This window comes from Stegodyphus dumicola, chromosome 10 (genome assembly GCF_044657685.1).
Source record: "Stegodyphus dumicola isolate Sdum_Otavi_A_Nest chromosome 10, ASM4465768v1".
NCBI classification, from domain to species: Eukaryota; Metazoa; Arthropoda; class Arachnida; order Araneae; family Eresidae; genus Stegodyphus; species Stegodyphus dumicola.
Window position 1 is genome coordinate 71,897,875 of NC_140777.1, and position 72,089 is coordinate 71,969,963.

At 31.2% G+C, this 72,089-nt stretch overlaps 1 protein-coding gene across 6 annotated transcripts; it reads right to left on the bottom strand.

Moving 5' to 3' along the window:
- Positions 1-424: 424 nt before the first annotated feature.
- LOC118189058 (uncharacterized) lies at positions 425-42,311 on the bottom strand. 6 transcript variants are annotated; one of them, XM_085825070.1, is made up of 8 exons: positions 42,205-42,311; positions 41,704-41,752; positions 14,746-14,915; positions 14,470-14,661; positions 13,717-13,860; positions 11,536-11,676; positions 9,563-9,712; positions 425-1,550 (listed from the first exon to the last, which is right to left on the bottom strand). In XM_085825070.1, exons 2-8 carry the CDS (start codon positions 41,717-41,719, stop codon positions 1,461-1,463), a joined length of 903 nt encoding a protein of 300 aa, XP_085681196.1. In that variant the 5' UTR covers positions 41,720-41,752; positions 42,205-42,311; the 3' UTR covers positions 425-1,460. The 6 variants fall into 6 exon arrangements, with proteins under 6 accessions (XP_085681196.1, XP_085681195.1, XP_085681194.1 ...); XM_085825069.1 differs by having other exon boundaries at positions 42,162-42,270; XM_085825068.1 differs by lacking the exon at positions 42,205-42,311 and adding an exon at positions 41,898-42,008.
- Positions 42,312-72,089: the final 29,778 nt, after the last annotated feature.

Genomic DNA, 72,089 nt, shown 5'->3' on the forward strand with positions numbered 1-72,089 from the left:
AGGGAGTAACTGAAAATTAGATTCTTATATTTATAATTCACATGTTGGACTTTTATCATATGGTTACAAAATTAACATAAGATACCACAACTTTGTCTATATTATTTCTTAAGTAGGTACAGAATAAACACTTAAAAAGTAAGCCATCTTTAAAAAATGATTAAAATTTCAAAAAAAAAAATGTTTTGTGCATTCCCCCCCCCCATGGGAAGAAAGAGATAAACTTTTTTCTAAATTTAGTGCCAAATAAAAATAAGTTTCTTATAGTTTTATATACGAGTGTGAAATAACTTACATAGAACTGAAATGCAAAAACTTCAATAAAACTAAATATAGTAAAACGAACTTTAACGCTTTTCCGACTTTAAAAAAAACTGAAAATACTAGCTAAGAAAGACAACTAAATGGACAATAAAACCAGCCAGACATTTATCAGACATATTTAATGAGCATTTATGTTACTACATAGGTAATATTAAGCACAGGCAAGCACTAAATTGAATAATCCTGCTCTGAAATAGAAGTTATCTTGCTTTGATAGAAATTTAAACAAAACAGCCAGTAATAATATCAATATTATACAAGAAATTATTTTTGAAAGCCACAAACTGGTAAAAATTGATTATAAAAACAGCATTTTTAAAATAAAGTCTTATAAAAGTTAAACTATTTCGAACTTAAATGTAGTAACATGTTAGACAGCACCAGTCTAAAATTTTAAATCACAGTATGAAAAACCACACAGTAAGGCAAAGCATTTTTAAATTACACTTACAAAATCATTTAAATTGGTCCATTAATTATTGAACTTGACATTAAGAAGCACATCTTACACACTAGTTAAAAAGTATAGAAATTACAAACAGACCAAAATATGGCACCTGGCCTTTGTAAAAATAAGTGTTTTTCAACAGGGCAAGCAACACTGCTCCAATAGACAATTTTTTTTTTTTCTTTTCTTCCCAAATTACCTTAAGAATGAATGCTATTTAGCAATACAAATCTTCAGTAATTTATCATAATAAAGAGCATAATTTAAGTTTTCGCATAATTAAGTAGCATATTTTAATCAGTGATAATAATTCTATTAGTTATAGAACAGACTGATTAAAATGTATTAGAACATATAAAAAGAAGACCTAAAATCTTATTACTACATAAGCACTTGTTGCCATATTGGTTCTTTACTTTTTATAGATACTTGATGCATATTTTTGGTTACACTAACATATGCCTCTCAGAAGACCAGAGGTCATTTACTGCATTGCAATGCAGACATTTATTACATAAATCAGAAAGTGTAAATCTTTAAAAAATTAGAACGATCTTTCCAAGTATCAAAAATAACATACTAACAAGAAAGTACAAGACATATTATGTAAGTTCCAAACACAAAAATAAATCAAAATTGAAATAAGAGTTCAAACTGCAATTATGAAGTTGGAGCACAACAGAATTGTTTATCCAGAAAAAGCTTCGATATTTTCTTTGCAATTTTCATCATTGCTCACTGATAATGCTTTCTGACGCACTTGTACCACATGTCGTTCCTATAATCAAAATTAATCAGGTAACAGGATTTTAGATATTTCATTCATCAAGCTATCAACTACAGAATACATAAGTAAGAATGCACATTTCATAAGAAAAGATATTTTCATTGGTTAAGCATAATGGGTTTACTGAAAAAAAAAAAAAAAAAAAAAAGATTAAAATTAAATTATTTATTTAATTAGGGGGGTGTGAATGTTTTAATTTCTGTTTAGGAATATCAAAGGACAACACACAAACAAATTTCATCCCTCCTCCCTATCTTTTTTGGGGGGGTGGGAGGTATTCAGAAAATAAAAAGAAAAAAAATGCAACTATTTCTAGATTCATATGTAAAAAAATAATCAAAACAAATAGCTCTGAACTTTTCCTTCAAAACATACAAGCTGAGTTTTAACAGGAAGGTTATTTAATAGATTGTTGCATTGACTACATGAAACATCAAGATAACATCAAGATTAACCCTTCTTTACTTGCATGGATGACAGCTATCCTTCCAAATTTTCTTTTAATTAGTTAACATCTTGATGAAGACACTTTCATTACCTTCTCACATGTCTATATGCACACATTACTGTCAGATCATATGCTTCTTGCAGTTTTTCTCATTTTTATATTGTTGCATACATAATTTATATATTGTTGTGTACATAATTACGGATTAGTATAGCTAGTCAATGACTTTTTTTTCATTCCATCCGACATATATTTATTTTAGATTTACTAAATAATGACCTTGTGTTCCACAAAACTGGAAATATCACATTTGGTTACATTGGTTTAAAGTGGTTCAAAGAATATAATTAAAAGTACATCCAACTAACTGGTCAGATTAAAATGTTTTCTTCCTGAAGAATAGGCCAGTTACATAGTTATATGTAACTCATCACAGAGACTAATAGTGTCTATCCAATGTTATGAAATATAGATTTCTTGATAAATTAGCATCATGTGCACTGAAAAAATAAAACGATAAATCCAATGATGTGATTTTTAAACTTTTTCTTTCCGATCTAGAGACATTAATAGCGTCTGTACAATGTCATGCCATACAGGTTTTATTGATAAAAAGAAAAACTGGATAAATAAATGTAATGGTCAGATTTTTTATTTTAATTTTTAATTTTTGGCCTGCACTAAAGTATTTTCTTAAATAAAAATATGTTGATCTGTTATGCAGTGAATAAATAATTTATGAAAAAGTACTAAACTACTTTGTACCATGATATAGTGAAAATTTCCAGAACATTCATCTGGTATCCAAATAAATTAAACTATACATAATATCACAGCATTGCATAAATTACAGTGAATTTTTTTTTTTTTTTCTTTTAACAAAAAGGATGATCAAGTCTAAGCTGTGGCAAATGAAAGCAAAGCAACAGAAAGAGACCAGCAGCTATGCAAATTAAATAGTGAGAAAAAGTGGTAGTTATGTTTTGTTGCAAGAAATTTTTAATTATATAAAAAAATAATATTTGGGTTGATACAATGTTAAACTATAGCGCAAATTTACATTTTTCAAAAAGAATTCAGATATAAGACACTTAAATTTGACTACTATACCATATTTATATGCACTGTCACCTTTTTTACAGCCTGAGATCTTAAAATGAACAGAATTTCTGATTTAGGTAAGTAGTGCAATTATAATTAATTACCGTGTGTTAAAAAATAAATAAATGAATTTCTTAAATACTCATTTCCAGCGGCTCACATGTTTTTGGATACTTGTAGTTTTTAAATTTATTTTCATAGATCTTGTACTAAATACTAAAACAAGGGCTGCAATTTTTTCCTCATATATATTTTGTCTTTAAGACTTGTTTGTTACAAAATAAATACCATCCAAAAATTCTTCACAATAAAATAATGTATTTAAAAAGCATTAATAAATTGCATAATAATTTGGTCACTCGAAAATTTTTCCCGAGATGTTTCTGAAGATAATGTTTCTTGTCATGTTTTTTGTTTTAAACAAAAACACATTGTATGAATTATCATCTCTATTTGAAAATTATTACTTCCTTACATCCTTTTAAGGACTCTTAAGGACCGTACAAACCCTGTTCTCGAATGTTTCAAAGATTTTCTGTAGATGATAATTTTGTCATATTTAATGTTCACAGGGTTCGTACACATTTCTGCATATGGAAAGCAAGTACTTTTAAGGAACATTAATGAAAAAAAATTAAGGGCTTATGAGCAAATGGGAACTGAAGAAATTCGATTAAAAATATTATCTATGCCTGAACTTCATTTTTGTAACACTATCCTAAAAATAAAATAGATCCGTAAGTAGGATGAATTACTTTTAAATATGAATTAATTAACAAAATTATTAGTAAGTCTGAGAATAAAATCAAACTTTATAAAATGTAGCAAGTAGCATTAAATATTTTACGCTTATAATATTTGGACATATTTGAAAGAAAATAAGCGTATGTTTTACCAATAGTTAGCTTTATCTCACCCCCCCCAGTTTTGTTTCACACTTGCTGAATCTAGAGGTTAAGTAAATAGCAGGTAGATCTTATGTCTGGCATAGAATATAATGAGTAGTATATTTAAATAGCATGTTTCATAACAAAAGACTGAATGCTGTCACCGCTGCTGCTTACCTAGAAAGAGACCTGCCGATTCGAACAAACCTGAAAGGCCTGATGTAGGCATGGTTGGCAAGTTCTGAAAGTTAGGTGGGCTCTATTTGACACAGTTAGTGCCAAAAATTTGTGTAGATTCCCAGGTATTGTAACCCAGTTAATATACTTTAAGGTTCCAATAATAATTTTTAAGGGTAATCAGTTATAAATAATTTAGGCAGTTAGATACCTTAGTCATTATGGATTTACATTGCCACTATTAAATTTCATTTATTTTTAACAATGTGTTATACAAAAAGCCTTATTAAAATCACAATCTAATAAAATTTCACAGTTTAAAATACCAGTAATTTATGTTATTGATCCTTAAAAGATATTAGGATAATTACACATTAAAAGCTACAAAACATTAATGTTTTGTAACAACACTCAACAAAATATTTATGCATCCTTTTAATTTGAAGCCTTCCCAGAGATTTCGGCTAATTTATATTGATTTCCTTTTCTTTAAGGATCTTTTCTAACAATTAGAAATTTCTCTCAATATGCAAACCAATGTTCTCACTATTTTCTGTGTGCTCTATCTCTTAACTTGTCAACCTCTTCACTATGTAGCTATGAGGGTTTACTTGATCTGGTAAAAGTTAAATAGGCCAAAACCTCCCAACAGACGTGAAGCAAATTGTAGCTATGTTTAAAAGTAACTATTATGTCAGACAGAGGTTTAAATAAGCCTCTTATTTAAAACAAACATAAAAGCATGTTCTGATGCTAGCAAAATCAATTGCAGCTCCTGGTGATGTAATTAAACAAGAAAAGTCAAATTCAAACTAAAAATGTAGACTAGTGGTCAAAGATTACACAATTTAATTTTAATTTAAGCTGGTTCAGTAGCTCTATCATATGAGGAAATAGATATGGGAAATTATAGTAAAGGCTGAAATCATAAACAACTGGGTAATTTACATAATAACTAAAAATATCTCTGAAGAATAATTTTCTTTATGTATTCAGTTTCTTTCTTCAACACATTTCCTTTTCATTTTAGAATTCTTGGATTTAATTAGGGATTTCTGATATTCTATTAAAACTAAATGCATTTAGAATGTGCAGAAAAAGCTAATTTTATTTCTTTAGTTATATGAGCATTCAGAAGAAGTATAAAATATATGTGGTAAGGGCTGATTATAGAGTTAGTGCAGCAGAATTTTTTAGAATTTAGAGCAGGCACTGGAAGCAGAATTTAGAAAGGCACTAGGCAGCAGAATTTAGGATTCACAGAGATTACATCAGGTGGGAAAATGCCTAGCACCAGCACTATGCATGATGCATTAAGGCATATTAGATTAATCTTTTAAATTGTCAGTTTTCAATTTCTTTCTAATAAAAAATTCCTTTGTATAATGCCTGTCCATGTGATAAGTAAGATTAGGAGCATTTTTGATATTTTCCATGCTTGTGTATAGTGAAAAGGAGAGAAAATAAAGGGAATATAAACATATAAAGAAAAAAATTCTAGTATCCATAATAAAGCATTCAAATAATATGTTTTCATTGTTCTTCCAGAAGTTCTCCAAAAAGTAAGAAATTCATTGCAAACTTTCTGTAAAATACATCTAAGGACTCCTAAGAACTGTACGAAGCCTGTGTTCAAAATTAACTTTTGTCTGACTCTCTGATTCTAACATTCGGAAAAAAAAGTAAGACAGACAGGTCATCATCAACTTCTTTGGTCATATCAATTTCAATTGGATAATTATTGATTTCTGCTTAATAATGACATATCACTTATAAAAGCAGAAGATACATTCTCCAATCCAATACATTTATGGCAGAGCATGAGGCATATATACTATAGTCATTTGTATTTATAATACTGTTATTGTTTCTCCAATACATTGAAATGTTTCAGGATATAACACCAAAAGTTATGTGTTAATATGATGGAGACATTTTTCACTTTGTCACATATTTCTGGAATCTTTTAGAATCGTCGGTGTAATGTAGTCTTCAAACCCTTCTAAAACTTTCTAATCTGCAGTGTCTAAAATCCTAAAGAAAAATTATCCCTACCAATTCTATAATAGAAAAATGCCTGAAATATTTTGAAAAAAGGGGGGGGGAAGGAAAGTGTAAAATTAATTTTGTAGAGAAAACTGATACATATTCTGAGAATTCTGAATATTCCGAGACAATTACATGGGAAAAACTCTTACTATGAAAAATTAAAAAGAAGACTTTAATTAATTACATAGCTAATTTTTCTTTTGGTTGATTGGTTTTTTAAATGGCACAAAACCTCGAGGGTTATTATGTGCCAGGCAAATGGTGAGTAAAATTCAAGATGCATAAACAAGTATCAAGTGAATTGATGAAATGAACGTGAAATGCTGATGAAGGCATGGAGAAATGACCTTAAAATGTCCAGGCAGAAATGACTGAAAAATGCTCTAGCAACAGGTAGAGCAGGATAAAATGTAGTTCAAATCATATGGTAAAAGGAGATGTCTTTTAAAAAACTTATGAGGTTGATGTGAGGGTTTCTTCTAATGAGATCTGTTAAGTTAACATTCGTAGAGTTAAAATAAAATTCACGTTTCTGACTAAAAGCAGGACAGCAGGTTAAAATATGATTGACTGAAACGGGAACGTTGCAAGTGCCACAAATAGGCTCATTATCTCCTTTCAAGAGGTACTGATGTGTCAGTCTGCAATGACCAATTCGTAAGCGAGTCAGTAGGACATCCTCCTTCCGATTCCCTCTCGACTCCCAGTACTCCAAATTGGGTTTTACCTGCCTTAATTTGTTCAGAGTTTGGTATTCCCAGAATTCTTGCCACCTGAACAAGACCTTTGTTCTAATGTAATTCCATATGTCTATAAAAGGGACATCGTTTTCTGAGGTAATATCAGCAGATTTTGCTGCAACATCGGCAAGTTCATTGCCTTTGATGCCAGCGTTTCCAGGCACCCAGCAGTACGTGATATAATAACCTGCGTTTATCAAACAGAGGTGTGCCTTTAAAATTTGTAAGACTAAAGGGTGGCTGGTAATTGTATTTATTGATTCAAGAGCACTCAGAGAGTCAGAGTAGATGATAAATTTTCTGCTATTCTGCCTAGAAATAAATATTAAGGCATTCAAAATGGCAAAAGTTTCCACAGTAAAGACAGATGCAGCCTTATGAAGTTTACTATTTATTTCTTTATCACAAACAAAAGCTGCCCCGATGTGGTCATGATTCTTTGAGCCATCAGTAAAAATTGCTTTGTAGTTAGAATAACTGCTTTTATGCTCTAGGAAAATTTGTTGGTAATGGATATCATTGGTACTGTTCTTTAGTTCTCCAAAAATGTTAAGTAGGTGAATGTTCACTTCTTGCCGGGGAGCAATACCAAAAAGGTCAAAGCTTTTGGTATGCAGATCATTTAGGTTGAATTTTTCAATCAGTGAGTGAATGCGAAAATCAAAAGGTGGGATACATGAAGGACAGGCATGGTAAAAACGCCAGTACTGATCAGAATTTTGCTTTGGATAAGAACTGTTTCGTAAATTGTGTTTTATAGCATTATACCTTGTTTATTTTTCAAATTCAAAATATTGTATAAGTAGTTGCCAAAATCAAATTTTATAATATGACAGAAAAAAATAAAAATGTTTTATTTTAATGTTATTTTTTAAATATAATTTCAATATATTACCATGATTTTAATGAAATGTTACAATGTTTTTAAAAAAAAAATCGTCGAAAAATTCCCAGATCTCGGAATTAAAAATGTTCTATAAAAACTTATCTTAAAATCGCCAAATTTAGAGTCATTAGATAAAAGAATTCACATCACCAAAGGCGAAAAGTTGTTTAAGAGCTCTTCATTTGGGAAAAAATGAAATAATTTCAAAAGGCTTATGTTTCACTTCTTGCTTAGAAACTCGAGTATCCCACCATTTGTATTAGAAATAAGAACAAATTATAACCCATTCACTCATTCAAAAGATAACCATATACATTAGCGAATCAACAAAAAGATTCCTCCAAAATGCTAATTCACGCTCAAAATGGCAGTCATAAAAACAGACAAATTTCAGATGTTAAAATTAAGGACCTTTTGAAGATTTTGGCCAAAATTAAGGACTTTTAAGACCAAAAATCGATTTTAAAAAATCTAAGGACTCCTAAGAACTGTACGAAGCCTGTGTTCAAAATTAACTTTTGTCTGACTCTCTGATTCTAACATTCGGAAAAAAAAGTAAGACAGACAGGTCATCATCAACTTCTTTGGTCATATCAATTTCAATTGGATAATTATTGATTTCTGCTTAATAATGACATATCACTTATAAAAGCAGAAGATACATTCTCCAATCCAATACATTTATGGCAGAGCATGAGGCATATATACTATAGTCATTTGTATTTATAATACTGTTATTGTTTCTCCAATACATTGAAATGTTTCAGGATATAACACCAAAAGTTATGTGTTTATGTTACATGGGAGAACATCCCTGCTTGTGTTCATTTCCTATGCTCCCATCATACACAAAGTTCGGCAGAATGCTGGATATCATTATTTTTCACTGAATGAAGCTTACTTTTTAAAAATGACACTTCACTGAAATGTTCACACAGATTGATTTACATTAACAGATAATCAGCAAACAAATTATATTTTACCTGCATGAAACATTTCTTCAGATGTTTTACGAATTTGCTCAATTTTTAGACACCAGAATAGCCTTTTATTGTAGATTTTACAAGCATTATATTATTACTGCTTCTACTTAAACTTAGTCTTATTTGTAATCTTCTCAGCTGAACTGAATATTAAAGCATTATCCATAAACAAAATGCATACATAAATGCATCGTTCATCAGTTTATAATGCCTACAAAAGTAAACATCAATTCTGAATTCCTTTATAAAAGTAGAAAAAGTGAAATATCATAATTATGACATAAAACAAACATTATCAGTATTTAAATTGAAAATCGTAAGGATTTAATATAAAAACGGTTCTTCCACTTTAATCACAAACCAAGTACAGCAGAAAGCAAATTTTAATCTGTATTATATAAATAAAGCATTATTTATAAAAGCCAGCTGAAGAATTTTGAAAGCAAGTATTTCAAGCGTGAAACTTTGAGGTGTTAGAGATGATGCCAGAAAAGGGCTCTAGTATTGTTTACTACCTGCATTGTAGTATTTATGTTAGTAAAGCAGACAGACAAAATACAAAAGAATTAATCTAATCTAAATCCTAAAAACTGATAAAGCAGCTAATTGGTTCCCAGCCCAATGGTTAAGCAATTAACCAATTTCCAGAAAACTGGTAAAGCAGGCTAGTCTACTCCCGGCAAACTGATAAAACAGCTTAAATTTCAAGGGTTGTCCTTCATAAATTCTTACATGCTCTTGAAGTTTTTCCAACATTGCTTGAATTTGCTCAGATCGTTTTAGTTCGGCAGTGCACAACTTTTTATGGATCTGCTGCAATTTGTCTCCACCTTCTTGCTGATTAAGCTCATTCATTTGTCGAACTCTTAGAATATGTGCTTTCTACAGAAAATGCAACAAAGAACATAGAAGGGTAAAACTTATGTAACAAAAACAAATTAAAAGAATGTGGTAAATGCAGTTTTAAAGCTTAAAGAAACCATTTTCAAGCTATTTAGGAAACTTGACAAATTAGTTCATCAACAATCTAGAATTCCTTAAGTAACATATTATTAATTTAGTATATTGTAAAATTATAATCTAAACATATACTGAAAAATCTCACTTGAATAGATTAGTTATTAAAGTAAGCAAAACAAATGGCATAATTATGAGCTTTATAAAAGTTGCATAATGTTATAAAAATAAGCATTACAAAAATGTATAGGCTTGATTTACTGCAAGATTATCTATTTTTATAAATTTTCAAAATTTAGAATTTTTTTAATAAGAACAGATTTTAATACATAAGTTGCTCAAAAATATTCAAAATGCCCTATATACTAGATAAGAAAATTCTAGACATTTATTGGGAAAGCTTCAACCGGTTTTACGTGAATTAACTTGCTTCATGCTGCTGTTGAAATACATCAACTACTCTATATATCAGTCTTTAACATATTATCTAATTTCATGTTCAGAAACGATGAGGGAAACTAAAAACAATCTAAAATTAAACACACAGTCCACATTTTTTTATTTTAAATAAATGTGCTCTTTTTTCAATTGTTGCAATCTGTCAATCTAAATCCTTAGACCAATACAGAAAATAAATTGACACAGAAATTCAACACTTCAGCATAAAGTGTGAAATTTTGAAAAATTCCCTATGCGTAGTTGCCAACTTTGAAACATGAGAAAACAGTTAAGTTCTTGCAAGAAAAACTGGGGTTTAGCAGGAGGTTTTGTGCTGAAGGACAGAACCATTTTCAAATAACCCCAAACTGACTAAAATTAGCTTTATAATTCATGATTCAGGTTATTCAACTATTTATAATACGACTCTCATGTAAAATATATATTAATATTTACATTTTATGTTCTTTGGTTTATTTCATTTTTTATTGTCAGACTTAATCTGAGGAAATGCTGAGTAGGCACAGACAGCTTTAATTTTTCAAAGTGCTTTAAACATGAAAATAAAATTAATAATTAATTTACATAATATTGAGTGGATAAACAGGAATGGTAGAATGAAATTTGTGCAATTTAAGTTTAGTCTAATTTAAGTTTTGTCTATTGCCGAGGTAAAAAATCTCTTAAGTAAAGGTTAAAGATTAAAAACGGGGAATTTTATGATCTACTGGGAGATGTGATGAAAAACTAGAAGAGTTGGCAGCTATATTCAGGTTTTTACAGATTTTACAAAAGCCCACACTCACAACATGAAGAAATTTACTCCAAAGATAAATGGTACAAATCAGTCACTATAGTTTACTTTGGGTAAGCAACAACAATATTACTGAAGCAGGCAAATTTACCAACACAAAGTATCAATTGTAGCATCAACAACCAAAAACTATTTCAAAGTATAATACAGTTTTTACATTTAAAAAAATGGTTTAAAAATTTTTTATTCTGTTGTACCAAAATAGGAAAAAATTTTAATAGAACACAACTTTATTCAATGCTTTATTTTTTATGGATTTTCTAACACTTCACTTTTGAAGTCCTATTTTTAAAAGGTTCGAATTTTAAGTAGCTTTGTCAAATCTTTTCTTAAGATTTCACAATTAATATAAAATTAAATTAAATTTGGAACAAATAAAAAAATTCAAAAACAAACATATGAGCAGGAAAGTGTTGTAAAAATTAGAAGAAACACATTTATTAATAAACAGTAACCACAAATTAATTATTAAAACTAAATTTTAAAAAATTCTTACATGTTCCTTGATTTTCTCTTGGATTTCCTTCATAAGAGCTTCACGCTTTGCCTGAGCAATTTCTAACTTCTTAATGCTTTTTTCTCTAAGGTTTTCTGTTTGTTCTTCCATTTGTTTCTTTACTTCCAGAATATGTTTATCCTGAAATGTTTGCATTCTGATTTAATCAATATACCCTAAGCATCAATCATACCTAAAATATAACATACTACTGCGAAACAAACTATAAATGAGGTATATGTATGTATGTGCAGATTAAAGCAAAAATTAATAGATATATTTTAATGAAATTTACACTGATGCATTCTTTTAAACTTCAAGATCCTAAAGAGTACATTGCTGAAGGTGCACATGCATATGAAATTGGATACAATCTACATACCATAGCCTTAGATCCTTGACAGAAGAGTTATATAGTACAGTACGGTACAATAAAAAAAACTGACAGAGTAAAATTTTAGAAAACTTAATGAAATTATGAAAGATGTGGTGCTTTCAAGCATACGACATAGATAACGTTCATTATTTCCTACTAAAAAAATCAGTTTTCTCTTTATGTAAATATATATAACTTAAAGAATAAGCAAATTCACTTAAAACATATTTAAACAAATAGAATTATTTAGAAGTGTCTAAATTAAATGAAGTCATTAAAATTTGTTATCAGCATATTGCTGGTAAATTCAATGAAAAGATTTAAATTTTGTACTAAACAAATATTCTGCAAAGAAAGTATCATTAAAAATGTCTTTTTTAATCATATCCGATTTATACTGATTAATATCATTGTTAGAAAGTATATATATATCCAGAAATTTGATATGATTACACTATTTCCATAATCATATGAAAATATGGTATATAGGTTGAAAATGCATGAAAAAAAAAAACAATTTTATTTTTGAAACAATGCTCCAACTTGAACCAAAAATTGTGCTACGATACAATTTTTAACAATCGGAAGAAAAAAAAAAAAAAGCAATTTCTTTTGTAAATATTGGATAAAACATTTTCTTAGAATCTGATGAGTTGATTTGAGCACTTTTGCCAACAGTTTTCTTATTTCTATTAATTTCCTATAATAGAGGGAAAATGCAATAATCAGACGTCTTGCTCAAACTATTCAAACCAAACTTTTATCTCCTCATGCATGATTAAAAAATAAAGATCGCAATGCATTTCTATTCATATGTTGTTAAATGGTGTTTATATAGGACTACGTTTCCTGTATTCAACAAGTTGCTTTGGCAACAAGCTGGTGAACATTATTTTCATTGGCATTTTTTAAGCTGTAATCCTTGTTCATTGTTGGCAGATATATTTAGAACATTAAACACATTTTTTGAATATTTCTGTGAATCTTCTTTTGATGCCTGCATGACTATTTTTTAATTATTTTCCATGAATAATTCCCTCTTGCAAATATACACACTTAGAAATTTTGATACTCTGATTTCACACTGCTTTTCAATTGCCGAATTAGAACATTTCTTTTCAGAAAGAGCAAAAACATATCCTTGAATTCACATGTTGCTTACATTAGAAGTTTGAAAAGAATACATTTCAGAGTCGCAGACAATATTTCTCATTTCATATTATAAGTTATTGCCAGAAAATTTTATCCTGTCACATTTCTACATTTTTTCTCTAAAAAAAGTGTTAATACCCTCCGCAGAAATTCTAAATTGCCTTGAAAATTTAATAATTTTAAGATTTTTATACTTTAATCATAAAAAGTAATTTTGAATGTATTAAAACAGCATAAAAATTTAATTATCAGAATGCAAAACAAATTTCAAGATAAAATTTATAGTGACTTTAAAAATTTATAAATACTAAAATAAAGCCAATAAGTATAAGTAAAATAAAACAAGCATCTAAATGTATTCAAATTAACATCTACTGATTTCTACGTACTGAAATTTTAAAACAAATTTATCTTCATATCATATAAATAATTTCATATAAATTAGTTTGGTGTAATAATTCATATTTAACTGCACTCCGCACAAATTAGTCATTATAGATAAGTTTGTTACTAACACCTAATATTAAAAAATCTCATTCATTAAAATAAGAACTATTTTTTACTGGAAAGTTCAACAGATCATTCTGGAAAACCTATAATATTGTGTCTTCTGACAGTGTAAAGAAGAAATTAAATAATTTTAAAATACTCACATGCTCTTTCAGTCGCTCCTGAAGGGAAGCAAGCAAAGCTTCACGTTGCTCTTGGGCAACAACTAACTTTTTATTGATAGCCTCAAGTTTTTCTTCTCTGTCTGGCGAATCACCAGCTTTACGTTTTTCATCAACTTTTTGAACCTGTCATTTAAAAATTAATTAATAAAATAACAAAATAAAGGCAAGGTATTTAATTTATGTAACACCATAAGTACTTTAAAAAAGAATGTATTGAACATATTCGGTCACATTTGAGATATAAACTGACTTGGAACTAGACTAAATGGAAACAATGCAGGACTACTTTTAATTGTTTCCTTTTAAGAAGGAATTTTTAATTGTTATTTACTTAGGGGGGAAAATAAGACATAAAAAGGATGTCAAATAGCATATCACTGATAAGTTATTTGACCTTTTATGTCACTAATAAGTCTTTCTCATCTTGCCAAATGCAAAATATTCTTTAAAGATCTGTAATAGTTTTCAAAATAAAGAATTTTCCAACAAGTCAAATTTAATTTCACTTTGCTTGCTTTGCATTTTGTTTTGGGGTTTGATATAAATGTGTTAAATCTAGACTTTTAAAAGAAAATTCATTAAAACAACTATATAATATTTGATATGAAACAAACTAAAATTTTAGGACAACATTTCTAGAATATTAACTTAAATTTAAAACAATATAAATTCATAATACAGACTATGACAATAATGAAAACTATTGTCATAACACTTCACTTTAACACTTACTATTTCCCTGGCTTTTTCTTGGATATTTTTTATGTGTGTTTCCCTATTTTCTTTCATACATTCTAACTTCTGTTCTAGATTCTCTTTGGCTGATTGCATGAAATTATGATTTACTTCTTCCTTCTTTACCTTAACAGTTTCTAAATGATTTAACTTCTCAGTGACCAGATTGATTTTTTGCAGCTCGATGGACTGAAAACAGAAGTAAAAGCATTTTTAAATGCATGCTGATGGAACAATATTTTGTGTTCTTCAAAAAATTATTTAATTTTTTACCTGTCTCCTTTCTTCAGCAGCTCTGAGTTTCTTTTCAATATCTTCAATGGAAATATTTGATTTTGGAGGAGTTTGAGAAACTGCTTTGGGAGAATCCAAGGTTGGTTCTGCTAGCACAAGCTCATACTTAAGGCCACCTTTTGACTGTTCAGAACACCTAACTTCAGTGGCTGAAATAACAAGCAGAATTAGAACATTACAAAAATAGGTCTAGATTGAAAAAACTAACTGTCTCTAATTAAAACAGTAATCTGCAGTAAAATCTCTCTAAAATGACCATTTACAGTTCCAGGTGATTTTGGTCAGTGGTCTTTGAAGACATGACTGCCAATGATGTTCAAAGCCAATTTTAATTAGGTATGCCCAGCAATGCTGATTAATAACATTAAAAAGGAACTTAAATTTCAATTAAACTCACAAACAAGTGTAAGAAAAACTGATCTGGGCACCATATGATTTCTTGTACGGTCTTTTAAATTATAAACGTTTTTAGCTGTACTTCATTTAAACTTATTTCCTCAAATTATTCTAAATTAACAGATCCCTCGAGACAAGTTGAAAATGACATCAAAAGCTGCAAATTTTGAAATTAAATATTCCTGTCAAGTTTTGTTGCATGGAAGTCAAACTTTTCTAATTTAATTTTTTAGAACAAGCATAAAACTTTTTCATATGTAAATATAGGAACCAGGAAACTGCACTAAAAGTAAGATTTCACTGTTTGTCCAAAATTATTATTCCTTTCCTAAATTTGACTTTGCCCAAAGCATCAATATTTTTGTCATTTAAACCACTTCGATAATTTAGAAGTATATGATTATGATCAGCAACTGCAAAAATAAAGGCCAGGTAAGGATTTGGGTACGTATGTATTAATATTTTGTTCTGCCGATCGCAATAAAAAGGGGAGGTGCACAACTAGATTGATTATATCAGTCCAATATATAATATTTCAATGTTCTACAGATAATAATTTTTGAGGTATATGAGGTACATACATATGTATGTATAGACGTCGTGAAAAAACACCTGTGGAAAAAGCAGTTCTTCATTCTGTTTGAATGTACAAATGTTATGCAAAAAAATCATCCAAATAGATTTGGGAACAGTCAAAATGAATATTTCTGTTAAATTACGATAGCAAAAAATTTTAGTTTGCTTTTAGTTCCTTTGTACAAGGAAGTATAAACTTAGCTACGAGTCACAAAAATGACAGCAATCTATAAAAGCTAACAGTACTAATTCAAGATACTACAATGTTCCTTTTATAGCATTCAATAAATAAATTTAAGTGATACAAAAGATTCATTAGATATGAAAGCTTATGTAATACTTGTAAATTTTGATTTCTATAATAGTTGTATATATACAGTATTCAAAAAAAAATATTAATTTGGATCCAACTAAATATAATTCATTTAGTCTCCTTTAAAATAAATATTAAATTAAAATAAAAAGAAAAGCAACTCTATAATAGGCATCTATTTGCCAGACCTTAATGCATACACAAAGATGTAACATATTGCGAATATGATTTACAGTAGAACCTTAAATACAATAAAAATTCCGAAAGCCGGACATCCAATATCCAGAATGATTTAATATCCAGTTCGTTGGAAATGTTGGCATTTAAACCTGCCAATCCAGTGAATATTTAAATATATAAATAAAATTTAAATAACAAAACAAAAAACAAAAAAAATTCCCGTCACCGCTTACGGTGTCTAGGAATAAAAAATAAAAACGGACCCAACAAAAGAAAACAGATGTGCCATAAACGCGATTTCCTCCCCCCCCCAATGAGATTCTCAGCACGTCACTTTCACTTGCAGCCGCCCAGCGGGTAAATAGTTAATGACTTCGACTGCCGAACCGAAGAGCCCCGGTTCGAATCCCTGAGAAGGCATGGGTGCCAATTATTGTCTGTCCCTTCATAGGAGGTAACGGTGGCCACCAATGAGGTGCCCCCATAATAAAACGACTAGTGCACACCATAACAATAATAAACTTTCACTTGCTGACTTGGTGAGTCGCGCCGTGGCCAATGACGATGAATTGATTAAATATTGATGTTAGCCAGGTTAGCGTTATTCTATCTGACCTAAATAATAAGTAAAGCTCCAATATTGCCATTTCTTCATCTCATTTTACAAGATTTAAACTGATGATCTAAAAATCCGAAAATTTTCGGAATCGAAGTACCAACGATTCCGGATCTCGGACTGTAAAAATTTATAAATGCTATATTATAAGAAAATTAAATTCATTAACATACAACCCGACGATTCCGGATCTCGGGCTGTAAAAATTTATAAATACTATATTACAAGAAAATTACATTCGTTAATATGCAAATGACCTCATAGAGTGTGAAAATTTTTAATTCACGTTCACAAATATAAATTCAATAAACTATGTTTTCCCTCGCAAAATTTGTCCAAACGAAAAGCTTTTACAAATTTATAAACCCTATCTGTAGAAGTTAAAGGTTTGTCTGTAGACGTTTCTTCTTGTAAACCAGCGGTCTCAAATTGGCGTGCCACATGCAGCCCCAGCCCCCCCCCAAAGCAATTTTATGCGGTCTGCGAATACATCTCTCGTAAGTCAATTAGCATTATAATGATATTAATTCTTATGGCAAGAATCTGAAGAAAAGTTTAAGATTTTAATTGATATGTCATATTTTATTGCCATTTAAAAACGAACGTGAGTAACGTCCAAGAAAACCTACAAATGGGGCGGCTAGTTATTAACACTGTGATATAAATCTTATTCAAATATTTAAAGATAGAGATTTGATTAACTTTTATTCCTAAGGACCTGTAAAAGTTCGTTAAATTCCATAAAATGGAAAAATCCTGTGCACTTATAATAAAAGTGCAAAGTCCTCAGTAAACCGTATATTGGACTGCTGACTGTTGAAAATCAGCAGTGTTGCCACTTGGAAAAATGAAGGTGATAACTGTGTGCAGTTTTTAATTTTAATGTTTCTCTTGGATACTTGACGTTTGTTGAGAGAAGGCAACGGGAAATTGGTTAATTTATTTATTAGGATAATTAATATTAGTATTAAGGGATATTGCTTATTTCATTGCAATTTGTTATATGTAGGACTTTTATTTTCTTTGATAAAGTTGATCTGCAGAGTAAAATTCTGCACAGTTTTTAAATTTAACGTTTGGTTTTCCCTTCAGGCATTTTTTCGGTACATTTGAAAGCCAGACGAAGGCTGGCCGCGTAGCTGCTAGTAAGAAATAAAGTTGAATAAATAAAAGAAAGATAGTAGGATGCCATTATTTATTCTCAAATTTTGTCCCGCCTGTAAAATTTTCGCAATTTGTTTATTTTTAGTTCAAGTAAGTATTTAGCGGTTAATTAAATATATTGGAACGATTGGAAATAAATGTCAATCCGGAAAATTCAATATTTAGCAACATTTGAATTACAAAGTGTAACCAACAAAGAGAGAGCATTGTTGTAAACAGCACAAAAATTTGCCGACTTTTTTTATGATGGGGCACTGTTTATGAATGCATTTTTTCTTATCAGAATTCCATACTTGTGTCCAAAACGGAAGTGAAAAAACAAGCACACGAACAGATCGGTTTCTCGGGATATACCATCACTTGTTGAAATTCCTTTAAAATAAGTATACCAGAAATGCTATTGAAAATCAGCCAGTAACCTGAAAAGTTTAACTTACTCTCCTGATCTCAAACGAGTTTTCACAATGCCATCTTATTCATCAAGATGTAATATGAGGTACTATGATTCTTCTGTAAAATATATACGATGAGTAAGCATTTTCACGCCTTTACAGCTACCATTAGAAGCTTTTCACTAATCATTTACGATGACTACTTTTAGGTAAGGAAGCTCTTAGGAGAAAAGACCTTACCCTGAAAAGACTATGAATTAAAAAAAAAAAAATCTGAAATGTTTCAGATTTTAAATTACGTCCAAAGGGGCGTTTTTTAACATTTTGTGTGTTACCTTTCTTTATTAAATATCATGTTCTTTGCACTTAAACCATAAAATTCAGTTCAAAAGCAATATCGCAAAATAATGTTAAATTAAGCATATCTTTAGAATTTCCGATATACACAGTCTCGCGAGCTGGAGATAAAAGTATTTTTTTTTCTATATAACGTTGCCATTTCTCGCTTTTAAAGCATTGAGTTTGTAAATCAAAAATTCGTTAAAGTTTTACAAAATATAAAATCTATAATAAAACAAATTCCAAATTTGGGATTTCAGATGCCCATATTCGCAGTAGGATTTCGTCATTCAAAATTCGATGGCTCTATGTACCATTGTTTTATCACAATGCGAGAAATAGACAATCATTTATGCAGATTTTTCATTATTTAATTTCTTCAAATATAATGCAGGACTCTAACATTTTGTGGCAACAGTTTGAAAAGTGAACCGACGTTTATGAGTCCGACGCAAAATGCCAAAACGAAAGCAATAGTCCTTCGGGACTGAAATCCCTTTGGACTAATAAGTGATGTGAATATTTAACCAAGTGACTGGTTTAACTCTTCATGAATATAATGACACTACTTTATATGTAATTTCATGTTTATCTTCATAACTCATTATCGGAATAATATGCTGGCAACTTACGATAACGAGGAAGGAATAATGCATTCTCTGGTAAACTAAATATAGCTTGGTTGCAATAGCAAATCATAATTAAAAAATCTGATGTAGACACCGCATAACTTCTTTGTGAGGCCTATTAAATTATGTAATTATTTTCCTACATTTTGTGAGATTCATCTATTTGTAACTATATAACTAATAGCTAATTTTAAGTTCAATTACTTTTCTGTCACTCTCTTTTCGCCCACGCTTTTTATGCCAGGATGTAAATGAGTTCGGGAGCGTTTATTCAGATTGAGGGAGAAAGCTGTTTAAGCGAAAGTTTCCCGAGTTAATTTTCGAGCGTGTTCTGCCTATTTCAGACCATGTACGATTTGATTCTATGACGCTGAGTGCTTCTAGCCAATAGGCTTGTCTTCCCGGTTTTCTACAAACCAGAGCCTTTCCTGCGCATTACTTTATCCTGCAAGTCGTTAGGCTAATTTATTACATTTGATTTAATTCAGCATTACGTATTTAAGTCAGACGTGTTGGGTTGTGTAAACCCAAGTTGGGTTACTCTTACTTGATTCAAATGAAAGAGTCTTATACAGCCTTCTTCTGACTTTTGTTTCGTTTCCCAAAGACTATTAGAAAATTCTTCTAGAGTCTTTTTAAAGTCGATATTGTATGCTTCCTAAGAAATACAAAACTTTACAATTTCATTTAAACTTATCTCCCAGAACTTTATCAGAGATATATTTCTGATTCAATTAATTCAATTCTCACTTCGCGGCAAGGAAAAAATACATAAAAACTCAAAACATGTTCATTGAAAATTGCAAAATACAGAAAAATCTAAAACGCCAAATAGAGTTAAAACCGTTAAAAACAATTTTTATAATCAGAGTTTAAATTAATTAAAATTAGGCAGAAAGATTTTCCGGTGCACGAAACTTTAGGTCCCACTCGGTAAAAAGACACTGAAGTTGGTGCAGAAGCTGACTTAATTCACTATGCTATTACGTTTCAAATGCAAAGAAATGACAGCGTGGTTAGGCTTAAAGATCTTAAACAACTTTCAAATTGTTAATAATTCTACAGCTATTGCATGCAGACCAAGTAAAGGCATAAAAACCTTAACCGGAACATACGAACAACATAATTCAATCATTTTTAAAGCAAAAAATGCACAATTTATCAACATATAAGAATAGAAAAGCTCAGCTCACCGAGCCGGGTAACAGAGTGAGTATATACATATTTATATACTTTTGGTACGGCCGACTGCAACCAAAAAGGGGGAGGTGCACATCTATATGTTTACAAAATTTCAACTTTCTGAGGCTACTCGATTTTGAGTTATGCGAGATACGTACGTATGTACATACGTCACGAGAACATCTCTGTTGAATTCATTTTAAATCCATTTCACAATCCGTTTTAGGAAAAGGGTCCTTTATTCTGTCCGTACGCACAGATGTAACACAAATACATCGTTCAAATGGAATCCAGAGTGGTCAAAATCGACATTTTCGCTAAAATACAATACCCGAAATTTTTCGCGAAGATTAAACTCATAAGAAGCAAATATTGCGCGACATTTCCTAACGTTAAATGCCTCGAAGCAGGTATTAAAATCAACATAGAAATTATTAATTATTTTCACCAAGGCATGCTCATGAATATTTTATGGCAATAATCACACTGTTTTGACGGCCATAATTTTTTCCAAATAATCCAGGTATGGCTGACTTTTCGGAAGTTCGCTAATGTCATTTCGCAATCGCTTTCACAAAAAAGTAAACAATGTTTAACTATGAAAGTGCAAACAATTTAGAGCAAGTTTGTGAGATATTTTGAATATTAGGAAAAGGACATCATCGGTTCCAGCTGTATCAAAGCGGATGTACGCGAAAGGCATAGACAATTAATATTATAATAATATTAAGGGACTATTAATAGGTAATAATATTAAGGGACAATTAATAACCTATCTGCCTAGTGGATTTCAGATAAGGAGATGTCAACCTTTTTACTCTTTCATGCATCCGCAGTTTCTATACCTCCCGGCAATCCGAACTCTGACCGTTTCTGAATATTTCCAAACTTGCTTTCCGATTCTGGCTAAAATTATTAAACGTATACCTAATTTGAACTACATGGCATTGTAAATTTATCATGCTATTCCACTTTTACTATATATTAGTGTACTTCAGATATTCTAATATTTGGTAAATTATTTTTTGAATATAAGAAACATCAATTTGTTTCTTATATCAATGACTGATAACTAATCCACAAAATTCATGAAATAATTAGTCCTCAATCAAAGCTAAGTAGTTTTTTAAATTTCCTTCCTTGCACAGTATTTGAGCCTTATTACGTAAGGTATTCACACCCTTCTTGCTTCTGCAAGTTTATATTCCCTTTTTGCCCGTTCCCCCCCCCTTCTAATATTTTTGAAAATTTCTCCTCTCAATAAATAGTTATTTGGCCTTGGATGTTATTTTCAAGAGCTGAAATATTCTTCGCGTGTATTGTAAAGTATTTTTCTAACCAGGAGTCCAAGAGACATGCGTGAGGAAGCGTTCAAATAAGAGCTAGCTAGAGTCATCATGGACCGTCCAGACAAAACATTCAGACATTGCCAAATTTCTCCTAACAACTAATTGAACAAATAAAAGCAAAATTTCTAGCACTTCGTTTTCGCTCGAAAGGTAAAACGGACAGCAAAAGCAATTCGACGCAAAAGTGAGGTTCGAGAATAACGGCCATTTTGGGCAAAAAAATTAATGGCAACACTATCGGGTGTTCTAAAGATATTTTTTTTGTTTTTTTCCAAAAATTCTGTGCTTTTCCAGTTGAATTTTTTGTCGAAGAAGATAATGTTTTTTAATAATAAAGTTAAAAATTCAAAATATTTTGTCAGCAGAAGCGAGTCCAACAGCAGAGCGATAAACTGCAAACTCAACAAGAGTATAAAAAATTAAAATCTCTATTGCGACGTTAATATCTGAATCCCTTTAGAATTTTTTTTTTTGGGGGGGGGAGAACAATCTTACAAAAAATTCATTATACCTAATGCGTTTATACTACTGCACATACGTCTAAGCAAAACACTGATCAGAAGTAAACCTCCTATTAAAAACTTAGTTTTCCAAATTTTAATATATTGGCTTAGAAATCAATACAAAAATCTTAATAAATTTTAGAATTTTAGTAAATTTTACTACCAGTTTCAGCTTAAGTAAAGTAGACGACTCTAGTGTAGAATTGGGTGCCCCTTCGATTGGCGATTTTTTTTTTTTTTTTTTAATTTTGGCGATGAAACCTCACTTCTGGTTACCACGATAGTTTTAACTTTGTTTTAGCTTCCCGATTTTATTTAAATGAAAATAGATTGATGTGTACATGAACATATTTAAAGCAGTGCACAATGCCTAGTTTGTGCAATTTTAGGATGTTTTTTTAAGTAAAAACAGATCGATGTGTACATGGACACAAATCTTGTGCAATTCTTTGACTTCTTATTTTGGTTTTGTGTAGCGGCCATCTTGAAATTGTGCCTTCCGGGCGCCGATCTTGGCGTCAAAAAAGAATCTCCAATAAACAAGGGACACCCAATTGTAAACTTTTACCAAGTAGACTTTTACTAAACCTAAAATATGAAAGATTTAAGAATACACAGAAATCTGGATTTTTATTACACCAGACGAACAGATTACCCCCATCCCTCCGTGGTTCGGCTATCGGTATCTAAATAATTACCTATTCGACGTTATCACACCTTAAAACAGGTCAATTCTGTCTGCTTCCGACTACATATTACTGCAGCAAAGCTGTTTGGTAATTTATGGAATGCTTCAGTTCTTAATTATTTAATTCAAAAGATGAATAATGCATAATTCGCTTTCAGACGTAAACAAATATATTTTTTTCTCAGAAATATTTGGTTACACGTTTAAACTACATAAAATGTTTAGTTGAAGAAAAAATAAAAATCATTACTTTCATAAATAAAACACATCACGATTCAAATACATCTAAAAAACAAAAAATGAGTTCAATAAACGAAAGTAGTCATTAAAGTCGAACATTCAATTTAACGAAAAAAACCCATAGCTCAAATAAATAAAAATTCTAACAAAAAAATAAAATGAGAGGGAGCAAGGAACAAAAATCAATAAAAAGTAAACGTTGCTTTACGTTGCATGCCACATAAAGGCAAAAAAAAGCACTCATGCAAGACAAAGGGAGTGCAAAAACAACGGAATCAATGAGGGATACCACATCTATTGCATTGTCTTCTTACCCAGAAAGGCGACTTTCTTCGGCGGCCTTCTTACAACGCAGGCCGAAGTTCGAGGTGGAGGCGAGAGCACTTTTTTCTCTGCAACATAACACAAAAAGAAAAGTTTTTGCATACATTATACATATTTTTGTTTCACGAGAAATTCTGCTGCAGCCACTGAAATAAAGCGCTTGAACTTTTAATGTGGTAAATTAATGTAAATTAATAAACCAAATACATTTTAACATGTTTTTACAATGCGACACATTCCATATTTTATGTACAAACATTAAACTTCATGAGATTTTTGGTACTACTCTAAAGGCCCGTCTATACGTACCGATTTTCTCGCAGAGCAAATTTTAAGGATCTGCGCATGCGCCAAAAATCGGTCATTTTCTCTGCCACGATTTCAGATCTAATAAAATTGTGGTTAAGGGAAGGGGGAAAACTAACCATCTTACTTTAAACCAAGCTCGATGACGTAATAAATGTTTGTTTCTCTTTCAACTGATGCCAGTAGTTATTTGTGAAATAGAAACTATTTTCCAACTTTCAGCGCTCCTTTTATAATAACAACACGATTCCAGTGTAGTTGACAAATTATTAACAAATACAGCTGTGGAAGAACTGTATCTTATTCCATCTCTTCCCTTCCTCCGAAATAGATAATTTTGTTACTAGTCGAACGTTTAAATTTTAAGCACAGTTTTGAAGGGAATTACCAGTCCTTTACGTAAGCCTAAAAAAATGAGTTATTGCTAAAAATTCTGCATAACCGGGAGTGATAAATCCTTTAGTATTAATAGTAGAGAATTCTGAATAGAGCGCTTGAACTTATATCATAAACTTCATATTACAACTTTTACCATCCTGCAACGTACTTTGTTCTAAACATGAATTTGAAATGGGAAATACTATTTCGATCACAAAATATCGGGAATGATTCATCTAAAATACGCATGCGCAGGAAATCATTTACAAATCTCTTTCAGAAATTGTTACAATTTTCATTGGCATCTGATAACAATCTATGTTTAGACGTCTGTACATAAATTTAATAAAAGAGACTTTTTCCTTTGGCGAATGTACTTCAGCAAATCATAACTTTGTTTTCGAATGGAAATTCCACTATAAAAACGGCTATAAGGCACTTTATCAAAGATATGAGTTTTCGAGTGGTGCAAGATGTTGTAAGAAAAATACAAAGTACGTTGAAAATAAATCACGCTCTGGAAGACTGTCCTATTTCCAAATAATGAACAATCCGTCGATCAAGTCAAAGATAATGGTGTTAGGTTCGCTGTTTATAAATAAAATGTATTATTGAATAAGTTAGACATCAAGCAAATTTGGACATATTCAGCAAATTTGCGTTTGGATTCCAAGAACGTCAATTCTCGACCTGCTCCAAAAACACTGAATTTTTCCTAAAAAGCAGTGTATTCCGAGACACTTTCTCAAGACCAATTCTTTCTTGAGACCGATGAAAAGAGATTTATACTTTTGATCCCGAAAGAGCACAATTAAGTGAATGGCACTCAAACGTTGAAACAAGACTGATAAGGCAAGTCGAAAATGAAGATAATATTGACTTCTTTCTTATTTAGTGATATAATAATTTCTATCAGCTAGCTAAACTATTAAAAAAGAATATTCTTTGAATATCTTGCGGCTTTCGCATGAAGTTATCCGTGGAAAACGACTTGAATTACAAACAGGCAGACAACTCATGGCTTTTGCATTTCGCACTTGCTAACGATGCTCGTCAATGGATTCTGGGGGTCAAAATTTAAGAAAAATATGCTTCCGCAAACTCTGTATTCAGCTGATCGAAGATGTAACCTTTTTCTTATTTCCATGGCTAAACCTTTCACGATGTGGTTGCCATTTTTTAATCGACTGATGCAATAAAAGAAATTTACGTGCGAGTGCTGAGGGGGTTTCAGGAAAACAACTTTAAAATATGTTCTGGCGACTTGAAAAGAATATTCTCGTAAGTGTGTTGGGGATTCTTTTGAAGTAGGTGTAACTCATATTGACCAATAAATTGAAATCTTAATATTTATAGAATCAGCCCCGATACTTTCAGATCACACTAGTGTCCTTGTTGCCGATTTTTTTCTTAAAAGATATATATAACTCAATAAACGAAACCGTATCTATTGATTCGTATTCTCCATTGCTGCTTTTTCCAACGATGCACTTTGCGGATTTATAAAACGGAAGTTAAAGCCACAGTTGTTTAAAAACCATGAAATTTAATTTACTTACTACTGCAGTTTCTTTAAGTTAATTATTCTAAGACATGTAATGGAAAACTACGGAAATGCAACGCCATAAAGGAAATGATAAATTGATATCTGGAGGATTACGGAAATAATATTCAGTTTCCAAAGGATTCATTGAACACCAGAAATTGTTTATCGTGATTCTTGTAATAGTTTTTCCGTTGTTGCTTTCCTTTCTTTTTTTCCTTTCCAAGATTTTCTGCCAAACAGAAAACAAACGAATTAGATTTTACATTTTGAATTAGAGATTCAGTTATTAATTATTAAAAATTCGTCCGATTTATAAACGGAAAACTGACATGCGTTACCATATTACTGCAGAAATGCCATCTCAAGAACAAATATTTTATGAGTTCAAAATGATTACTTGTAAATGCATAAATTAACTATTATTTATATTTTTAATTTTAGATTTAGATAGAACTTAAAAACCAATTTCTGAAGAACGACAATATGACCGACTATTTTTCCATTACAGATATTATATTTAAAAGTTTTTAAAAATTTGGTCTACTGAGATATGCTATAGTATCTTTATTAGAAATCATCAGATAGCACCAGTTTCTATAAAACTACTTCATAACTTCTGAATTCCCCATCTCTAGTTCTTATTTAACCCAAGCAGAAAAATTTCACCTTTATGTTGTAACAAAGTACTGACATTCGCGTTTTTGCAGGATAGACTTTGTTTGCCATCCGATCGGTTAATAATTAGTTGAGGCAGCTATTATGTCGATAGGCCTGGGTTCGAATCCTGATTAAAGTTTGGAAATTCGTAAACAGTGTCCACGGAGCGAGCGAAGTTGATAACTTATAAAATCTATCGACTAAGAGTCTATTCTTGTAGTTGATGCCACAAGAAAAGGAGTCAAGCTCTGATAATATTTATCGACAAATTGTCAATCTAAATAGATATACTGTATTTAAATTATGTGGCGACTTGGTGATCTTCAGCGATTTTGCAATAAATAACAAAACAAAATAGCAGTTCGATGGAATACGTTTTAGTTTCTTACCAAAATCAAATGAAGCCTTTGTTTAACATTGATCACGAATATTTTGCTCTAAATAAAACAGTAATATTAGAAGGAATTTCATATTTTTCGTGATTTTTCCCACTTTTACTTTTCGTGATTCAAAAAACTTGACAGACTCTGCTACCTTACTAATGCTAAAAGATACATTATCAAGGAAAAGGTTTTAAATGTTTGCAGGGCTTCTAACGTTCGGAAGTAAGAAAATATACAAGATGCCAAAAAATGTTTGGATGAAAATTAACCTTCGTCAACAAATTTGGAAAACTTACGATTATTTAGAATATTTTCTCTTCCACCTTTGTTGCCATGTTCTTAAATTTTGAAAAACAGTATTATGTATTGTCATTTTTGTTTATAAACAAACAATCACTGTTTAGAAATACAAAATACATCTCTGAATGAGCAGACGATAAATATGAGAAAAAGGGAAGAAAACTGATAATAGATACCGGAAATTATTTCATTATCACATTTTTTTATATACATTTTGATTACAGCCTCGTGTTATACCATGTCTACTTCTTTCCGGTATTCAACACTTAATCTTATCTTTTAATACACACAACCATAAATATAGAATGATTTAATTCAAGAAGAACCCTTTATCATCGGAAGTTCAATTGCAATATTAAAAGGAAACAATAAATCAGAGGAAGTATATTCCATCTGTGCTAACTGATTACTTGGGACATACACAATAGAAGAAAAACGCAACTGGAAGATATAACATTTTTTTATCTTTTCAGATTAACAGGTAGTCATAGGTAAATAATATCGATTTATCCCTGACTGTTGTTATAAGGTAAGACTGGGTTTATTTCTTTAAACGGGACAATTAAATAAGATCAGAGTACTATGTTTAACAACGTTTAAAGTTTGTAATTGATCAGTTTTATTTATACACAGCTAGTTAATAAATTTGCGGGCTCTAATAAAATATTTAAAAAAATTATTTTTAGGTGACTGCAGCTATGATAAAACCCGGAAGTGTTTTAAAAAATTCTAATCGCTTTTCTATGAAATTTGCAGGGTTGGGATAAGCCTTTATTGTGATTATAACATCCGAGTAGTTTAACGGTGAACTAATTATTCTAAAAGTCAAAGCTGGCTGCGGGAAAAAAAAAAAATAACAATAGTCTTAACATGTTTAAACAAGTTCATCCTACAATTTACGACAGTAACTATTAACAAACTGAAAATATTTTCGTGAAAAATATTTCCTAAAAGACTTCTATGTAAAACAAGCTTAAGAATATTTTCTTACCTACATTAGGCACTTGGCAAGTTCTGCAGAAGCACTGCAAGACAGACTTTGTAAAAGTTTCAGCAACGAACGTTGTTCCGACCATTATAAATGTTAGTAAAAGTAAACCTAACTTTTTTTAAGGAATAATATATTTCCTCTAGTCCTGAACTGGCGCAATGGAAGGAAATAGGCGTTTTACAACTTAAAAATGCTTATTTCTGTCTAAAGTGAAGTACTACCAAAAAGACATGTATGGCAGGGAAGTCCTCTCCCTAACTTCTTCGCAGTGAAGCCAACACCCAGTAACTGTGCGCATCAGTGCAGGGGATATGCTTTCTAGACAGACGGTCGCCAGCCCGTCGCCAAAATCCATTCAAACGGTGACTCACCCCCAGCAGACAGTGGTTATTTGAGTATTTTTGTATGTAGTGCGATAGCTAGCTTACCCTAAATGCAGTAAAATGGAATAATTTCACTTCATTAATAGGTTATGACTCAGTTTTCATTAGATTTTTATTTCATTCGGATTTTAAGACGGTTAATTTTTAATATTTGAGAAACATAAATTTTAATTTATCGGCATAAAATAATTACATTACCTACTTAACTATTATTGTCAAGAAACTTGGTTTGTATTCGTTATTTATACTCCTTTTAAAAATGATGAAACTGGATTTGAAACAGCGTGTAAATTCTAAACTAATCGCGGTAAAGTTAGCATCAAACCCGAGTATTCCCCTATATTCACACGATAGGTATCGGCTGATCGATACGTATTCGTATTACGGGTTCTGTTATCATAATACGCCGAAGCACACAAGGGCTGTTTGCCTTCAACAGAAAATCTTTAAAATTCGCTGATGAGCTTATACTCATGTGGATATTAAAACGAAACGTTTTCACATTTCACCGATATTAGAAATAAAACTCTTGATATTTTTGCATGCCGAAATAGGAAAAAATTATTTTCTTGGCGAACTGGAGGCAATGCTGTGAGACAAAATGTTTTCAACTTTCCAATAAAAAAAAAAAAAAAAAAAATCATATCCTAATAAATGTTCAATCAAATTTCAAAAATGATTCCACAGTGCTTTTTTAAGGGGGGGTCGTTTTTAATCTTAAAAAAAAAAAAAACCGGAATTGCCAGATACTAGTAAAATTAATACTGATTGCAATTCTTATTTTACATTCTTTTTTAATTTTATGATTTTCTTCTTAATTTCTAATTTATATAAGTTTACAGATCTAAGGACTTAAATCTCCTCAAAAGAAATATTTTGTTATAAAGCAAGTACACACACTGGTATTAAAATGCTACATCAGTTTAATATTAACATACACCTATGAAAAGCATGCAAACTTGTGTCTGATTTTAAAATTTACATAAATGAAATTTTTATGCTGCATTCAAAACCCATTTACTTGCTTCTAAAAATACTTTTTATAAAAAATCAGTTGTCTATTTCAGAACTTCTGATTTGCATCTTGTTCTAGCAATAAAATTCAAGTTTTGCAAAAGACTTACTAATAAAATAAATAAATATATATAGTATATAATCTTTCATATTTAATAAATATATAATCTTTGATATGCTGGAAAGCAAAAAAAAATGTATTATTTTAATAAAATGGATTAAAGCACCAAACATGAAAAATACTTTTGTAAATTAAAAATTTTATTTCTTCCCTGCAAATGCTATGCAAAAAAACTATGCATACCTTTAAAAATTAAAACTTTTAAGAAAAATGAATTTTAATCATTGAATTCTGGTGATTATTTTTCTCTTTAGAACACTATTAAAATATTGCTATCATTCAACATATATATATCAAAAATATGCAGAAAATAGAATTCAAATTACAGTAAAAAAGAAAAAAAGGGAAGAGAGAAAAATATTATTCTTTCTTTTCCTGCTATCTCATCTGCAATTTCCTTTATTTTATAGAACTGAGTTCTATAAGGAATTTAAAAGCTGTAAAAATGTGCTTCTGAAAATCAATATGCTGAATTTAAATTTCAAAAATCAGGGGAAAATTTAATTTTTTCTTTCGAATAAATATTCTAGTGTCCAATCATGCCAAGCTTCCTAAACAAACTTTTCTTGAAATTTTACTTAAATCACTAAAATCTTATTTCAGTGGCTTCATAACTAAATCCTTGCATAAGAATGTTTTCTACCAGTTTGAAATGTATGAATTAAAATCTTAAAAAAAAATGTAGATTAACTATGATTCTTCAAGAACTGCACCTAGTAAAATGTTTTTAAAAGTAAAATAACATACAGTACAAAAATTTCATATTCCTGTGATGTTAAGATCTCTTCATAAACTGATGTACAGAGCACTATCTCAATTTATTTTTATGAATTTAATTTCAGGCCAAAGAAAATTTAGTGTTCTGCTAAATTTATTTACAACCAAGAAAACAAAGCAATTTGTTAGACATTCTGTTTGGGGGGGGGAATCAACTTTCCCCAACTGTTTAATTATAACTGCATAAGAATAATTTGAGAACTTTCCGGGGAAATTATTGCAGGTAAAAAATGAAAATCAACAGAATACTTTACACTGGCAAATATAAAACAAACTGCCTTTCATTTAGTTCATCATGCAGATAATATCTTTTCTCAGTACTGTGACAGCTAATTACATACCAAGCACTAGAATTAATTTCTTAAAGTTAAAAAAAAGGGGGAAATAATAAGATTGGAAGATCCCAGTACAGAAGATGTTAAAGAATGAATTAAATGGACCTAAAATAAAATACAGAATTATGTGTTCCCATTAACAAAGTCAATAAAACCATTCAGTTATTGGCAGTTTCTTCTAAAGTCATTCATTATACCTATATTCTCATTACCCTTAGCTTTTAAGAATTAACAGTTAATATATGTTGACATGATTATTTCTGACAGTCACATATATGTTAGTTTCTAAGATGTATGTACCTAATTTTGTAAGATACTGAATAAAAATTTTTAATTTAACACAGTTGTCAACTATGTAACAAAAAACAAATTTTGTATAAAATGAAATTAACTTCAAACTATAACAATATCTCAGTTAAGTAAATTCTCAGTGCTCTTAATAAAAGCATAAGGTGAAATAATACAATTATTTTCATTTCAAGTTATATTATATGAGATAAATTATGTGCTGTGTATTCGAGAATAGAAATTTATATAATTATAGAACTAGGCCCTTTGCCCGTGAATGCATATATGAAATGCACGCAGAATGCAATTTGTATATTAAATGTCTCCATATAAAATGTATTTTATATAAAGAGTTGTTTTTATTTTTTCTTAATTTATTTTGATTTTTGTAAATGTTATTTGGTTTACTAAAATCAAAATAATTAACTTGATTTTTATTTAAGACTCTTGATTTGAACATTTTGTATTTTTTGCCAACAGCTGCTTTATATTTCCTAATTCCCAACAATTCTTCCCATTAAATATTGTTTTCTTAAAGCATTAATTCAGTGTTAAAGTTGATCCTTTCTACCACTTTACCTTTACTTATTCAAATTTATTCTATTCAAGAATGAAATCTTCTCTTTATCTTTCATTCATGATTCACCTCTCAGCATTTCTTAATTATTTTGACTTTTTGTAAAATAACTTTTTAAAAAAAAGCATTTTTGATTTTTTGTAAGATAACTTCTTTAAGAAAGGATTAATGAACACGAAAGAAAACAAATCTAAAGAAAGGGTTAATGAACACTAAATAATAAAACAAATCTGTAAGATGAAACCTCTTGATTAATACAGTCAAAAGTCTTTAAACCAGACTCGTTGGCGATTCCGGATTATAGATCATCAGTTTAAATCTGGTAAGATAGCATGCAGAAATTATAAAATTAAAAATATGAAATCATAATTTATGAAATAAAGAACAATTATGATCTAAAGGGTATTAAAATTTACAAAAAAGCTTTATATTTATTTGTTTACTTTATTAAACATTTCTTTCAATGTTAGTTGTTTAAGTTGCTTCGCTTTATGTGATAATACTTTCTCTTTAATTCTATAACAGACATAATTTCTTGTTCAGTTACAAAGCTCCATCCACTGTTCAAGTCCTATAATTGCTGTGTCGAGAATACCAACTAATTTGTCAATCTAAATTTTTTCGTTTTCAATAACCTTTGTGTCACTTTCTTCACTATCGGAAGCGAATTATAATGACAAGAAATTTGATTTAAATCATATCAAAGACAGAGTGCATCGAGATGAAATACTACATTTAGTAAGGAATTATAAGCCAAATAAAATAAAAACATCTGCCCTGAAGATAAGGATAGTGCTGACAGATCAACTTTGAATTCCTTGCGCGCCGCGACGTCCCCCCCCCAGAGAAGCGTGAAATTGATAAACAAATTTCGGAATGGTTAGAGAAACAAAGGATATGCCTTTATCCATTTTTTGCAGCAATTCCACTTTTTGTTTGATGGACATCGAAACCTACTTTCGCTTTGTAGATCCTTTGGCAGCTCCAGCATCGGAAATTCTATTTGACATAATCAAAAGTTCAAGCTTACTTTTATAAAATTGCTCTAACAGTCTGCAAAAAATAATAAGCCGGATCCAATTCGAAGATTAAGGAATAACACAATCTGCAACATTAACTGAATTAGATAATTTTAGTTTAGCTTATACCGTCCATTATACATTAAAGGCGCTTGCGTAAACGTATTATGCACATGCGCGTGCATGCGTAAACACCTATGCACATGCGTGAACGCATTATGCGTTGACGCATACGCAGAAAGCTTGTAGCCTTGAGGTCCGGATTATGGGTGTCCAGATTAATGACTTTTGACTGTATTCCACTTCCACTGTCATCTGACACAAGACGCCTTCTTTAAAAAAATTAAATTTAAAAAAATTGGTTTCTTTCACAAGTGAAATAACTAAAAGTGTGAGAAAATGCCTAACAATTCATTGAAGCTTTTAATGATTCCCCCCCCCCAAAGTCTTGGAATAACTGTATAAAAAACTTTGAAAACTAAAATATTAGTATGATAGCTCATCATGAACGAGGAATTCACTTCCAAAGACAGGAGCAGGATAAAAAGAGAAAAGTTTGGTCAATGGAAAAGTATACTAATGCAATTATTTTTAATCCAGGATACCTGTGGCCCACTTAGAGAGAAAGTAATAAATGTTTGCACTAGTTTTGGGGAAAAAAATTTTGTCACATGGTTAGACTGAGAAATTTTAAAAATATACGCAAGGAATTGCTACTCGTACATACATATTTTAAGTGTATGATACGAGTACATTCAAAAGGCTTGAACAGTGGCCAAATGAATAAGTGAAATTTAATGGAAAATTACAAGGCTAAAAATGCCTTTAACTACAGTGAAACTGGATAGATTTTTAGAATCATACCTAAAAGGATTTTAGCTTTTTATTAGAAGAAACAGTCAGTGGAAATAAAGAGATTTATGGTACATCCGTATTGCAATGCTGCTGATTCTGAAAATTATCCAATTTAATTAATGGTAAATGAAAAAGTACTCATTTTCAAAAACATAGAAAAATCACCATGTAAATATAACAAAAAGAAACTCTAGGTAGTTTTCAGAACCTTTTTTAAATTCCTTTAGAACTTAAGAACTTTCTCCATGAAATAGTTTTATTTGTGGATTAGACCTTTCTCTTAACACACATGCATATAAATCTATTTTTCCTCCAAATTACATACGTAAGTTTCATTTACTGAACTACTTTCATTTACTTTATGAATTGGGTTAGAGTTCATTTGTAGAGTCATTAAGTTTTTTTGAAGCAGGAGAAGGAAAAAAGTGCAATGCCCTCACCGGGACTCGAACCTGGTCCTCTCGAGTATGCATCAAATGTGCTTTTGTTACACCACAAAGGCATGCAGAAAGGAGGGTTTGGTTTATTTAATTATGGCAAAGCATACTAGGCAGGGTTGCCACTCAAACAGGAGAAAGAAATTCCCTGACTTTTCCAGGTTTACCAGGTCTGTTTTAAGTAAATTTCACTCTATCAGCATAATGTGCATTCGCTGTGCTGAGAGGTAAATTAATTATGGTAGCATTTGAAAACACAAAATTTTGAAAATCACACATGATGAATCACTTTCTCAAAGCATTACTATTAACTATAATCACAGTTGTTTTCTCTACTGAAGATTGAGAATGTGTCCAATCTGGATTAAAAAATGTCTTTTTTGGAGATATTTTGCAGCTAAGCAAAAGAAAGAAATCTATTTAATGATATTTTAATATAAATTCAGGTATTTTACATTGATTTAGCAGCATACTTAAGCAAAAAAATATGTGCATTAAATTTCATAATGATATGTCATGGTACTGCAAGAATTAGTTGCAGGAGTATGTTAGAGAAAATTGCCTAAAATTTGAAAGGATTATTAACTCATAATAAATGCATTTAAAGGGAAGAAGCAACATTAAATGATATGAATAACATTAAAATAAAGTTAATTACTTAAAAACTGAATAACAACAACCAACAATATTTTGGCAGATATAGTTAGTTTTATTAAATGGTTAGCCTAGATGACTGCTTACTATATTTTTATTTTACTGCAAAATGACAAATAAGGCATTTGTTAAGATAAAAAAAAAGATTTTAAAGATTTTGTGGGAAAATGCTAGTATACAGTACATCCTTGGCACGATTTTGAAAATTGTCGCCAACACCAAAGTGACCCGTTTACTGCTCATTATAATGTTGCCAAATCCTGTGTGTACTGTATACTGGGATTGAATCAACTTTGTTTTATACGAGAATGAAAAGGCATTTTCTTTTGTTCAACATGCACTGCAAATATGCACGCGAATCTCTCGATGTTACTGGAAACCAAAGTTGATGAAAACTTGTTTTGCCTTTCTAAAAGACAATCTGATTGGAGCTGTGAAAACTGGCTTTACATCAGCTGCCTGAATGACACTCATGCAATACATAATTTGTCAAGAAAAGTGATCACTTCTAACATTGGTGTAAAAATCGCTTTTTGGGGTGAATGCCGTAGGAAATTCCTCAGACTTTTCCAGATTTTGATTAAAATATTTAAATTCCCTGATTTTTTAGTTAATTTTCAAATTCCCTGATGTTTTCCGGTTTTTCAGATTTTCCAGGTAGTGTGGCAACTCTGACTAGGGCTATCTGCCTAAGGGGAGGGATGCCTTCGTGGAGGAAACTGGCTCGTATACACGTTACACATGGAGAAAACCACGAAAACGCCCATGCAGCCAGCCCATTCCCGGGACTCGAACCTCGGTCCGAACTACCAGTGTTCAGTGATTTTACCGCTCGGCCGCTGGTGGGCTCAGAAGAAAGGAGCGAGAAAATACCTTATACATTAAAGGAAAAACCTTGATTCTGAGAATCCTCATTACTCTACAATTGAAAAGTAATATCTTTTACAAGTTCTATATTTGATGCCATCCATATGCTTTGTTCATCATGGATAAATAGCCACTAAATTTAGCATTAAAAATTGTCTCTATAAAGCAGATTTTCTTGCTTCAGAAAATGAAACACAAGAACCTTTCCTAAATAATGAAGAAATAAGCAGTTAAGTAATAAAAAAAATCAAATGTAATTTCTGGTGAACCAATTGGTTTTGAATAACTGAGAATACTGATGAAAATGTAGTAAGAAAGATGAGAAATGTTCAAAAAATAGCCAATACAATTCTGGTTGATAAACTTGCAAATTATCACTACACACAACTTACTAATAAACTGCTGGCCATCCAAGATGAAACTCCATGATGGAAGCATCTAAACAGCATAAAACATGCATCATATATATATATATACATACCGTGATGGAATATACAAATGATTACGATTTTCGTGCATGTTCACATCATGGGCAATTGCAGCGCTCCTTGCAATCCATATATTAAGGGAGGAAGGGAGTTCAGATCATACAATCACACAAAATGAACATATAAGCTCAAAAAAAAAAAAGATACGCTCTCGGTGAAATTAGTATATAGATGTGTCATTTCCATTTCTGTATTTTTTCCTAAATTTAAAATCTTTATAAGTTTTACTTTCAGGTAGTTATTATTTAAATCTTTATATTACAGTAAGACCCCGCTTAACGCTGTTTCGTTTAGCGCTGTTTCGGTTTAGCGCTCTTTTATTTCAACCCGGGGATTCTCCGAAATTGTGCGCAGCGCTAGGTTTCCAAATAACATATCCAAAACAGTGTAGTTGTGTTTCTTGCTTGGTGGATGCATTTTTATCATTTGAAACATTTGTTGACATGATTGTAAGTTTAAATTTGTATAATACTATAACGATTAATACAGTGACAAATATTATGATCTTTAGTTTTTATCATGGGTGATAATAAAAAACAAGAAAAGAAAACAACCAGAAAAAGCATTTCACTGGAAACTCAAATGCAAGTGATTAGAAGATTAGATTCTGGTGAACGTCAACTTCAAATTTTGGCAACTTCAAAAATAAGGACAATTCTTAAGAATAAAGAAAAAATACTGTCATTGGCAACTGCACTACATCAAGCTCTGCAACTAGAATTACCCGTTCTAGAAATAACATTATAAAGGAAATGGAAAAACGACTGTCTATATGGATTGACGACGAAATTGAACGCAATATGCCATTAAGCCAATCTATCATAATGCCTTCTTAACAAAAAGGCAGAAAATTGGAAACTCAGAATAGACTGAATGATCTGACTGAGAATTTTATTTGTTTTTAAAAGTATATGCGTTTATATTGTTTTGATTTTTGTAGGAAATAAATGTGATTTTATTTGTATTTAAAAAAAAAACATTATTAAATTTAATGCCTAACCATTTTTTATCCGTCTTCCCCTAACCCCATTATTTACATGTTAAGATAGCCTCGCTTAGCGCTGTTTCGCATTACGCTCTACCTCGATGGAACGTATTCCCCACATTAAGCGGGGTCTTACTATATCAAAATTCACCTTAAATTTATAAGTTACTTCAATTATTTCTGTTTTCAATACGATTTCTGCTTTGTTATATCTCGATACCAATATTCTTATTCTCATTCACAGTTTGCAAAATATCCCTCGCAAATTTTCTAAACAATTTATAGCTACTAAATAAATCCTCAGACTTCACAAATTTATATTTTCCTCTCGAACTTCCAGTCAGGCAACAGTCCTCGACGAAGTGCTTTGAATCCCCTAATTTATTACAAACTTTAATATATCATTTCCCTGGAGATGGAACCTTTTTAAGTAAGCAGTCTACATTTCAAACTTTAAGCCTAAAATGTCTCCAAAAACAGCAAAAACCACATTTTGAACACACAATTTAAGCTAAAAATCCGAAACAAAAACAAAAAATTAAATAGCAAAAACGTAAAGTTTCTAACTAAAAATATTTGACAATAATCCATGTACACAGCAATATGTTTTAACTTAAAAAACCATCTACGAATTGCACAATCTAGGCAACGAATCTACGAACTACGCACAACTCGCTTTAATAAATTAACATAACAGCAATAAATTTCAAAGAATACCATGTACACAGCATTCTGTTTCAACTTTAAAAAACGTCTACGAATTGCACAATCTAGGCCCTACACACTAATCAATAAAATAAACTAAAATAAATTTCAAACAATAAAAAAAACAATAATGGCAGAAATTCATACTAAAACAATGAACATAACATTCTACAAAATAAGAGCAAGAATAAAATAAAATGCACTTACCATAAAGGAATGCTTTTTCGAACAGCAGAAATATCAATTTCATGCCGCCACATAATCACTATCCTATTTATATTACAGCCAGACACACTATCCAGAAAATTCATACTATGGTTCACAAATAAATGTTCAAAACCTTCTTTTCCTAAATTCTTGCAAGATTTCCATCCATCCGAAAAAATAGTTGTACCAGGCTCAATCCACTCTTTAATACACTGCATCAGCATTTCCCTACTTCTATCATGCACAGCCACTAAAAATAATCTTCCAGACCCTCTTTCCACACCTCCAAATACCCACTGCCCCTCAACAGGATGGCCACAATGATATTTCCTTTTGCCAAACTTCGATTCATCAACTTCCACCACTTCATCTTTCCCCCCCCCTATCTTCTCAGACATAGAGCATTATACAGAGCAGACTCGTTAACAACTCCAACTTTATACCTTTTAACACTAAATTTCCTTTGCAGACAATCTAAAATACGCGACTGAAATTTTCCCATTTTTTGTTGACGCTGGGAACTTGGCCAAATCTCACTTTGAGGGGATAGAGTAGAATGAGTAATGAAAGGGGAGTGGCAATTTTTTTTTTTTTTTTTTTTTTCCTAGTAATCCGTTCTAGAGACAACTGATATGTCAAATCGCAACAAAAGTTTGAAGATATCTCAGCGGGCCACATTTGGCTCGCGACCCACAGCTTGTGCATCCCTACTTTAGATGTTAAATATTTTGGTTGACGAACAGCCTTCAGGAATAAGTTAAACTCCTGAAATGAGGTTTTACTGCGTAGATAGTCATCCACTTACAATGACTCAATTTTACAGCAACAAAATTCTCTAATTTAAGTTTAATGCTAGGATATGTACCCAGGTATTGTTTTTGTATGTGCAATGCATTGCGACCCTTTTTTTTTTTTTTTTTTAACACTTGCAGATTCTAGAATGTCATGTCCCCTGATGTTTACTTTTTATTAAGAGTAACCGATTTTTTCATGACATCTTTTGTCATAATGCTCATCTTTCAAAAGTTTGTATCTTAAAAAAACATTTGCATTTTGTCACAATCTGTTCATATGCAAAACTTAACTTTAAACAGTACTATTTAGACAATGTATCCACTAACCAGAATACTATGACAACTTTAAACAACTTTCCTTAACTGTTAGCAAGTAATAATTTTAAGTATTCTATAATCACACAAAGCAGTATATGAATTCCTGAAGAAATCATTTTGAATAAATAAAAGTTTGAAAATTTATTACAGGATTTAATTATTTTTATTTAATAACTCTTGTTTCTGAATCACCATGATTTTTAGTAAACAAAATAAGATTAATAATAAAAAAAATTCTATGTTTGAAATAAGTATGCATGGTCAAATATCCTCCTTATTCTCCAGATCTGTCCTCCTCCCTGATATTACTTTCACTTCTCAAAATTATTACTATACCCCAAATGAAATTTTTCTAACACATAAAAGACAAACCTCTACACATCTCTTTCCTTTCACTATCTGATCATGTCCGTTCTTACTTGATCATATTCTTTTTTAACATGATCGTTGTGCGTTACTGCCAGTGCATTATACATAAAAATAAAAATTCTGTAATTTATCTATTTCAGGAAAACTCTACAGTTTTCTTAAAATAGTCTTTCTTAAAATTCATATATATAGTTTTGATTCCAATTTAATTTTAATTTTGGATGCTTTATGTTTAATTTACTTCAATCTTGCAACTATAGTGCAGGATAGATTTTTTTTTTTTTTTTTTTTTTTTTTTTTGTTTTTGACAGGTTAATTTTTGTTGTTTTTGGCATATTACTTTGTTTTTCTTTATATATATATATATATGTATGTGTTACAGACTCTGAAAAAAATCTTAAGCAATAATAACAGTATTACTGCAAATTATTACTGTTTTATATTTTGTACAAAGAAACATTTAAATATTTTCTTGCCTGTAACTGAATATCACAGTATGAGAAGATAGTGTATTTTTTCCTATTTTTCTTACACAAATGCATGTACATAGGAAGATCATATAATAATCCATATTCATGACAAAGAGGAGGAAACTGTAAAACCCTCATTGCACTAATAGCTTTGTATGTTTATAATTACATTGTATATGCACGACTGGATGCTACATAGAAAATATTCTATATAGCTAGAATATTTTCTATAGCATTCAGTCTTGCATCCAACGATCATGCAGAAAGATAAAATTTACTGTAGAATTATCAAATAAATGTCAAAAAAATCTTAAAAGCTGCCTGCTAGTGCCCACCATTAAAAAAAAATTAATACAAAAAAAAAAAAAAAAAAGTTAAGTTTTCATACCAAGTACTTATTTTGCATTTTGATTGAGTCAAATTTATTCCAGATAATTAAATAATGTTTAATCCCCCCCACCAATATAAATAAAGATCTTGAATTCCCCCTCCTGGGTTAAATACAAACTGCTTAACTAACAAATTTAATATTAAACACACTTAACACTCTTATGATATTAATGTTTTGATGAAAGTATTAATAATTCTATTTAATAATTACATAATTAATATTAGTTTCAAGCAAAAATTACATAAATTAAGAACAAATAAATTACATGAAATGCACATCATTACTATAACAGTTTCAAAAGCCTTCTAGTAAAATTAATTATGTATCGTATTTTAGTTTAAAAGGAAAATAATTAGTGACTCGGACTACCATAACGAAGAGCCTGGATTTGAATCCCGAAGAAGACATGTATATAAATTATCTGTTCCCTTCATAGGAGGTAATGTTGTTGCCTATTAGGTACGTCCAGAATAAAATGACCACAGCTTCTGGCTTTAGTCGTGGCCAAAGCCTAAAATGGCTATTGCCCACCATTAAAAATAAAAAATTTATAACAAACAAAAAAAAAAAAAAAAAGACTTTTCAGTAACAAACTTTCATTTCTTCCCCAAAATATGAAAATATGATTAGGTATAGAATACATATTGGAACATATAATGCATATTGCACATAAAATAAATAAACCTGAAAAAAACTAAGCCATTTAAATAAAATTCCAGTAATTTTTTACAAAGCGTTAACTTTCCTGTTAAAATTAATTTATTTCCAATTTTAGACACATTTATTATTTTGCAATAGATTTTTTTAGGAAGTAATCAGTAGAGGCTTCATCATAATATTAGAATCAGCTGTTAAGGTTTTAACTTTTAGTATTTCTCTCCTTTATTCCCAAAATTATAATTAGATAGTAAGCCATGCCAGTTTTACAAGTTTTCAGACATTCTTGTTAAGAATGCATGAAGATGTATTTTATAAGAATAATTCACGATCTAACATTTTATGAATTTCTAATTTGAGAATTAAGAATAATAAAGAGAAAAAAATTGAAGGGATATAGAAACTTTCATTTAAAGTTGTATTATCATATTTACTCTAATAAATTTACACAACTGTAATAATTACAGTTATTACACATTGGACAATTTTGTTTACTAAAAGTTATATATTTTATTAAAAAAATATAAACTTAGTAACTCAAGTAACTATAACTTAAATAGCTAACTTGGTGACTAAAACATGGTTACTCAGTTTACATATTTTATAAACAAATATTATTAATTAACTGAATCTGGATAGTTACTTAATCAAAAAATTAAGGTATTAAAGATGAATATTTCCAAATATAAATACGGCAGATAACAAAAGCTTACAAAATTTTTGAACTAAAAAAAGTCTAAAATTTGAATTCTAGACTTGCTGAAAAATACTTACATTCAGAGTCAATCATTTTTTCAGTACTTGAGGAAATCGAAGTTAAAACCTAAAAAACAAAATATCTTGATTATCTATGCAAAGAAAAACATCAACAAGCTTAATAATATTCGCTTTATGTTACTCTAATGCTAAGAAATGTTTTTAAATAGATTTCAAAAGAAATGAAAACAATAAAGTGACAGTAAAATTACTTTGTTGTTAAATACCCTAGACAGAAATAGGTGTAATTTTAAGATGAGATGTTTGATAATTTCTTTGCATCTCTGATAACTAATCACAAATAAGCCGATAACGCCCATATCCTGAATTAAATGACAGTTATAATCACGAAATGAAGATAAAATACAGCATAAATTTCAAACACAAGATTTCAAGGTTTCATTGCGAAAATTAAACTTAAAATTTCTTACAATAAAATTATATTGTTTCTATAGTAATTAAAAAGAAGAAATTACCACGGTATTGAAAGATTTACAAAAAGTAAACTGATTTCCGTACCAAACAAAATGCAAGTCAACACAAATTCAATAAGTGCAAACAAAAGCTCCGCTCCTACTTATAAAGCTTTCGGAATAAATCCGCCAAAAACTTAAACGGCCTACGACGCTCGTGTTCATTGGTTCAGCTTTCAAACCTTAACCAATCGTCTTCAGTCTGAATGCAAGTTACAGTTTACCTCCTTGGTATAGAATGAAACTGGCATAACTGACCTCAATGGTAAAAAAGGGGGGATGGGAGAACGAAAACAGTAAAATATATTTTTGAATAATTTTGTTTTACGTTCTTAAAATTTCATTCTTAATATTTCGCAGAGTAATTTAGTTTATTTTAAAATTGTATTAACAATAATTTAGTGTAAGAGTTTGTCATGAAATCATTTTTAAATAAAGGCATCTCTTTTAATTTAAAAATTTTGCACTTAGGCTATGGCATACCTTCGGGTGTTTCATCTTCATTAAAATCAGCTTACAAACTAACTATATTTTCTCTTAAGTAAATTAAAAATAAAATTTCCTGTAATTGTATTTTTAATTTACTTAAAACGTACTTATATTTTAAATTTATTTGTGTGTAAACATTACTATTACCATGTATAATTCGTAAGTATCATCAGTAAGTGATTATTTCGGTTTGAATGCTTGATTAAATCAGGATTATTCCATCAATCACAACAATCAAAAACGTAAGTAGCCACCACCTAACATTAAGAAAGAGTAAAATCATGGGTGATAATTTGCAGCAAATCATGAGAGTAGATGAAATGAAAAAGATGCACCTACTTTTAATAACGATATAGAAAAATATAGGAGTAGGATACAAAATCGAATATAAAAAACGTACAATGATAAGACGATAAAGACTTGATACATATTGATTATTTAAGATTCGGAAACATTCAGTCTTAGGTTGACATTGCTTTTACAGAAAAACTCTATACGCGTTCGAAAGATGGGTAAACGACGGCCTTCTCCATCAAGAAAAGAACATACCTTTTCATTTCGAAACTCCATGTACGGAAATCCTTTTTCAAGCTATTCCACCCACATTTTCAGAATGGGCTAAACTATCAACCTAGTTGTTAAGCAAACATAGGAGATATGAATGCCAACACTTAGTTCTCAAATGTGCAGAGACTTTCTGGTGATAGCCTTCTAAGCAAAAGCCTGTACGAAACATATAGGCACATGAAGGCAGTGATTCAGAAAATAAGGAACACAACTGTCGCCGCTTACAAACCGGTGTCGCCGCTCCGGGTAGCAAAATTTTGAGAAATACTGGGAAGCAGAATTTAAGAGCCGTCAAGTTTGCGCAGGGCAGCAAAAAGCCTAACGTCTCCACTGCTTTCTAGCATACAAGCTGGGTTGATAACAAAAGATCGAAAGAAGACAATTCATAATGACTATAATGTTCTGGTCCTGAGCATTAGAATTGTTTTATAAAGATAAGTGGCATTAAATAACTTCAACATTTAAAATTTTTAGAATAGTAGTTTCAGCTGTAAAAAGTGAATTACACGATAATTCAAAAATTAGTGCTATAATGCAAAAAATTTTAAAAACTGTCTGCTGTAACGAATTTATTTCACAAATATATTCAACATGAAAGTTTAACTTTACAGTTTTTATTTTCATTTTTCTGCAACGAAACGTTTGGTGCTTCCGAAATGTTCAATAAGTAGCGCTGGTCTTCAAATTGTCAGCAAAAGCTACAGAAAAAAAATGGAGTAGTAATTCTGGAGATCACTAGTTATAGTTGTATTATTGGACAAATGCTATTGTTATATTTTTAAGCTTAAATGAAATTTGTGCGCCATAAAATGATAGTAAACATGAGTGGGTTCATTGTTCATACCCAGTTCTCAGTACATTATTTTTGCCGAACCATAAGAAGACAGATATTTGCCTCGATGTAGTTTTAAGCCGTCTGTAACTGTTTGCGACTGGTGCAACAGGAGTAGGCCCAAACTGGGCAGGCGTAACAAAGCGGAAGAGAGTTTTGTACATGAGTAACTTGTCAATAGATAAAATACGGTTTCAGACAATTGAGGGGTATGGAGTTTTGTTTTAAATAGGGTGTTTGTGTAGGGACTATGAAAAATTACGGTTCGAGGATCACCCCGAGATAAATGACTCGCTTAGCCCTGGTCAACGTGGTTTCATACATGCTAAGACTGCTATTGATTTCGTTTTCTTCGTGAAGATAATTGGTGTGGATTTGTCCATATTAATTTCAGTTTTCCTGCTCACAAACCAGGTCTCTAATGCATGGGTGTGATTTTGCACTGTTAGTAATGCTGGACGAAGAAAAGCATTTTATGAGAGGATCGCAGTATCATCAGCATAAAAGTGCTAGAGTGGTGATGGGTGTCGTTCACATGCAAGTCTGATAGTGTAATTCTCAATAAGGATCCCTGTAGCATGAGGCTAGTATAGCACGGTAGGAAGAGTATACGTTTGAAATGCGAACGACCATTCTACCAGTTACGTAGGAGTTAATAATGCTTGTGATGTCTTCTTGGAATCCTTGGATGAGTAATTTGTGAATGTGGCCGTTAAGCCAGACCCTATCAAAAGTTTTGGTTATATAAAGGAAAAGTCCAACAGTAAACTTCTTTAGTAGCCCCACAGAAATCAGTTCGACCACCCTGTAGAGCACGTGAGTAATTGATAAGATCCTCCTATCAAACTTTGAGAATCATGATTCTGATGTCCATGAAGGTGTTGGTTCTTGCCAATATTGCCCACTCGACGATTATACTGATAGATGATAGACTGGAGGATGATGGATTGATGATGACTAAGATGACTGTATTAAAGCGTATGGGGCAGTGGCAGGCTTCTTTGGTTTAATTATGGGCGAGATGAAAGCAGTTTTCCAGGGTGACAGGATATATTCATGTTTCAGAATGTTGATTATTTTCCTCAGCTGCGTTCGTCTGTTGAAAGAGATATTTCAAGTCGAGTGTTCTTCGTGATTTACTCTTCGGCATTTTGGTTGAAGAGTTTTTATAAGCCGAGATAATTTCTTGCCTAGAATATCAATATTAACTCTCAACTGTATTGCTGGAAGCGTGTACTGGTTGTAGTTTAGAGTTATGACAAATATTTGCCAAGTACGTTTGAAAGCTTTCACTCTTCTACGTCCTCTGACTCGTGCTTCTATTCAAGAAAACGAGCTGCCTATTTGGGTTTGATTTACTGGATTGTAGAAAGAACGCGAGGGCTATCTGCCTAAAGAGAAGGATGCCTTCGAGGAGGGCTTTCTAGGCAAAACTTGCTCGTATGAGCGTTACACATGGGGAAAAAGAAAAAATGGCCCATGCAGCGAACCTCTTCGCCTAGAATCAGTCCTAAGTGGAACTATCAGCATTGCGTAATTTACCAATACTAGGTGTGCGTTCTTAGGTATTTTTGTAGTTTTCGCTATGTGTAACGTAATATAAACTACTTTAGCTCGTAAATTTCTCCACGATTGCTTAACATTTGTTAGGAAAATAGCTTTCGTGTGCTTTGCCATATTCTGTTACTCAAAATAAAATAAACAAGCAAACAATTATTTTGTATCGATTGATGGAAAACAAATAAAATTTTCTCACTTATCTGGGAAGAAAATCTTTTTAGCAGAAAAGCTGGATACAATGCAGAATTGCAGATTTAAATCCAGGAAAAATTTTTATTTGTAGAAAGTACGTATTTTTTTTTTTTTTTTTCAGAACTATTGTTTCAATTACGAATTAAAAACTGATTGATCTGATCGTAATAACGAGATAAATAATATCATTATTTCATGACTAGTGCCCGAATGACTTTGTCAGGGGATGGCCTAGACACAATGATATTTCATGGGGTTCTCTGAATCCACGTTTTTTAATGAAGATACAATCAGCTTTATGTATAACTAGCTACAAGATGACTTTGGGGCCCATAAGGCCATGAGCCTTATGGGACTAAGCGATACTCAGGCTTTTCACCGACCCAAAGGGAGCTGTCATGAAATCACGTTAAAATTAAAAAATCCGATTTGTACACCACATGACTTCCTTGTACGGAATATTAAATTATACGCATTTTTTCTTGCATTTCATTTAAACTTATTGGATTGAATTAAATCTACTTCGCCGACAGCGCATAATCAATCCACAATAGAATAAATGCATTCTTTAAAATTCACTCTAGTATTTGTTTACCATAGCGAAACTCTGGCGCTAGATTCACTTAACAGTATTATATTTCGTTCATATTATAAGTCATAATGCACAAAATTTATATTCTGCAGCAATCTTGCTTTGAGCAAGAAGAAAGGAGGTGAGGACTTTAGTGAACGTTTCCTCCAGTCCGTGAGGAAAATTTATGTCATTTAAAGAATAGAATTATCTAATCGTTGCCACATGTTCTATTCAAAATACTGTAATAAAGCTAGAATGATGCATAAAAGAAATTAAGCAAACAAAACAAAAAGGAAACAGTTTTTCATAGACGATTGAGTATTTCTCATTCAATTAATTCAGTTCTCACTTCGCGAGAAGGCAAAAATACATAAGAACTCAAAATATCTATATTAAAAATTACGAAGTAAATCTTAAACACTTATTTCCTGGAAAAATTCCAGAAAGCATTAAGCATGATTTAATTGGCAATAATAAATGAACGCGTTATCTTTGTTGTTGCGAAGCTAAGTTTCTCTAGATTGGCAACAAATCCACTAGTCTGCTGTTTCAAATGTAAACAATCAATAGCCGCTAGCCGCCATAAAAAAAAAAAAAAAAAAAAAAAAAAAAAAAAGGCTTAGCGGCACTTAAATCACTTTAAAATTGTTGATAATTCTAAAAATATTGCATACAGATTTACGAAAGGCATAAAAACCTTAACCGGAAGATAAAAACAACATAATTCAATCATTTTTAAAGCAAAAATGTACTATTTACAAACATATAAGAGTAAAGAAACTGAGATTACTGAGCCGGGTAACAGAGTGGATATATATATAAATATATTTATATACGTTTGGTACGGCCGATTGCAACCAAAATACGAGGTGCACATCTACATGTTATAGCAGTCCTATATACAAAATTTCAAGGCTACTCGTTTTTGAGTTATGCGAGATACGTACGCACGTACGTACATACGTTCGTACAGACGCCATGAAAAATTCTCTTCAGAATTCGTTTTAAAGTAGTTTTATACTTTTTTTTTTTTTTTTTTCGAGTCTTTTATTCTGTCCTTACGTACAGATATCACGCAAAAACATCGTTAAATTGCATTCGATAGCGGTCAAAATGGATATTTTCGTTGAAATATGCTGCCTGAAACTTTTCGCGATTACAATACTTCCTTTTTACTTCGTACAAGGAAGTAAAAAGTGTAACGTCTTGTTGCATATGGTGGCTCATGTACTACAAATAAAGAAAATTTCTAAGAAAAAGATAACATCTAAAATTAATTTTTTGCTACTGTGGAATACAATTAATATCCTTGAAAATTTTGAAAATTTAAAAAACATTAGGAAAAGTTTGTTACTGGGATCTAAAATGTCGAGGGAGTGTGTACGACAGGGGCAGAATGGAAGCTAAAGGTTCAAATAACAATAGAAGCCTAAATTTTAAAGTTCTACTCGACTAGCGTTAGAATCCTTGCAAAGCAAGTAGGCGATAATAAATAGACATTTTACTTTAATTATAAATAGATATCTGTTTAATTTCAAGCTGTATTTAATGATTAGAAGCAATGGCTTTCAATTTCCGTCCTTCCTTTTCTTACCATAAAACAAAACTGTCATCCATATTTTTTAAAACTGGTGCAATCTAAATTATACATAAAACGTAAAACTGGCTTTTTTTACTTCCTTGTACGAAGTAAAAAGGAAGTACTGTATTCGCGAAAAGTTTCAGGCAACATATTTCAAAGAAAATAGCCATTTTGACCGCTATCGAATGCAATTTAACGATGTTTTTGCGTGATATCTGTACGTAAGGACAGAATAAAAGACTCTTTTCCTCCAAAAAAATTATAAAACTGCTTTAAAAGTAATTCTGAAGAGAATTTTTCGTGGCGTCTGTACGAACGTATGTACGTACGTGCGTACGTACTTACGTACGTATCTCGCATAACTCAAAAACGAGTAGCCTCAGAACGTTCAAATTTTGTATATAGGACTGCTATAACATGTAGATGTGCACCTCGTATTTTGGTTGCAATCGGCTGCACCAAACGTATATAAACTTGTTTTCGCACTAAATGAATTTAAGATCATACAATATATTTATATATATATCCATTCTGTTACCCGGCTCAGTGATCTCAGTTTCTTTACTCTTATATGTTTGTAAATTGTTCTTCCGGTTAAGGTTTTTATGCTTTTCGTAATACTGGAAGCAATATTTGTACAATTATCAACAATTTAAAAGCTATTTAAGTGCGGTTAAGTTTTAAATAACATGGCTGACATATTTGTTTACATTTGAAACAGCAGAATTGTAGATTTGTTGTCAATCTAGAGAGACTAAGCTTCGCAACACAAAAATAACGCAGTCATTTATTATTGCGAATTAAATCATGCTTAATCCTTTCTGGAATTTTTTCGAGGAAATAAATGTTCAAGATTTACTTCGTAATTTTTAATGCAGATATTTTGAGTTTTTATGTATTTTTGCCTTGTCGCGAAGTGAAAACTGAATTAATTGAATGAGAAATACTCAATCGTGAAAAACTGTTTCTTTTCTGTTTTGTTTGCTTAATTTCTTTCATACATCGTTTTAGCTTTATTATAGTATTTGAATAGAACATGTGGCAACGATAAGATAATTCTTTAAATGATATAAATTTTGTGCATTAAGAGTGTCGTTATAGTAAACAAATATAGTGAATTTTAAAGAGTGCATTTATTCTATTGTGGTTTATGCGCTGTCGACGAAGTAGATTTAATTCAATCCAATCAATTTAAATGAAATTCAAGAAAAAAATGCGTATAATTTAATATTCCGTACAAGGAAGTCATGTGGTGTACACATCAGATTTTTTATTTTTTAACTTAATAAGCTAGAAAGTACCAATTAATTTAAAGTTCACCGTATTTAATAATTATAATAAGAAAAATCATTCCCATACTTTTCCTCTGTCATTATATCATAGCACCTAAATTTTTTCCAGCCCTTTTAGGTCAAGTAATGTTGATCACGCTTTAGTTCTTAGCAGTAAGCTTTTTGTTACAATTTGAATCTGCATATCTGAGAGTAGAACGTCCTCCTTAGGAAAGAAATCATCTCTAGCGGTGAGAGCCCCTTATTTAAGGAAATATATAAATCATTTCATAAGCTATTTAGAAAAAGAATACATTTTAAAAAGCAACTAAAAATGGTTAAAAAATCGAAATTCCATTTTCTTTATAACGCGAGCGGTTGAAATTTTACACATTTTATCCAGTATTTGTTTTTGTCTGTGAGAGATAAGCGAAATATTTGTTCACTTTTAAGAAGACTGCGCAATGAATGTGATAAAATTCTATCATTTTAAAATAATTTAAGCAAGAAGAATTTCAGCAGTTATTAAATTTAAAAGCAGTAATTAAGCAGTAATTATTAAAAGCAGTAATTTAAAGAATTTAAGCAGTTAGAATGGAATATAATGAAATGAATTAATGGGATGATAAAAAAATTTAATCTTTCATTTGGTGGTGGAAGAAAGAAAACAGTACTACATGATGCAAAACTAGAATTTAGTTGACATTGAACCATGAAAATGTTGGAAATATTTTCCGATAATAAATTAAGAAAGAAATAATAATAATAACAATTATGAAATTGTGCGTATATTTTTTTAATATCATTACAAATGAGGACGTAATTAAATTTATCATTATAAAAATTTTATAAGACCTTTTCTAATCTATTAAAAGATTAGAAAGGTCTGTCTTAAAAGATTTATTAGAAGCTTTCTATAGTGTTGGAATTTGAAATGATTTATATTGGTCTTTCATTTCGACATTCAATAGAGTCCTGATTATCCGACCTGAACAGATCTTTGGCTTGGTCGGATGATCGGGTAGGTCGGATAACGAAATACGACATTTAAAATTGGCAAAATACATTCTTTATTTCAAAAATTACATACTAGTAATTTAAGCAAGCTGTGAATTTATACTGTATATACCACAAAGAACAATTTATAAAAAACTACAAAGAACAATCAAAACTGAGGAAAAATGTTGGTAATTGGTTTTCTATTGTCAGCTGTTTGACGTTTTTTTATCCAGCTAGACTTAGTAGTCTTGCACAGAAGATGAAGAAGATCAAGTGTCAGTAGATTAAGTTTCCTCGAGCTGCTTCACGTATTTCTGCGCTATAATCTAGGGCTTCTGTCTTAGGTGTCCTTCTTCGTCAGAAGTTTCTGTTTCTGCCATCACCATTTCATCTCCATTATCGTCTACATCACTGACTGCCCAACAGTTTTTCATCACTGACTGCCCAACAGCCCAAAGCCTTTCTAAAATTATTATGCCCCCTAACATATACACAATATTTAAAATTCAAATTTGAAATGTTCATTAAAGAAACTTGAATGATAGGTTTTATAGAAAGAAATCATTGGGAAATTATTGAGCCAAAACGGTAAGTAAATTTTCAAAACATATAATGGAAAACTGAAATTCAAGATCATTTTAATGAAAAATTATTTAAATTTAGTGAGATCTTTATGCTTGAGTCCAGTCTCAGGTTTCCCCGGTTTGTTACATTCAGCCGATTTCCGTTTTTTTAGCAGCAAATCATTCATGACATCAGCTAAATATGAAGATGGAAACGGTAACAATAATTTTCTTCCTTATTTGGTTGCATTTGGATATTTGATTTTGGTTTTCTCACAAAGCCAAGGTCATCGTTCCTTTTGTTAAATTTTCCACATTGATAGTGGCCAAAATTTGTTTTTCTCAAACATCTGAAACGCCAGAATATACGAATTTCTTTTGGAATCGAATTCTTTCCCCTCTGTCAAGTGGAAAACTACAGCATTAACAATAATCTGCTGGCGTGAAGCGATTACGTTTCTCTGGAGGATCTTTATGCTATTTCACCCATTGTATGCGGTTTCCTATTGCAACTACGAGCATCAATAGCTAAACGTTGCCGCTAAACAAAGGAGAGATAAAAGGCGCGTTCAAATAAGAGAACTACTTTAGTCCCTTCAAAAGAATAACGAGAATGTTCTTTAACAAGTCATGAAACCTGTGAGCAATATACTAACTTGATGGGGAAAAGTAGACGCAGGCGTTCGGGTGACTTGCCGATGTCTGAATGTACGGGCTTTTCGGGAGATTTCGCTGTGAAAGAGGAATAAAGTTTAAATTGACTCACCATTTTGCATTTCTGAGAGTTCTCGACGCTGCGTATTTGAAATAGCAGACAAATTCACTAACATTGGGTGCATCATCCAAACTGGAAACCAATTTCTTTCAAATCAGAAAATTTGTCTTTTAAATCAGCCGATAAAATTTTCAGAGGATCGACAATAACATGTATAGCGGTATCAGTCATTTCACATTTTTGGAGCCAATGATACTTTTTAAAATTTTTGTTGCAAATATATGTCTGTCATAATTCAATATAGGTAATAAACCAAATACTATCTTGGCTTTTGAATCGAAAAGAGTTTTATTTGTTCCTTGAAGTTGTTTATTCGATATATTTAGTTTTTCAAAGATATCAGCTAAACTCTTATACTCTTAAATTGCCAGCGATCGTTAACAGATTTTTCATCCACCTTTAACAGACTTTTCGTCAATCGTTAATAGACATTTCATTTCAGGTTTGTCGCTTAAAAAATAACTAAGAGTATTAAATAGTTCAATAAATCTTTTCAAGCCGTTTCCTTTCGAAAGTCATCTTACTTCAGTAGTATAAGTTTCACATGGTCTTCATTTTGTTCATCACAAAATAACTTGTAAAAGCATTCACATTTGGCACTAGCTTTAATAGCGTTAACAAGATGTATCACCTTGTAAGATTCTCCTAGTGTATTTCTCAGTTACTGTAGAAAGTGACGAATCTTAAGAACTAGTTAGCGAATAATCGCTTAAGTTCGTGTAACAAGAAACAACAAGATGGAAGGGTAACTAAACCGTTATTATTCCAATAAGATTTAACAAAACTCCGTCTTAGAGTGTACAATCAAAGCCGACACTCGGGCTTGAACTTAAGAGACTAAAAATTAAACTAAAACTAAGAATAACTAAAGAAATATAGCCGAAGCTATCAAGATTCTAATCGAGTTGGCCCGTTAACTCTATTTGACTACGAAGCTTATCAAGGGCCTGAGTACGGCCGAGCGTAATAACAGCTTTGAGAGAGAGAGAGTAGCCAAAAGGTAGACGCGTGCAAATCAGAAACTCTGATTCTCTCTAACTCTGCAAGTATATTTCACGGTTTAAATACCGCTCCTCCTCATTAAGTATTCAGAAAGATTCCAAAACTACGTTCTGGCCGGAAGTAGTAAGTTGGAAGTTAAGAATTTGACAGGAAAGGAATTTTAACTTGAAATTTAACTGTTAATAAAATTCATATAATCCTTACAACCTTATAACTAAGTTTAACACTTTAACCTTATAACTAAGTTTAATCCGTTTGCATCGAGAATTTTCTTGTTTTCAGCTTTTCAACAAGTTGCATATCAATATCCTCACTTATTAGTCCAAAGGGATTTGAATCCCGAAGGACTATTAGTTTCGTTTTGGCATTTTGCGTCGGACTCATAAATGTCGGTTCACTTTTCAAACTGTTGCCACAAAATGTTAGAGTCCTGCATTATATTTGAAGAAATTAAATAATGAAAAATCTGCATAAATGTATGTATATTTCTCGTATTGTGATAAAACAACGGTACATAGAGTCATCGAATTTTGAATAACGTAATCCTCCAACGAATATGAGCATGTGGAAGACTAAATTTGAAATTTGAAATTTGTTTTATGATCGATTTCCTATTTTTTAAAACTTTGACGAATTTTTGATTAACAAACTCAAGGATTTCAAAGCGAGCAATGGCAACGTTGTGCAGAAAAAACATTTTTATCTCCAGCACGTGAGTCTCTGTATCGGAAATTCTAAAGATATGCTCGTTTTAAAACTATTTTGCGATATTGCTGTTGCACTGGATCTTATGGTTTAAATGCGAGGAACATGATATTTAATAAAGAAAGGTAACACACAAAATGTTAAAAAACGCCCCTTTGGACGTAATTTAAAATCTGAAACATTTCAGATTTTGTTTTTGTTTTTTTCGTCTATTTTCTTCTGCTAACAGTATTATTATTCAGTGGCATAGCTTTAACGTCTTTGTCATCTTTTTCCAGAATAGTTTTAAAAAATGCTGATATTGATCGTTTTATTAAATTCTTCCCTACAATATTTATTTTCTCAGATTTAGCGATGATTAATGAAATTTGATAACTAGCCTCAAGAGTACGATTGATTATGAGCAAAAAATGGAGACTTAAATGTTATTCATTTTTCAGAATTTTTCTTTTCTCTTTCTTTTTCTGAAAGTAATTCAAATCTGAATTAATATGAGCATTACGTTCAAAATGAAAAAAAGCCAAAAAGTAGAACGAAAAATTTCCTATAATATTATTTCAGGGTAAATTAAAGCCACAAGAGACTTGAGCGCTTATTCAATAAAAAAAAGACAAAATTATTCAAGATATAGCTGTTGCTTACTTCACTGGATTGTTTGCGCGCACTATTTGTAAATGAAATTCCCGCAAATAGCGAATATTTCTATTTTGCTAGAGCAGCAAACTCGCGAATTGAAAATGGCAAATATCTTGACATGGCATCTACGGAGGTATTAAAAAAAATGGAATTTTTAAATTACAGTTAAATTACAGTCAATAATTTTTAAAAGTAATTAAAAAAATGGATATTATTAATCCACCATAAATTAACAATATGGACAGACTTATTTAATAAAGATTTAATTATTAAAGATGGAATTGTGTTTTACTTTTTCATTATATTATTCGCGATTACAGTTTGCAACACATATTTCCCGCAAGTAAAGTGGCAAAAATTCCTATTTTGTTAGAACAAAAAAAAATATGCGTAATGTAAAACAAGAGCATCCTTTCGAAGCGTCAAATATTTTTTTTTCTGGAAACACTAAATATATTTTTGCAAAAACATTTCTGAATATAGAATGTAAAGTAAAATTTTAATAATTAATAATTTATTAATATATATGTAATTAAAATTTATTATTTGATCTTAGTTCTCAAGATTATTTTAAAGTTTAGGATATTATATTGAATAATCTAAGGAATGTAAAATTAATGTCTTGTCCTCCGAATTTTTACTAAAATGATAATCGATTAATTTTAAAGACTGAAATTACTGTAATTTATTTTCCTTGCGCATTAGAATGATCAGACATATGCGAGTTTAGAATGATTAGGAATATGCTTAATTGTTGAAGTAAGAGCTCATTGGAAAAGCAATTAACATATTGCATAAGGTTATTTTCCAAGTTGCAGTGTTAAAATGAGTATTTATTTAATATATTAGTTAAATGTTATGTAATGCAATATTATAATGTTTTAAAAATTCAGAATATCTTTTTACGACTCAAAATTAAAATAACATATAATGCAACAAATAGAATCTATGGCTATTATCGAGAAAATTAAAATCACGCAATTCCAAATTATTTAATTTTCCAAAAGAGAAACAAGCAAAAATTTGATAATAATAATCAAACGGGCGTTTTTTTCATTCACAGATGCATACATGTTTCGCGATCTTCTGAGTTAACGCCACTTAGGGCTAAAAATATTTAAAAACAGCATATCTTTAGAATTTTCGATAGACAGTCTCACGCGCTGGAGATAAAAATGTTTTATTCCCTACGGTGTTGCCACTGCTGACGTTGAAACTTTTTAGTTTTCTATCAAAAATTCGTTCAAGTTTTACAAAATATGAAATAGTCAATAAAACAAATTCCAAATTCGGGCTTCCACGTTTGGGTGGCTGACTATATTATACAAAATTTGATGACTCTAGGTACCGTTGTTTTTTCACAGTGCGAGAACAATGGATGCATTTATGCAGATTCTTCATTATTTAGTTTCTTTAAATATAACACAAGACGATAATATTTGGTGGCAATAATTTGAAAAGTGATACATCGCATTTAAGCGATTCAATGCAAAATGCCATTTCGAGATTAATAACCCTTTTGGGGTAACGCGCCTTTGGGTTAAAAATATTTGGGTAAAACGCATCGGTAACAATTTATATTGCGTCTAAGTTTCATTTATGATTTAAGAAACAATGCTCAATACAAACAAAACTTTGGAAAAAACTTGTTAAAATAAAACTGTCTTTAAAAATACAGAACCTGAAATCAAAGGTAAAAATTATTATTATTATTATTATTATTATTATTATTATTTGGAAATCTGGTCTTTAACGTAGAAATCCGTTTGCTCTTATGATTATTTAATTAACACGTGTCCACTTAAAAAAAAACGTACTACTTAAAAAATTTCAATGATCATTAACGAGCTGATATTAATTATATTCATCTTTCATTTCCTTTCATCTGTTAATAACAGATTTTGGTGTGTGCAAGCATTTGTAATAGGAAATTTGCAAGGAAATGCGACCTTAATTTTTTAAATAACCGACACAATTAAGTAATTAATTAATAAGCAGGCATTTAAGAAAACAGTATGAAAATAAAAGACACGAGTTCTCGTAGAATTTTTTAAAATCGTTTGTAGATTTTTATAATTAGTTTATTCGATAGTCTAATTTGAAACTGGCACTTGGGGGATTTTATTATATCTTATTATAAGATCCCAATCTTCAGAAATAATGAAAAGTGAATAGCTTTAACACAATTTTCAAATAATTTTCTGTTTGTGAAATTAATATCATTAATCTAAACAGAAGCATTCAATGTTTTATCAGGGATGGCTTCACATCTGGCTCTTTGTTAAACTGCTGATTTTCACGAAAATATTTGAATTAAAATAGAATGATTTTATGAAAAATTGTGCAGTTTTTCAAACGATTTAAATGTTACTCTGCATATATACTAGAGAATGGAATGCAAAGAATGAATTTTACGATGTCCTTAAGATATAAATGGAGATTGACCCAAAAACGAATCTTCCAAGATGGAGATTTTTTTTCACGATTGCAACTTTTAACATCTACATATTTACCATACATAAACACTAAAGAATTAACTTTAAAAATATACTCCACTTTTGCCAAGAGACGATAAATATTTCGTAATAGGTAATTATCGTCGGTCGATCTTCAGCGATCGTTGCTTAGGTTTAAAAAAAGAAAGTATTTACGTAGGAGTCTGAAAACGGAAAAGGTCACCTCCGCGGTCTAACCGTCGCTAGTCTCGCCCACTTCCCAAATGAGATTGAGAGCTGGATTTCTGACTCATTGTCTTGTACCTCAGGCGGTCAACTGCTTCTACGAGCGGCCGTTGAGGAGAATCGTTTCAACGGTCCACAGTTCATGAACGTTTATTACCGGCATAAAGTAATGGCGGATTGCATTAGTCGCTGAAATAAATCAGAGCTGCCATAATGTTCTTTTCTTGCTGCTGATTCCGAATAAGGAACACTGAAAAGGTGAACGAATTGAAGTACGGAGGGAAGAACTACCATATCCAAATGCGGCAATCTCACATTTTTTTTTTTTTTTTTTTTTTTTTTTAATATCAGCAAGAATCCTAAAAGTTTCTTGAACCTTTGGAATCTTTCGAATATTTAGAATCTCGTATAATAATAATAATAATAATAATAATAATAATAATAACAATAATCTATACAGTATGGAAAGTTCTTTTTTAATTAAAGCATCATCGGAATTCGGCATTTAAAAAAAATTAAGAACATAGTTTGCAAAAAAAATTATAAAAGAAATCTGAAAGGTTTCAGATTTTAAATTACGTCCAAAGGGGCGTTTTTTTAACATTTTGTCTGTTACCTTTATTTATTAAATACCACGTTCTTCGGACTTAAACCATAAAGTTCACTTCAAGAGCAATATCGCAAAATAGTTTTAAATTGGGCATATCTTTACAATTTCCGATACACAGTCTCGGAGCTGGAGATAAAAATGTTTTTTTTCTGTACAACGTTGCCATTGCTGGCTTTGAAATTCTTGAGTTTGTTAATCAAAAATTCGTTAAAGTTTTACAAAATATGAAATCGATAATATATCAAATTTCAAATTTGGGCTTCCAGATGCCCATATTCGCAGGAGGATTACGTCATTCAAAATTGGATGGCTCTAGGTACCGTTGTTTTATCACAATGCGAGAAACATACAGACATTTATGCAGATTCTTCATGTTTTAATTTCTTTAAATATAATACAGGGCGAAAATATTTGGTGGCAGCAATTCGAAAAGTGAAACAACGCAAAATGCCAAAGCGAAATTAACAGTCATTCTGGGCAAATTGCCCCTTTGGACTAAAAAATATTGATAGTTATTAAAAATATCTATAAAATTTAGTAAAGGAATTTGATTATATACATAATCAAAACTTTTGCATTGCGATTCATTTTTTTCGGTATAAACTCTTAAATGTTATCCAAATTCTTTACATTTTCTAAGAAAGTTTTCAAATCAAAGTCAATACACATGGAAAAGGTTTATTTCAAATGCTGACGCTTGTAAATACTTAAAATAGAATGCTGAATTCTCTTCAGAAAATTAAAACGTATGGCATTCAGAGGCGCTACAAGGTGATGCTGATGATTCAGATATTTACTAAAATTGCAACAACGAGTTTTTTTTAAAATTATTTTTATTAATGAACGCTTCTACTCGATGTTATTAAAAATAGTCTTTTTAAAGTTTTGAGTTAAAATGTTCTGAAGTAAGATTTAAAATATGTGAGACTTGATCCGAGTCTTCAAATCGCTTGAAATCGGTTTCGAGCTTGGTGGGATTTGAAGATTTCATTTCTGTTGTGTTATGACTTATCTCACTTGTCTGTTAGTAACATGAGAACAAGCCCACGAAATTCATTGTGGCAAGGAGTGCAAGACTGGGCCTGCCGCTGGCAAGAGCCTTGAGCACCCTACCGGTGACACTACGGCTTCCGCCCCCCCCCAATACGGGTACAGGTCCGAGGCTCTCCCCTCTCTTTCCCTACTACAACCTCTCAACAGGACTTCCGGCTCGCCGCATATATAGACAGCCCCATGCTGCACAGACACTATACTTTTACAAACATCCACGTTTTCTCTGGGATTCGAACACGGGACCTTCGACATCGCAGTCAGCGTCGTTAACCATTATCCTGGTTGGGAAACAGAGTCCAGTGTTCTATCTTTATTGAAGATCAAACTGAAGCATTTCAGTGCCTTGTGAAAAAAGTTTCAAATTTTCTGAAAAGCAGATTTACGTTGTATATAATGGTAAGTGGTTTGAATAAAAATTCTTATAAGATATTAAAATGTTACATTTTACAAAAAATTTTCAGTTATGGTTACTAACAATAATGAATAACTGTGCTCAAAAAATATAATTATTTTTATAAAAAAATAAGATTTCTTTAACAGTTGTATCTCGATATACGCCATTCTTGAACATATATCAAACAATCTTTTCCAATAATGGGAAAATAATTCATCTGCTCTTATAAGAAAATTCTATTGCAATTATTTAATTACAACTTTCAATACTAAAACACAAATGTAATGGGTAAAATACGTTCTATACCTCAAATGAAGTACTCTACATGATACCGTTTTTCTGCTATCCAGATTGAAAGTATTTTTTAACATGCTCTAACGTCTTTGATCTTTCTTTGTTAACCCCTTAACTGCCGCGGGCGTATATATACGCCTTGCTCAGCCGATGCGTTAACTGCCCCAGGCGTATATATACGTCCTTCCAAACTGCTATCATTTGCTTTGCGCTGCTACACCTAAAATTATTCGCAAAGTTAACGCATCGGCTGCGCATCTGGGGCAGTTAACGCATCGGCTGAGCAAGGCGTATATATACGCCCGCGGCAGTTAAGGGGTTAATAGAATTCTTCCCTTTGCAACGCTAGCTGATTTAATAGCGCCTTTGTTTTTCACTATCGTAAACGCCACTGTATTCAGCATACGGTGTACAATAGCCAAGTCTCGAATACGCATGCCATTTTCATGCTTTCAATAATCTCCTTTTTCAATTTTCTTCGTTGGTGATCCTAACAATTTTCTTCGTTGCTTGACTCTTCTCAATAACTTTCTTAAAACTCACCGTTGATGAATTAAAAAAAATATCAAAAAATAAATAAGTAAAACTCAAAACCAGTTGAAAATTCAGAGTTACAGCGAGGGTTATTTATTGAAACAGACATACTGACTCTCATAAGTAGTCTCGAAAGAGGTTGGGGGGTTTTGATCACTACTGTGGGAGTGACTGTCAAATTACCCTGTGTTGAGTGGCGGCAGACAGAGTATCTGACTCCTTATAATGATTGGATAAGGTTGCGAGGTTGCGCACTCCTACTGCATTTTAAAGTCAAAACATACGTATTATAAATTATGAGAAGCTCTTTATCAGATCATTGGTTCTTCGCCTCTCCTGAAATCAAGAGGCTTTGACGGCAGACACGATGCAGAACGTTAAAATATCCTGACACTAGTTATGAAGTTATGTCAAAAACATGTCATGTGACAAGTGTGGTCCGCCGCAGAGATAAACAGTGCGCTAAGTCGTGGTTCGAGTTGTATTTCAAACAAATATCGTATGTCAAACAAAACTTTTCGTATACTGGGATACATAGTTGGACGTATTTCAAAGCGGACCTAGCAGAGCTTAAATTGCGCTGGAGCCCGACTGCGGCACTTCACAGCTTTTGGGATACCGGCACATTATTCTAGCCGGAGCGCAACGGAACCCTAAATAAAAAGGTTCCGGCACTTCTTTATGTAACTGAACAGCAATTTCAACGGAAATATGATCTCGAAAGTTTTATTTTTCCCAATGAAATTATATTAAAAATCGATTCTCATGCCTGTCTTTCCTTAGGAAACAAACCCTTCAGTGTAGGTCCAGACTTTTAAGGAAAGAAACCCCCCCGTTCACATGTCAAAGGCTTATTCTCCAGAATGTACAGGGAATTTGACAGCAAGTGAATTTTTTCTTTCGAAGCTAGGGTCTTCCCGCAGAATAGAGCACCTGCAGATTTTTCGGAACGATGTAACCGAAAACGGGAAACGAAAATTGTCACTTTTTTCTCAGTTAACTCTTAGATTCGGGAAAAATGTGTTCCCCTATCACATTCTACTTGACAGCTAGAATTACACTGACAGGAGATCATGGTCAGAAAATGTTAGACTTCTCCCTTTATTTTCATATCTATACATCTACCGTTAAAAATTTCTGTATATTCTGTGACTGTTCACAGCATTATGTCTAACTAACCGGAACCCTAAATAAGTCAAGGTCCAGTACTTTACTTTATTATTTACTATTTATTTATAAACTCATTAAATTTTTATTTATCTCTTTATAGTTTGTTACATTTCAATTTTAATTATATAATTATTCTAATCATTAATTACATAATTATTTTAATTGTTAATTATTTAATTATTTTAATGATTAATTATTTAATTGTTTAGTTATTAATTACCTAATTATTCTATTGGTCATTTTATTTATTAATTTATTCTTGTTCCTCTTTCATGACGAACTTACAAGGGTTCCGGCACTTCTAATTTTAGAAATTAAGCCCTGGGACCTGTACAACACCTTTTGTAATCATCTAGAAGTGCCAGTGTACCTGAACCGGGTTACCACTTTATTTTACACTGTTGAAATTATTCATTTGAATTCAGTATTGAGTTTTGGATGCAATGCACCTCAGCCTCATTATAATAAACAAAACTCCAATTAAGATTTTTATGCTTTTAGTTAATCTATGTGCAATAATTGTAGAATTATCAACAATTTAAAAGTTATTTAAGGGTGGCTAAGCCTAATTTTTTTACCCATAGCAGCCATATTTGTTTACATTTGAAACTTAGCAGAATAGTAATTAAATCTTTCTGGACCTGCAGTGCTTTTTTGCCGTCTGGGACCAAAAGTAAACTTTTAGTTTTGTGCAACGAAAAAATCTTGCCCGCTGGCCGAATTGCTTGTTTTTTGTGTAGAAAATGTAATTTTAATTATAAAAATGGATTTTTAATTGTTTTAATTGTATTTGGTGTTTTATGTTTTTCTATATCTTTCAATTCTTAAAGTAGACATTTTGAGTTTGTATGCGTTTTTGCCTTACCGCGAAGTGAGAAAATTAATTGAATGAGAAATATATCCCTAATGAAATTCGAGGAAATAAGTTTAAATGAAATTTAGGAAAAATGTGTATAATTTAATATTCCGTACAAGGAAATCATGTGGTGTCCATTTGTAGTCATTTGATTTTATTTGGGTCATGCCATGAAAATAATTTTTCATACCCTTCTACACAGAAGATGATCTTTCGAAATTTGCCATGCATACCTATTTATCACGACAATAAGCATTCTAGACACATTTTCTCAAAATTTGATGTAGAGTATTTTCTTTTAATTTTTGAGTGAATTTCTGCACATGGTCTTCTTTAACGATTAGACTAATCATTACAGGATTTCGATTTTTGCGTCATCGCATAGGCGAAGAAATATTCTTCTAAACGAAATTCCCCCCCACCTCTCAGGAGATTCTGTCTGCAGGATTCTGGCGGTTTTTCAAAAATCGATTGGCACTTAGCGTCTGCGAACAATGGATCTAAATCAGATTTTAAGAGATAAGACATTTAAATCAGACACACACTGAAATGAACTGACTGCAACTTCCGTTGTGTTAACGATATGGATATTCTGAAAGAAAAGTGACATCACGTATACTGTTGCCATCCTGATTAGAAGGCATAGTTGTTCTGTGTTCCGACGCAGCGATTTTCTTTCTTCATTACCTTTTCTCTCTTCATTGGATTAAAATATATATATATAATATTTTAAGCACAATTTAAATGCTTTGGTAACTAAAAATATAATTTTTTAAATTAAACTTCACACAGTATATTTGGTATATGTGATGCTCGTTTAAGATTTATTTAAGGATGTGGCAGTATTTTAAGGAATAATGATAATGAAAGAAATATTAGTATGGAAATAACCTGTATTAAAGAACGCCTGACCTAGCAAAAGTCTATTTCTTTTTAAAAACGTTGATTTAAAACTCTTCATTATCAGCAACTTCTTAATTTACTAACTTTTTTTTTTTAACATTTTAGTGGTTAAACTAGAACTACACTGTATAAAATCTTCATAAGAATATTATTTTTAAATCAATAAAAAGTGATGTTTTAGTTCTTAGTTAGAATAAAAAATAATTTCCTTGTTTAATATTAATACAGTAAGAATTAAAGCAAATATTTTAAAACACACACACACACACACAAAAAAAAAAAAAAAAAAAAAAAAAAAAAATCTGAAATGTTTCAGATTTTAAATTACGTCCAAAGGGGCGTTTTTTTAACGTTTTGAGTGTTACCTTTATTTATTAAATATCATGTTCTTTGCACTTAAACCATAAAATTCAGTTCAAGAGCAATATCGCAAAATAATGTTAAATTAAGCATATCTTTAGAATTTCCGATATACACAGTCTCGCGAGCTGGAGATAAAAGTATTTTTTTTTTCTATATAACGTTGCCATTTCTCGCTTATAAAGCATTGAATTTGTAAATCAAAAATTCGTTAAAGTTTTACAAAATATAAAATCTATAATAAAACAAATTCCAAATTTGGGATTTCAGATGCCCATATTCGCAGTAGGATTTCGTCATTCAAAATTCGATGGCTCTATGTACCGTTGTTTTATAACAATGCGAGAAATATACATACATTTATGCAGATTTTTCATTATTTAATTTCTTCAAATATAATGCAGGACTCTAACATTTTGTGGCAACAGTTTGAAAAGTGAACCGACGTTTATGAGTCCGACGCAAAATCGCAAAACGAAAACAATAGTCCTTCAGGGACAAAGCCCCTTTGGACTAATAAATAAAAATTATTGTTGTTATAATCATTTAAAAATTGAAATGCGTGATTAGAAAAATAAAAAAGAATTTCATTGCTTACCTTTGTCGAAAAAACTGATTTTTGATTGAGCTTGCAAAATAAAAATATATTTTAACTATCAAATTAATATACGACTAATGAAAATAAATAGAACTTTCTCATATTTGATCTACAGGAAAAAAGGCAAGCAAATTATTCGAATTTAGGCAAGCAGATCGGGCTTCAACAGTTTTATTTCTCTAGGGCAGTGATTCTCAACTGGCGGTACGAGTACCACCGGTGGTACGCAAGAGAAAAACAGGCGTTACACAAAGCATTGTTAACTATTAAATTCAAAAATTAAATATCCCAAATTCCTGTTTAAGTTTTTTCTCTAACACTCGTAAATCTATGTGATCTGAGCTTTGTTAAAGGTCAGTAACCGCTCAATGACTTTAGTAAAATAATCCGTTTTTATTTTCACAAATATTTTTTCAGCCATAGACATAACAAAATTTGTCATCAATGATGTTTTTAAAAGGAGTAATATGTGTGTGTGTGTATTTAATTATGGCAAAGCACACTAGGGCTATCTGCCTAAGGGGAGGGATGCCTTCGGGGAGGACGTTCTAAGGGAAACTGGCTCGTATACACGTTACACATGGGGAAAACCACGAAAATACCCATGCAGCCAGCCCGTTAGCGGGATTCGAACCGCTGACCGAACTACCAGTGTTCATCGACTTTACCGCTCGGCCGCTGGTGGGCCTAAAGGAGTAATAGAAACTGATGCTGCATTTAATAGGAAATAAATATAAGTTCCTATAAAAGGATAATAATACACCTTATTAATTCTTTTAGAGTTGATCGATTTATTAGCATATCTACAGTTCATGTCGCTACCATTTCCGGGCTCATATTGCTCATTTTCAATTAGAATAATTTTTTACGTTGATTTGCTGTCTCTAATAGCAGGTATTTTGTCTTCTTGTTTCGTTATTCTTGCTTTTCTTACTTATGTATGTGATTTTATACTATCGTCGTTTATTTCTGAAGAACTCGTAACATATTGTGCATTTAAATATTTTTGAAAAAATAATAAAACAAAACTAGATTTTCAAAATGCAAAACTGACTAGGATTGACTAAGCAGAAAAGTGATGATTCACAGTTGATTGACCCAGGACAATCTACTGGCACTAAGAATATTGAAAAGAAAGAAAAATTTATAGAAAATATAATGAAAGTTTTTTATCATTTGGGTTTACTTGGAATGTAGATGAAATGGGCCCTAAAGCCTCTGTAGTAAATATTTCCATTGCCATTCAGAGAGCATTAAATCCGCAGGTAAGTGATGATTCCTCTTCGTTATTAATACACACAAATTTATTTACATATTGTTACGAATTTGGTATTTAAAAAGCTAATGTTAGTTCAATTATAAATTAAATGGTTTTATTTCCTGCGCAGTGCAGCGCGTGACGAATATTAAAAGATTGCTAAGCCGGAAAATTGAAAATACAAGAGCGCGTGCATTTGACATTTAATAAATATCTGTTTTTGATTTCGAGAAAGAAATTAGAAGAGATAGAAAATTCTCTCGCGCGATTTAAAATCTTATAAATAGGAGGAAAAACCTCTCAATTCGAGTAGTTACTTAGTTTGTTGTTGTTTTAAGAGTTTGTTTAGAAAACTGCTCTTGTTGACTGTAGCGAATTCGCGAATTAGCTTTCTCTAGCAGGTTTGAGTTACGTTCTCTTGAACGTTTGAGTAGTTAAAAGATAACTACTGTGAGATATTGTAATACTGCATAATATTTTAGGAAATTTAAGCATATTTGTTGTGATAATAATAAATTTTTGTTCATTTTTCATCGAACTTGTGCATTCATTTCGTAATGAACCCGTACGCACGCAACAATATAATGCAATGGTTACAAAGATTATTATAAGGCACACGTCTTTTCTTCTATCAAAACTAAAGTTAAGTTAAGACACAATAACACGCCGAATAAATACTAATTCAGAAGTCAAACAACAAAAATCAGCGTTATATTTACAAAATTTTCACAGGACTAGTTTCGATGGTTTTACCGAACCACCATCCTCAGCTGCAAAACCGCAAATGAACAAGATAGGAAATAATGATTAGATAAGATAAGAAAGCCTGGACAAGAATAAGCAAGTGGCGCCATCTGTTGGCGAAACCAGAACTAAAACATAATTTCTCTAAATGCCGAAGGCAAATTTGGATTGGAATTAGGATCGTTAACTAGAACAGAAAGATTTTTATGAATGTGAAATGCCTCTAGAAAATCCAGTTCTCCAATGGAAGATGTTTTTTGAATAATTTTGGCAGCAGAAAAATTGAAAGTGTGATTTTCGGACCAACAATGTTGAGCAACAGAAGACTTCTGTGTTTCCTTTTTTCTAACATATGCCTCATGTCTTTTGAAACTTTAAGGAACATATGCCTCATGTTCCTTAAAATTTCGCGTCAAATCAAAAAAATAAAGTTAAGTTATAGGATAACAACATAGACAAGACTCTCGGAGCGCCACCTCACGGCGGAAGCTATCAATTCATAACAACCTCAATATGTTGTTTGCGGTAAACTATTTTCCAATCAAAATATGAAACCATTGTTTCTTAAATGACATCTTGAATCTAAGTATGCCAATTTAAAGGATAAATCTGAAGAATATTTTAAAAGGAAATTATCGCAGATGAAAAATAGTAATCAAGTAATTAAAGGGTTTATTACTTCAAGTGAAAAAAGTTTGGAAGCTAGTTACCTAGTAAGCATAAGAATTGCTAAGACTGGGCAGTCTTGTACTTTTGAAGAAAACCTTATATTACCAGCAGCTAAAGATACCTTTTAACATGATTTAAAGAAAAAGCAGCTAATGAACCTAATAATATTCCACTATCAAATGATACAGTAAATCGACGAATTCATGAAATGGCTAAGTCCATAAAAAAGACACTTATTCAAAAAATAAAATGCACTGAGTATTTCTCATTGAAGTTGGATGAAAGTAATGCTATGACGAAGTTTGTTCAATTATTAGTTTACATACGTTTCGAAGGAGATAAACGAATTGCCGAAGAGTGTTTATTTTGTGAATCTTTTCACGATAGGGCAACAGCAAATGAAATTTTGAAAGTAATCGGCAGTTTTATGTCTGACAATTATATTCTTTGGAACAAACGTATTGTAGTATGCAGTTATGGAGCTCCGGCTTTAGCAGAAAAACATTCCGGTGTTATTGCTCAAATAAAGAAAATCGCACCTGAATTTACTCAAAACAATCCCTGAAAATCGTTTTGAATCAAGCTGTGAAAATTGTTAATTTTATTAATTCAAAGCGAACTATGCCTTTATTCAGTTGTGGCTTGTAATTGGCTTCCTCCGGAAATCGGTTTCAGGATACATATCTCTGGCGCATGGAAGGTCCGCATCACGCATGGAAGATGCAAGACGCACGGTTCCTGCATCACGGTCCAGGTCGTAATTTTGAGCGCTTTTTTTGACGTCGATCATCTGTTTTTGTTCTTATTTCTTGGTTGCCTAATATACATTATTTTCACCCTGTTCGTGTCCTACCTTTCTTGTGTTTTGTGTCGTCACTGCCGCACCAGGAAAACGACCATGAATTACTATATGTTTTCCATCGCCTAGGTGTAGTCTTTTTCTCCTGAAAGTTTGCAACCCATTTGCCGAAACACCCTTTAACATATAAAGTTTGAGTAAATCGGAAAAAGTAATCATGATTATCCTATCTAAAGAAAAGGTGTAACGAACTAATTAAAGTCATAAAAATAGAAATAGCAAGTAAACATTGCAAACGAGAATCTTGAACCAGTTAAATCCTAATTGTGAGTTTAAGGTTAAAATCAAAAATCCATGTAAGCAGCAATGAAAAATGAATATACGAAACTTAGTAGAGATAAGTGAAAAAATTGTATTAATCTTCTCTGTTTACCGTTTCAAAAATAACTTGTCAAGGGGTAAGTTTTTGAAACTTTAAACTGGTCGATTAATGAGTTCCTCCGGGTTATTTGAGACTTAAAACCCTTTGTTGAACAAATTAACGTTTTGGAAAATAAGATCATACCAAGGCTCAAATATCGGCCCACCAGCGGCCGAGCGGTAATGTCGCTGAACACTGGTAGTTCGATCCGAGGTTCGAATCCCGCGAACGGGCTGGCTGCATGGGTATTTTCATGGTTTTCCCCATGTGTAACGTGTATACGAACCAGTTTCCCTTAAAAGTCCTCCACGAAGACATCCCTCCCTTAAGGCAGATAGCCCTCGAGTGCTTTGCCGTAATCTAATAAACAGAGGCTCAAATAAGTTCCTAGTTTCCCCTCCATGCATTCCTACTCTTACAAAGTATACAAACTTAAAATAAAAATTAATAACAAAGAGAAAATATTGGGTATATATAACTAGTAAGAGACTGGTGTTATAATATGATTTGTAATTAAAAACAAATATATGTAATTCTGCAATAAGAGCAAGGTTAGGTTAGGTTAGGTTATTTGAACATAGCAAAGCACAGGAGGGCTATCTGTCTAAGGAGAGGAATAGGTTTTCATTGATGACTTTGTAAGGGAAAATGGCTTGTTTTCACATTATACACGGGGAAATCTACGAGATCCAACCACACAGTCAGCCCGTTCGTCCATTACTCAGCGGTCTTAACCACTTGGCCACAGGTGGAGCCGTGGTAAGGAAGTAACAGTTAAAATACTTTTTGTGATGCACTAGAATTAGTCTCCCGACTTCCTGGTGAGTGGCGACACACATTTTGGGAATCATTGCTTTGAATCAAATAGGATTTCTATTAGTAAAAAACAAATCTATTCTAAAGACCTTAGTCTTATGGATGCATTTCTTTCAAAAACTAAAATATTGTGATTTTGACAATGAACTATCTATTGATTTCGAAACTTGTCATTTTAATGGTGCAACTAATCAAATTAAGTTGCGTCATACTGCATTCCAATCTACTAAAAAGTTTATTTTTGCTTTTATTTAGTTATTTATTTTCTGCTTTACTGAGAATTAGCTTGCCAAATATTATGCATTGGAATTTCCGCAAACATCTTCCCTTCCACTTTTCCTCGAATCATCATTAGAAGAATTCCCACAAAGCTTTGCAAGACGGCTATTATTTCTTTTATTCGTTTTTATGCTATATTAAATACATTTTAAATAGCTTCCTTTTAAGGAATTATTTAATCCGTCACTTTTTAGTAAAATAATTTATTTCATATCACGTAACATGACTACAGCTTTGTATAAACAGTTGAAAGGTTAAAGATTATTTATATATATATATATTTTACCAAATTTTCAAACACCTGTTTTTAAAAAAATATTCAATAGAAATGCATGTTCAAATAAAAAATTATAGCCTTATATGTAGGGCAAAAATTTTTAATACAATTCTTTTTTCTTAGGAAATTAATATATATATATATATATATATATATATATATATATATATAATCTTAAATTCACTTAGTTCGAAAACAAGTTTTTCTAATATTTGCGCCATAGCTGCAAAGTAAGATAATAATTTATTTACTAAAGAAATATTGATTATATTATCTCTTAATATAAATTTAGTAGAAGTATCAAAAAAGAATGAAACTAAATGTAGGAAGTTTAATTCCGAAAATTGTGTTTTAAAGTAACTTGAATGTAAATTATTAAAAATGTTTTACGGGGATTTGAATTAAATCATGAATAACAAAATTTCAAACTTTGAAAAAGAAATTAAATTAAAAGCGAGTAATTATCGCTATTGACCGGAAATTAGTTGACTTTTCAAGGGGAACAAACCAACTCCAGTTCAATGAACAATAATTAATAAATACGAAGGTGTTTCGTCTTTTACTCAAGTAAGAATAATTATGCCAAACTGGTAAATTAAGTTAAGCCAAATAGTTCCGTGAAGTGATGGGATTTAGAACTAAAGTAGAGTTTTAAGAGCTCATTCTGAATTAAGCATTTTCGCTAATACAAATTTTGAGTGAAAAGCAATTTATGTAGTAAAATTTATAATGTAATGAAACTGTGGTTGGATGACACGACATGAAAGATTCTATTATGAATGTGACACAAACTTGCATTAAAATTTTCGGTGAAACAGGACTTTTCCCATGATTCACTGTGAACATACCTTAAACTGGTGTAGAATTTTTCATAATTAGAACTGGCCGAAGAATGTAATGACAGAACACTTTTGGAGGCACTGAAATAAGAACACTGAGACGTAGATGAGTAGAAATACTAATTGCGTAGATACTTGATGCTTAGAGCATCCATCCATTTTGAAGAAGAAGCAGTCGAGCCGGATTAAATTCCTTTTTTTATTTAAATTCTCATTTTGTGGCCACAATTCACTTGGCACTCTACACATGCATATTAAAGAACATTTACAATTTTGATATTATTGCCATAGAAGCGAATGTAGCAGCACACACATGACTGCAGAAAGGCGTCTTGCCAAGAAGAAAGAACAAGCAAAAGTGACATATCAGTTCATAGAAAGAAGGGAGGGGGTCAAAAATTTCAGCTTTTAGTTTTGGTTTACAATTTGGTGATTGGTCAAGAGGCATCTGCATTAAGGGTTACGTAAGATCGCATGATTAATTTGAATGATGTAGTTTAGATTTACAGAGCTATTTTTAGGACAGATAGATGAAGTTTTCAAATGAAATAAAAACTAAAAGAGGTTATAGTGAATTAAATTTAGAAGTTTGCTTTCATATTTTTTTTATTTATATATACATATGTAATCATATTTTTAAATCAATTGATTAAATTAAGTTTTAATCACATTCCATAATAATGTGTTAGCGATTCTCTACCTAAATTCCATCCCTGTTCCTAAATTTTGGCGAAATCTTTTCTTTATTATAAATTATATTAACCTGTTGGCGCCCGCCAAATCGCCAAACTCATAAATCTGTCATATTACATAAAGTCCTTAAGAACACTCTTGATGAGAAGATAGCGTCACCTCGTGATTTCAATTAATATCGCTGATTGGATGAGCAACATGACGCACACATGTCTATAAATAGGGCTTCTCCTCGAGGTACAGGAGGAACGCTTGTGAGATGGATGCTGAAATAAACGTATCACTTTATATTCCAAAATTTGTCTCATTCCTGTTGCCCCGGCTACACAACACAAATAATGTATTAGAAATTACATTTCATATATATATATATATATATACATATAGTGGTTAACAAAAGTGTTAAGATACTTAGAAATTTTAGTGAAATATTGCTTTATTCATTAATAAAAATTAATATTTTAGAATGAGAAATTTTTGAATAATATCTATAAATTTCTCCTAGCAAAACTACATTAATTATTTTACGAACATATAAAACCTTTTTTTTTTTGGAAAATCAGTAATAATAAAGTAACAGAAAAGTTACCTCACAAAAGTCTTCGTACGCTTTAAAAAAAATTTAAATTATCTTTTAAAATATTTAAAAAGAGAGCGTGGTTCATTGTGCAATCAATAAATACTTATTTAATCCTGTTGCTGATATGCCCCTTCACACTAAAACATCTCCACTTCCATGCTTTACTATTGCAACCAAGATCTTGGTATTAAGCTCTTCATTTTTCCCCTCTATATAATTATGCGCTCATAGAAACCAAAAATGTTAAATTTGCTTTCATCTGAAAATAAAACATGATTCCAACTTCGAGCTTATTTACTCTTGATTTTGAGGAGAAAAGCCTAAGCTTTCTATTTTTTCACTTCCAAAAAATTTTCTTCGAGCAGAGCGCCCACGTAATCTAGCTGATCTGAGCACTCGTCGAACAGTTTTAAGTGAAATAGAAGTAGAAAATGTTTCAGTAAATTCTGTAGAAATCCTTACAACTCTCAAACATGGACTTTCCACAGATTTTCTAACAATAATTCACTGATCACGTTGTCATCCTCTTTGCCGGACAATCTCTTCTTACTTTATTTTGGATTCGATTTTATTTGCATTTTATCACATACTGCACGGTAGAATAGGATAAAGTTACTAATTTAGCGATATCCTGATTCGAATTTCTATCCTTATGATAAAAAAAATTATCAATTTTCGAATGCTGTTCGTTGTTTCCTTACGACTACAAAACATTTTTAAATACTAAATGAAATATAACGAAGTAAGCGACCAAAAAAAATAAAGCCAAACTATTTTTAAACGTCACCAAAATCTAAAAATAAAAAAAAAAAAAAAAAAAAAAAAGTGGTAGAGGAAAATTTTATTTATGAAATTTTACGAAAATATTTCGGTGTACGATCACTTTTGTGGCGTGTTTTATGTATGCCCCCTCACATTTTCAATTTTAGAAAAAGAAAATAAGTCAGTATTAAAAATTAAAAAGTTTGGTTTTATTCAAAATCACATGGAGATAATATGAAAAAATATTGGGCTCTATATTCGAATTCAGACAGCATTTTTTCTGCAAATTCTTAAAGTGTCGAACACTTTTGTGAGACACTGTATGTAATCAGTAAAGAGATAAAATAAGAAATTTAGAACTAATTTTTCACAAGAAGCAAAAATTGAAATTCATAAGTAATAAATTTCAAATAATCCTATAAATGCAATAAAACCGAAACTCTTCAAATAAGAATTACACCCAATTAAAAAAAATCAATGAATTTTAAAGAAAAACGAACAGAATAGAAAAGAATTCAATCAACTTTAATGCCACTTCGTCAGGAGGAGGAACGTTGAAATCTCTCTTCCATAAAAATCCTTGCTTTTCTGTAT

What these genes read in the sequence shown, in the direction of transcription:
- LOC118189058 (XM_035359593.2), bottom strand. Translation starts at nt 28,303, where the DNA reads ATGGTCGGAACAACGTTCGTTGCTGAAACTTTTACAAAGTCTGTCTTG. An exon ending in CTGCTGAAGAAAGGAGACAG is followed by an intron (nt 14,662 to 14,745) that starts GTAAAAAATTAA and finishes TTCTGTTTTCAG; the next exon opens with TCCATCGAGCTGCAAAAAAT. An exon ending in TGGAAAAACTTCAAGAGCAT is followed by an intron (nt 1,551 to 9,562) that starts GTAAGAATTTAT and finishes TTTTGATTATAG; the next exon opens with GAACGACATGTGGTACAAGT.